Below are 72089 nucleotides of genomic sequence, written 5' to 3'. Positions count from 1 at the left end.
GCTGGCGTGCCGTGCGCACACACGTCATCAGCGTGGCGAGGAGGACCCGCAGGAGAGGAGCGCGGGAAACAGTGCGCGCCTCTCTCCAGTCAGGCCGGCACAGAGAGTCTACTCCTGGGACTGTCGGTTACGACCGCACCACACTTATCTCAGTTCACGGCAGGGCTGTGGAGTCTGCTGCTTCCAGCTCCACGTCCTCATCAACATGCTGCTCCGGCCCGCCCCCGCTATGAATATCATATCTTCGCCCTCGCGTCACTAGGAATATTCATAGCAGGGGCGGGCTGGAGCGGCTGTTGATGAGGACGTGGAGCTGGAAGCAGCCGACTCCACAGCCCTGGTTCCACGGCACCCCAAACAAGTTCAATACATATCAAGGGCAACATACGAATCGACTGATGAACAAAGAAGTACTAAGCAGGTATGTTAAATAATTTGTTTTTGGTTTATTAATACAATTATATATTGCAATTAGACATTTTTGTAGTTAAACTATAAATTGCGCAAAATTATGTTTTGTGTCGAAGTGACACACCAACGCGAGTTATGCTCAATTTTTTGCCGATTTTTGACACACCACGCCAAAAAGGTTGCCCCTCACTGACCTAGATGTAGCACTCTTAAAGAGGATAACATACCAGATTAAAATGACAAATAGCAATTGACTTGGAGAAATGGAAAATTGCATTATCAATGATGGGAAAGAATCTCTACAATTAAAATGAACATTCTACCTAGAATTCTATATCTGTTTCAGGACAATCCCAATCAGATTGGGGAAGGATTTTTTTTCAAGATTTAAATAAAATAGTTTTGAAATTTATTTGGCAAGGGAAAAAAGCTAGAATAAAACTTAAATTACTTACAAGATGTTAGATCGAGAGGAGGATTTGGGTTACCTGATTGGGAGCTATACTATCAGGCAACAAACTTTAGTGGATTAAGGAATGGATATTATTAAAAAACTCTAGATTATTGAATGTAGAAGGTCACGACTTGCTGTTGGGATGGCATGCTTTCTTATGGTATAAGGGTACTAAATCACATGGTTACTTTAGAAGACATTATATAAGGGAGGCGTTGCTGTTAAATTGGGAAAAGGTTAAAAGACTAACATTATTTAAAAATTCCAGTCTGGATATCACAATTGAAGCATTTTCATATCCGATAATATATAAAAAGGAACAAACAGTTAGATATACAGAATTATTGATACAGAGGGTGAGCTCAACTCTAGTCAAGAGTTGAAACAAGAAGGGATGGAAATGAACTGGTATTCATATGTACAGATACAATCTAGATATAATGAAGATAGAAAACTAAGGTCTTTATAATAAAATGACTGAGTTAGACAAAATTCTAACAGGTACTGATGAAAAAGTAATTTAAAAACTATATGGATATTTATTGGAGTTTAAATTGCATGAAGAACAAGTTAAAGAACTATGATTGCTTGGGGAAAAAACTTTAGGTATGGGATTGATTTAGAGAATTGGCAGAATTGTGGTCTCAAATTACAAAATGACAATGTCTACTGCATATAGAGAAAACTTGTATAAGATGTTTTACAGGTGGCACCTACCCCCGACCGAATCGCAAGAATGTTCAAGAATAAATCAGAAAAAATGTTGAAATGTCACCAGATACCTGGCTCATACTACCACATGTGGTGGACTTGTACTGAAGCTAAAAGATACTGGACTAAAATCCACATGTGGTTGGAGAAAATGACACACAAACAAATAGACTTTAAACCAGAGGTCTTTTTATTGGGGATCATACCAGAAACCTACAACAAAGACTTAAAATATCTGATTGTAAATGTGCTAACAGCAGCCAGAATGTTTTTGCAAAAAACTGGAAAAACGAAACAATACCAAAACAGGAAGAAGTTATCCGAAAATATGGACTGTCTGAAATGAGTAATTGACATTTGAAATTAGAGAGCAAGAGGATGAACAATTTTATAAGATATGGGATTTGTGTCTATCGGTGGCTAGGGTAAAAAAAACTTTGGAAGTGAAAAATGATATACTTATGCCTTATTGAAAAAAGTAAATGATGATATAATTATGCTGTTGAAATAATCTAATAATGACAACAATGAAGTATTAATATAAGGTCTGGGGATATAGTATAAGGTTAAGAACTTATTATAATGATATGTCGCTGCTGATAAAGCAATTCTAATAGGGGAACAAATGAAAACTGGTATATATAGGCAGTGATGCTTTGTTGAACAATGAAGGAATAAGATCTCTGTTTGAAGGTATGAAATGCAAGGTTAACAATAAATAGAAGTATACTCTCTGGGGGAAAATAATGCTAATGTTAACTAAAATATATTGTAAACTGAAAATAAGGCCTTTAGTTATATTAGATGAAATATTTGAGACGGTAAATATTATTTGAAGATGCAGAGGTTAAAACAACTGTAACCAAACGACATGCTGCATGTGAACTCAGCCTCCCTTCTGGGCATTACTGGGAAAGACAGCCGGTTAAGTAAGGAGGGAAAATGCAATCTTGACTTTCGTGAGTCACGGTGAGGGCTTTGTCTATCATCAGAATGAGGAACTTGTAATAGCTACAGTAGAGGGGATTTTGTGATTTAGTTAAGTGCTGATATTTGCCAGTTTAACTATGGAAAAAGGTACTTTCTCACTTTTAGCCTAGGTGTTAAAAGGCTTAGTGGCCTTTTCTTTTACTTTCGGGGGTTTATTAGCAGGCCAGGTAAGCAGAAGGAGCAAAGATGACACTGGAGGAGGTCCTCCGACCCTTCTTGTCCATCTCCCTACTTAAAATTTTGTATTTTAACTTTCTATCTTTGAAATTAGATAGCAGTCTTCCAGTATTTGAGGGGCTGCCACAAAGAAGAGGGGGTCAAATTATTTTCCAAAGCACCAGAAGGCAAGATAAGAAGCAATGGGTGGAAACTAATGAAGGAGAGAAGCAACCTGGAACTAAGGAGAAACTTCCTAACAGTAAGGAAGTTAATGGTGGAGCATCTTGCCTTCAGAAATTGTGGGCGCTCCATCACTGGATGTTTTTAGAAGAGACTTATCTGAAATAGTATATGTTCTCCTGCTTGAGCAGGGGGCTGGACTAGAAGACCTCCAAGGTCCCTCCCAGCTTCTATTCTATCTATCCTATTCTATTCTCAAGATACAGAAGGATCTTGACAGAGTTGCACATTGGGCACTATCTAACAAAATGAAATTCAATGGTGAAAAAAGTAAGGTTCTACATTTAGGCAAGAAAAGCAAAATAAACAGGTACAGTATAGGTGGTACCTTGCTCAATAGTAGTAACCTTGAGAGGGATCTTGGAGTCCTAGTGGACAACCATTTAGATATGAGTCAGCCGTGTGCAGCATCTGCCAAAAAAGCCAACACAGTTCTAGGCTGCATCAACAGAGGGACAGAATCAAGATCACGTGAAGTGTTAAGACCACTCTATAAGGCCTTGGTAAGCCCACACTTGGAATCCTGCTTCCAGTTTGGTTGCCACAATTTTAAAAAGATGTAGAGACTCTAGAAAGAGTGCAGAGAAGGACAACAAAGAGGATTAGGGAACTTGAGCTAAAACATGTGAAGAACGGTTGCAGGAACTGGATACATCTAGTTTAATGAAAAGAAGGAGTAAGGGAGACATGATAGCAGTGTTCTCAGGGGCTGCCACAAAGAAGAAGGAGTCAAGCTATTCTCCAAAGCACCTGAGGGTATAACAAGAAGCAATGGATGGAAACTAATCCAGGAGGGAAGCAAATTAGAACTAAGGAGAAATTTCCTGACAGTTGGAACAATTAACCAGTGAACAGCTTGCCTCCAAAAGTTGTGAATGCCCCAACACTGGAAGTCTTTAAGATATGTTGGATAGTCATTTGTCTGAAGTGGTGTAGGATTTCCTGCCTAAGCAGGGGTTTGATTAGAAGACCTCCAAGGTACCTTCCAACTCTATTATTCTATTCTATTCTATTCTAATCCTGATCTAATCTCATCTTAATAACATTCGTAAGAAGGCCAACAAGTAAAGGATTCTAGTATTAAGGAGAATTAAACCTTCAGGAAAACAGGTTCTGGCATTCCATAAGGGTTTCTCACCTGGACAAACAAGACTCCCATACTGGACAAATCCTTAGGTGGACAAGTGAAGGCCTTTGTGTAAGAGAGCTGTCCAGCAGCAGAAATGTGGCAATTCCCAAAGGTGCTTTTTTCAAGAGGCAGCTGGACTTTCTGGGTGTTCTTTGAAGATGATTGGCTTCTCATCCAAGAAATTTCTTCAGCTCTGATGGGATGGAGGGGAATGGAAGGATTTATATTCCTTGCAGACAGCTGGTTATTCGCATCATTTAGAGGGTCATTGAGGTCACCTGGAAGTTTATCTGTGTTGTCAGGGTCACCTGAATGGTGTAAATAAATGGGTGTGATTTTTGTGGAAATCCATTCATACTCCTGCACCATTTGAAGGGTGTTTGTCCCAAAGTGCATAGCTAAATGTCACCATGACCTGGATGACTGAGAATCTCCATAGACAAATGTGGCAATTCTTGGCTCCTGCAGTAAGGGGAAGGGAGGGAGGGGAGGGCTGGACTTGCCTTAACTTTCCAGATGAGGGGAGCAGGAAAGACCAGAGGGAAAGGGTGGGGAGAGTTTCCAATGGGAGAGGCAAAGGGGAGGGGGCATAAAGAAAGGCAGGGGAAGTGTGTGCAGCCTTAGTTCATTATCTATCCATTACAGAGAAATATAAAACACATTAAAAGAAAAGAAAACAGTAGTGTTCAACATGAGTTATAAACCTGTATACCAAAAGAAACAAAATTAAAAATTGAACAGAAAAACAGACTGGCTAAATTAATATAAATTGCCTATATAGATCATCAATCCAGTCAATCATGTAATAACAATATATCAAACTGCTCATACAAATTTTCTGTCCTTGCAAAATATTGTGCAATTTATGCCAAAGGGAAATGTATTGTTTTATTCTTTGTGTAGTGGGGAAAATACCCTTTTGACAAATGTGTAAATTACTTATTTGAATTCAGTCTTATAGCCATGGAAATTGCACTTTTCCAATCTTAAATCTTTCTCACTTACTCCACGCACCCAATACAATTAATGGCCCTCAACAATTGTCAGATTTCACAATTTGGGATAATTCAAAATAATATTGATATTTTTAGCTTGAAAATAATTACCCCGATATCTACTCATATATACTGTAATATTCTTCCAGAAAGAGACCAAAACCAGGCATCATCAAACCACAGGAGTTAATATATCCTTACTTGCTAGCAGAGAAAAATCTACAATCCCTCCTTTCTGACAAATCCTTTGATGCGTCTGACAGACTTGGAATAAAATCTTTCATGGATTAATTTCAACTTCAGGTCCAAAGAAGCAGATTTAATATTTGTAAAATTTGGTGTCAATGCTGACTCACACTTTCATCTACATTCTTCTTCACTCGCAGGTTGGCAATGAAAGGGAGGTGGTGGAATGGAATGCAAGGGTGGGGTGGGGGGAATGATCTCCAAGCATCCTTCGGTTCTCATGAGACATGGCTCCCATCTCAAGGACACCCCGAGCAGATGTCACAGGATGGCAGGTTCCCATAACAAAATGAGCAGAAGTGATTGGTGGATGTAATGGACTGTGAGGAGCCCGTAGGGAAAGGGGGAATTAATTATGCTTGCTTTTGCACAGGAAACCAGAGCTGGTTTTGCTTCTTCTGTGCCAATATATTCACAGTGGTGGGATTCAGCCGGTTCGGGCTAGTTTAGGAAAACCAGTTGTTAAACTGCCCCACCCATGCCTGCCCCACCCTTTCCAGGAGTCCACACACACACCATTTTTGCTCCCAGGAGGCTGGGGTGAGGCCTAATAGGCCCAAATGGGGCGCGGAGGTACGACATGGAGCCCCTGCGGCCTGATTTTGCTCCAGGGGGGGGTGCAGGAGGCTGAGTGTTGCCTATCATACACCCCTGGCCACACCCACCCAGCTCTTCTTTAGGGCAGAGAACTGATTGTTGAATTATTTGAATCCCATCACTGTTTATTCAGAAAAGTTTACATTCTTAGTAAAATAATGTCCCAGGAGTTTTCTTTTTTGGATTTGCCAAATAGATGGTTAACATTTAGTTCCATTGATCTTCCAATATCAAGTATTGTCAGTGCCTGGAGACCAGACTAGGACACCAAAATCATTAAGGAGAATACTACTTTTATTATAAAGTAATAGTAACCATGTCTGGCAAAGCTGAATGTGTTTCTCCCTATCTTACCTTTGTGTTTGCAGAATTTAAAAGAATTCTGGAGACGAGGTTCGGAGTAGAGTAATAAAATTCTCTTTATTATCAAAAATCAAAGCTAATTTGAAAACGGTTTGCAAAGCGTTGGTGGGTCTCACCCTGACTTCACCTGAGTCACAAAGGAGAGCCACACCCACAATGAAGTGAGACAGCAGTTATACCCTCCCTAACTCCTCCTACTCCCATATCAGCTAGCTGATCGGGGCGGTCACAAACCAGTCAGCAATAGTAACGCCCTAACTATTACCTTATATAGAATTATGACATTTAACCAATCAACTTCTACATTGTTTTTCTTTAACCAATTAAATGATTACAAAGTTCTCTTCTAAAACTCTCTCTTGGCTCCCCTCTAGTGTTCATACAAATATTAACTCTTTTTCAATTTATTCCATCAATTCCCCCATCTCTTATATGGCAATTTTCTTAATATTTCCCTTATTCTTTCAACCTTTCTCTTTCTATTATTGCACTTTCCATAGGGAATGTATTCATGCTTTCCAATAATTGGATCTGATCCCCAATTTCTTTAATACCATCATTGACTTTTCATGTTGCTGAGCTGGTATTATGCTTCCCACCGTGGAGGTGACAACATTTCTTATTATGGGAATTAAACATGGTAGCATCATTAATCCAATAAAACTTATACCAACCATGAACAATGCTTGTTTCCAATTTCTAAAAATGCCCCCCTAAAAAGCCCCCACCATCCAAATTGAATCCCCGCCATATCTGGTCAGGATTATAAGTAATTGCCGCATCTCTGCAGTTAACTGCTTCACAACGGCCCCAGTTTCATCAATTTGTAAACAACAGTTAGATAGATTAAATTTTCCACATACGCCCCCTTCCTTGTGGATTCTTTCTAAAACCTGTCTTAGGCAAGCCTGCCCATAAAGTAACGTTAAGGCGAACTGGAGTGTTGGGATTATAACATACAGTTTTTCCCTTTAGAGTACACAAACTGTACATCGTTTTGTTGTGAAGGCAATCCATTTTAGTAGGTTTACATCCCTGGGGTGGATGCGTATGATATATTAAGGTGTTGATAGTACGTTCACCCACCTTAGCCTTGGTAATGCAGGGTGAACAGTTCTCTGACTCAACCTTAGTTGCAGCAGTTGGAACCCTTTTAGTTCGAGAAGGGCTTTTATTGTACCAACTGGGTTCCCATAATACTTTACACATCCCACTCCATCCTAATTGAATGTTTTGACTCTTATTATTATTATTACAGAGAAATTGTATATCTCCAGGGCTTTCTTCTGAAATTTTGCAGCTACTAGACCATAAAATTTATCAATCAATAACACCTTGGGTCTCCATTATCTAAATCTTTCTTAGTTGCATTTTTACATATTTCGAAAAGTCCCTTTCTCCACCCGTCATTTTGATTCTCACATGACCAGGCCAATCCTCTCTTAGTTTGTTTTGCCATTACTTCTAATGTTAGATTGCATCCCTCATGTGTCATTTTCGAATATTGGAATTCTCCTTTCTGTAGTCCTCCTCCTTTTATACAAATGGTGTTTACAGGTGAGTTTATGAATTTCTTCGCATGATGGTGAAACTTATCTCTCTTTTTGAGCAATTCTGTTTAGAGGGAGGTCCATAGAAATCCTCTACTATTCCCTCCTTATTTTGATATTCACATGCTCCCCACACCACCAAAGTAACATACCCATCATTATTGTCATGCCTAGAAAATGCAACAGGAAATACTTGCAAGATGGTCGAGGAGCCCAATAGTCCCAAAATCCCGTTTCCTGCCCAGGTAACAGTCCTCTGATGGAAGGGCATCATGGTTTCATCTTCTTTAGGGCCCGGCGGCGTGATAATTGTCAGAAAAGGGATTATCAAGCGCTCTCTGTACTGTTGGGGTAATACGGAGGTCTGTGGTGAGAGCAGTTGAAGATAGACTCGGATAATAAAAATATGCCGCCAGGTATTGTTCAATCAATATAATGTCACAGGGGATCCGGCAGTGGATACAAAGTACACAGTCAATACAATGGGAATAGCAGCAAGCTTCACACGGACAAGAACAGAACCAGCACATTGGTCACAAGCCAAGAACTCACGGGCCTTTTCCTTTAGAAGAATTACTGCCTTTTCAACACCAACTTCAATGGCTCCTTCTGAAAGGCCTTCCAAGTTTCCGACTCCTCCAAGTTGGCTCTCTTCGCTCTGGTGTAGTGGGTCCAGCCTTTTTCTTCCGTCCGGATGGCAGTGTCTGTGGTCAGCAACACCAGGAATGGTCCATCCCACTTCGGCTTTAGGGAATCGTCCTTCCAAGTTTTTATCCACACCTGGTCTCCCACTTCAATGGAATGTACTTTGAAGCTCATGGAGGAGTCTGTAATTAAATAGCCCGCTTTCCTGAAAGAGTCAAAAGTCTGGGACAGTATTGCAAGTATTGTATCAATCCTTTGTCTTTACTAGGTAAATTCCCCATTCGTATCCCAGCATTCCTTAGTGCATTCCAAATAACATTTCATAAGGTGAGACTCCCACATCCCTCCTGGTTGTGTTCTTATTCTAAATAAGGCTATCGGCAACGCTTTTATCCAATTCACTCCTGTTTCCAAATACAATTTTGTCAACATTGTTTTAATCTTTCCATTCATATTTTCCACCTTCCTTTAACAAAACTTCTAAAGATTCTGTAGCCCAATTCTCTCTCTTTTGTAATTTCCTTGCAATGTCTGGCCATGCTTTAGTTACAAATTGAATTTTAACTATCTGTACATTTAGGGCATCGTCAGGATCCGCCCCCGCATACTTTCGCATTCCGTCCTTGAGACGTTGCAAAAATGTAGCTGGTGCTTCTTCCTTTCCCTGCTCTATATCCATGGCTTTAGCCATGTTCTGAGTTCTTGGTATTGCTTCCCTCATCCCCTTTATAATTATTGATCTTAAATCTTGCATGTTTCTTCTCCCCTCTGCTTCATTATTATTCCAATTTGGCTTTACCAGGGGATATTTAGTATCTCCTCTATCTTGATTCCCTCCCGCCACCACAGGGTTTTCTCTTTCCCACACTGCCATGGCGGCTACTCTGATTAAATTTCTCTCTTCGGGGCTAAACAAAATACCCATTATATTTTGTATTTCTTCCCAAGTATATATGTTAGGTCCTAATAGGGAATCCAATTGATCGCTAGCTGTTAATGGATCCTCAATGAAGTTTTTCATTTCCTTTTTAAATGCCCGAACCTCCGTTGCCCTTAGCGGTTCGTGTACATATGTTATAATTGGGGCCCCTTGGGCATTTACTCCATTCGGGGTCTCTCTTAGAGGAAATTGCTTAACCTGTTCCTCTTCACCCAATTGGTTTATTAAATTCTTCCTTGCACTATCCAATTTGTCCTTTGAACATCCTGTTTTCTCATCAACCCCCGGAGAGTATGGCATTAAGGACGGGATGGGGGGTGTGTTGCAATTAGGAGTCCAAACTGGGTTCTCCCCTCCCTGTGGACTTAATACGGGCATCGGAGAACCAGGCCACTGCCCTGGGGTAAATTGGCTTATCCCTCCCTGCATTCCAGGATATAATGGGGAGTTACTGCATTAGCCGGGTGTGGGGGATTTTGGATATGAACTGGATTATACGGAGGAGGAATATTTTTCAACAATCCCTTTTTGGGGTTTCTTCCTCTTCTTCCTGCTCTCCGGGCTTCACCATCAGAATACGTTCTGATGGCCAAAGGTCCGGGTTCCAGAGCAGAGCATAATCTAACTCATTGTCCAAATGTTTACACTTTTCTGTTTCACATAATCATATAGATCACGGCATTTAAAGAAATTCATAGAGCCGTCCCGCGGCCACTCAACATTATCATCTTGCCACCAAATAAAACAGCATAAATTTACCATATTTTCTTAGTCAATCCTAATCTCAAAATTTCCCGATTATAAGGTGGGGACCCCCATCCAGCCAGCATTTGGCCCAATGGGCCATTCGGGTCAATTTTAAGCTTAGGATTCTTTCTAATTTTCTTTACCACTGTGTTCCTTTCTCAGCTGAACTTGTATTTCCCCCCATCTCTCATATGGGTAGGTAGCCCTCCCTTAAGTGTGTGCTTCTGTGTCCCTCCCAGCAGCTCTTTTCAATTCCACATGTCACCGTCTCCGGATATTTACAATATCCCCATCACTCACTCCGTCCTCAAAAGGACTTATGCCCAGCCCCACTGCCAGTTCTCACATTCACACACTCCCTGACCGCCCTGGGTCTTGTCTGGTGTTTTCAAAACCAGTACTCACCAGGGTCCGCGCGCAGGAGTTATCCGGTCTGTCTTCAGGCTTTTTCTTATTTTATTCACTCCCCTCCTACTGTTCGTCTATGACACAATTTTTACGGGCTTCCAAAAGCTACGTAGTCCTCTGGGTGGCTCCCCTCCTCTCAAAAAAGGAAAGGGGTGCACCTGAGGGGGACCCCTCAGAGCCCCAACGCAGATTGGATCCCGGACACGAGCCCCCAATTTGTTTGCAGAATTTAAAAGAATTCTGGAGACGAGGTTCGGAGTAGAGTAATAAAATTCTCTTTATTATCAAAAATCAAAGCTAATTTGAAAACGGTTTGCAAAGCGTTGGTGGGTCTCACCCTGACTTCACCTGAGTCACAAAGGAGAGCCACACCCACAATGAAAGTGAGACAGCAGTTATACCCTCCCTAACTCCTCCTACTCCCATATCAGCTAGCCTGATCGGGGCGGTCACAAACCAGTCAGCAATAGTAACGCCCTAACTATTACCTTATATAGAATTATGACATTTAACCAATCAACTTCTAACATTGTTTTTCTTTAACCAATTAAATGATTACAAAGTTCTCTTCTAAAACTCTCTCTTGGCTCCCTCTAGTGTTCATACAAAATATTAACTCTTTTTCAATTTTATTCCATCATTTGCAAGAACAAAGGAGGGTCTTACCTGAGACATAACTCAAGCTTCTTCTGCCTCAGAAACAGGTTTCTTATATCTGACAACAATCTTGGCGTCTCTCCTGTTGCTCAAAGTCATTCCTTCTATCTATTACAACAAAGGTGTCCAAACCTGGGAACTTTAAGAATTGTGGACTTCAACTCCCAGAATTCCCCAGCCAGGCTGTATTGGACGCCCCTCTATTACAGGTATTCCAATTCTACTCCATAAGTCATAAATATTTGCAATGTTGATTTGAAAAGCATGTTTACATTTCTGATACAATTCGGTAGTTGGTTGAATTTCAAAAACTGAGGCTGAATGAAAAATGAGAGTATCTCAGGCTTCACTGAAATAGTTCAAGTCCGTCAAGTCCATGCTGAGAAATAAAATCTTGGGTAAGATGATTGTTTTCATGTCTATTATTAGGTAAACAAAATTTCAATAGCAAAATAAGAATGGAAAATCCTTAAAATCGACACTACATGTCTATTCAGTGCTACTATTCTAAAGTCTGCCCATTTTTTTTCCAAAACAGACATTTGCCAGGTTTTGATAACGCATGCCAGATCAACTTTTCAAATTGTGAATGTGGGTGACCTTAATGCAGACCAATCTACCAGTTTGTTCAACAACAGCGGCCGACAATCTAGGGCCTTGAAGGGACCCAGGAATGAGCTCAAAAACTGGACAATGCATAAGTAGCCCATCCTTATCTCCCAACATATCTCCCCCATCTGTCACTACTGTCACTATGCAGGTGTTACAATCAGCTCCTAGACCCCCAGAGCTTTCCCCAACCCCTTGTCCATAAAGGTCCATACCCAGGCCCAAACACCTTACTCACACAAGCACCAGCCAACAGGCCATAATAATACCAGAAGCACTTCTGTTGAACATTGTCAAATATAATGAAATACGAGAGTCATTTATACAAAACATAGTGGGTTAAAAACATGATAGTTGCAGCATATAAATATATTAGAAATATATACGTACTTGAATTGCCTTAGATAAGCATATACTGTATAGTATTATAATCATTTGTTGTTAAATGATATATGTTTTTGTATAATTTGTTGTATTTGTTCACTTTTTTATTTATTATTCTACTTTAAAAAACAGAAAGAAAAATACAACAACATAAGAAAGACAAATCATACATAACCAATATAAAGTAAATATACAGCCTTTTGTATCGGCATTCATTAGTATACATTTTTTTAAGCGTAAAACATACAGATACAAATACAGTTTTAAACATACAACCCCCCTCCCCCCCCCCCCGCGGTGACAGTCATTCACAGCCCAACTTTTTCTTTCCTTCCTCATTGTTAGGTCTCTAAGCCACATCTTTTCATTGCAGAGTTCAGGATCTATTACAATACCCATGTTAACTTTCCCCATTTTAAGTCCCTGCTGTTCTCCTTGTCGCCCACATATACCATAGGTTCCAGCTAAGATAATGTTCCGTTTCTCCTTTGTCCCTCAGCCAACCCGTCATTCTGTCCATTTCTGCACATTCATAGATCTTTTTAATTATAGCATCTTCCGACGGTATGGTAGTGGATTTCCAAAATTGTGCATAAGTTATTCTTGCGGCCACAATTATATGTAGGCTCAAATGCCATATTGAACTGCTTATGTTTCTGGTTTAATGCTTAGTAGAAGGTTCTCGGGTCTCCATTCCATGTTTGCCCCGGGTAACCTCTTTAACCATTTTTTAACCCTTTTCCAATATTTCGTGGCCTCAGTACAGGACCACCAAATATGGTAGAATGTGCCATCCTTTCTTCCACATTTCCAACACAAAGGAGATAACCCAGGGAACATCTTGGCTAACCTCGTTGGGGGGAAGTGCCACCTATAAACCATCTTGTATATGTTTTCTTTGAATGCTGTAGATGTTGTAAGTTTAATGGTCTTACTCCATAGATCCCACCATTTGCCCATTTCAATTTCATAGCCAAGGTTTCTCTCCCATGCTATTAGAAGGCTTTTGTGCATCTCTTCATTAGCATCTTGGCAGGTCAAAAATTGGTAAATCTTCGATAACATTTTCTTGTCTCCACCAAACAAGATCTTATCTAGCCCCTGAGGGTTTGGGTAGATCCCAAAACATGCCTTATCACTTTTAAACCTGTTTCTAACCTGTAAATATTCCACCATTCCAAATTCCTGCCCTGCTGCTCTAATTCCATCTTTGTTTTCATGTGCCATCTTCTGTCATGATGTCTTTATATGTTATGTTTCTTGTCCAATTAAATACACTGGGATGCGTTAAGGCCTCTAATGGTGCCAACCAGCACGGAACCCTAAGATAGTATTTTTCCTCATCTTTTCCCAGACCCCCCATCAAAATCTTCTGAATATAATGTCCCATGAAGTACCTATGGGGGGTGTCTCTTTCTTGCAGAGGGAGGCATGCCATCCCTGGGGGAGGTCATGTCCCTCTATAGCCAATAGGCGCCTTCTACTCCAACATCACCCAATCTTTCACCCATGTCATGATTGCTGCGTTATAGTAGCTTCCCAGTTGGGTACTCCAAAGCCTCCCAGTTCTCTACGTTTTTGCAATGTTGGGCTTTGATTCGTGCTTTCTTGCCTTGCCATATAAACTGAGTCACTATTGTCTCCAAAGATTTTAAAAAATTTTTGTCCAATTTAGTTGGTGCCGTTTGAAACAGAAACAAAAATTTTGGTAATACATATGTCTTGACTGTCGCAATCCTGTCCATCAGAGACAGTTGTTTGCCACTCCAATTAGTCATATCTTTAGATACCTGTTGTAGCAATTTCATATAGTTATCTACCTTGATAGAGGAACATCTCTCCATGAGCCAAATTTCCAAATATTGTACTTTGTGGGCCATGTTGATCCCTAACAGGCTTTGTACTTCCCTTTTCTGGTTCAGAGTCATATTCTTAATTAACAGTTTTTTCTTCTCTTTGTTTATACGTAGCCCCGCTATCCTACCGTACTCCTCTATTTTACGTAAAAGTTGTATCCCAGAAGCCATAGGATCATCCAGGATAAAAACAAGGTCATCGGAAAAAGCCTGGACCTTAAATTCCTGAGCTTTAGCTCATAACCCTTTAATTTGTGTGTCACTTCTCACTATTCTAAGAAGGGGTTCTAATGTGAGGATGAACAGTAGGGGGGATAGCGGCATCCTTGTCTTGTGCCTTTACCAATCTCAATATCACCCGCCTCTTCTCCGTTTACCAATATTGTCGCGGTTTGTCGTACATAAATTGCCCGAATTGCATTTAAGAAGCTTTCTCCAAACTTCATATTTTCTAATTGTGACAACATAAAGTTCCAATTTACCCGATCAAAAGCCTTTTGTGCGTCAAGAAACATAAAGGCCACTTGTTTATCCGGCCGAGCTTCATAATATTCTAAGGCATCCAAAATAATTCTAACATTATCTTTCAAATGCCTTGACGGCAGGAAGCCGTTCTGATCAGGGTGTATAAATTTGTTAAGGAAGAATTTAAGTCTATCTGCCAATATAGCTGCAAAGATTTTATAATCCACATTCAAAAGTGAAATGGGCCTATAGTTTTTAATTTGGGTGCGGTCAGCTCCAGCTTTAGGCAAAAGGGTTATATAAGCCTCGGCCCATGATTTCGGTGTGATAGAATCCGTCAAGACAGCATTAAATATTACTATCATCTCTTGTCCTAAAATTTCCAAAAAAGATTTATAGATTTCAACTGGCAAACCATCCATGCCAGGAGTTTTGTTGTTTTCCATTTTTTTGACTGCCTTTTCTAATTCATCTATTGTTATCTTTTGGTTCAGTACCCCTTTTGCTTCATTTGAGATCTTGGGTAGATTTGCATTGTCTAAAAATTCCTTAATTTGGTCCTCAGAAACTTCTTCCCTACTATATAGTTGCTGAAAAAAACCTTGGATAATTTCCTGTTTCTCTCCCTTGGTTTCTACTAATTCCCCTTTACTATTCTGCAGTTGAGCTATACGTCTGCTCTCTCTTTCTTTTCGAAGTCTATAAGAGAGCCAACGACCCGGTTTGTTAGCATGCTCAAAAAAGTTTTGCTTAATCCCCCTAAGTTTTCGAGCGACATCCTCCTGGTCTAAAAGAGAGATCCCGTGCTTAATTCTAGCCATTTCTTCTTTTTTCTTATCATCTAGTGGGTTGATGATAATATAAGCCTTGGCCGTATCCCAAAGTATTTGTGGGGTTACTCCTTTCCTATTTTCTTCAAATTTAGCAAATACTTTTCCTGGGCCAAGGGAATGAAGTAAATGCTGGACAATGGGCACTGGATAAGTGGTCTGCTGTAGGGCCCTATTTATGGTGTATTTATAGTCTGCACAGATGCGGATAGACCTGTTAGGCTTGACCAGGGTCACTATAGGAGTTTCTCAGCATGCGTGATCAACCAGCTCCAGAATCCCCTGGTCAATTAGTTTGTCCAATTCAAGGTCAATTTTTGGACGGAGGGCAAAATGGACCCTCCAAGATTTTAATCTAATGGGGGCAATGTTGGGATCCAAATTAAATGAAATTGGGGTCCTCACGTAGTTACCTGGACCGGTGCCAAAGACATCCTTGAACTCTTGCATTAGCTCTTCAGTGTTGTCGTCTTTAACAGCTTTGATGCCGGTCCCCCCCAAGCCCAGGTATTCGAACCAGTCTAAGCCTAGAAGGCTCTGCAGGGCTCCACTGACCACAGTAACAGGAAGCAAGCCGTCACATTTTAAAAATAGCACCCGGGAGAAAGGGGCTGACGTTGCAACAGCACGATGTGCAATCTTGGTGCTCCGAGATCGCAGTCAATATTTCTGCCGCTGGACGGTCCATTCAGATCTAAACCATCCTGCAGAGACAGTTATTGAGAAGGACACCTCCTGCTGATCTCAGGGACACCGCAAAGACCCTGAAAGATCCAGGAATAGCCTTTTTTTCCAGCGACAGAAACGCAGCTAATGAAGCAGCTGAAGTTGGGACAGCTCCGGAACGGGAAGAAAGCGAAAAGAGAAAGTGTGTCGAATTGGTGAGGAAATCTTATTATTAGAAAAAGAGACTACCCCCCCCCGCAAAAAAATTAAGTTAAATTAAAATTGAAGATAAAAGACTGTAAGCAGAAAAATTAATCTACATTAAACTTAGTGTTGACTAATAAAGAGCTGTTGTTACTGTTAGCCTGAATCTGCCTCATCCATTCACCCGATCTAACACATAACAAAAGCAAATAGCCAATATTGATTCATATTGATTCATATACTCCTTCACATCCTTGGCAACTTTAAGACTTGTGGACTTCAACTCCCAGAGTTCCTCAGCCAACACAGCTTAAAGTTGCCACGGTTGGAGATCCCTGGACTGGATGGCCTACAAGGTCATTTGCCCCAATCCAAGCCAATCCATCTTTTATAGTGCATTCATCTATGTGTTGCTGGAACCAGTCATCCTCTGTAAGGGCCTTTTTTAGGTCAGAGATAAAGTCTTTTGTGACCTCTAATGTAGAAGTTGTTTGACTTCTGGTGAAAACAGGAGCAGCCAGGCTTTTTGTGGGAATGACAGGTTGGACAACACTGAGCTTTGAACAGTTGTACTGTGGGAGTCTGGACAAAGCATCAGCCATAAAATTTCTCCCTCCCGGAATGTATTTCAAAGTAAAATTGAATCTATTGAAATGCTGAGCCCAGTGCATTTGTTTGGGAGAAAGTTTTCTGGGGGTTCTCAACGCCTCCAAATTTTTATGTTCAGTCCACACCTCAAAAGGGTGCTTGGCGCCCTCTAGAAAATGGCGCCAGGTTGTTAAAGCCCAACGAACAGCAAAAGCCTCCTTCTCCCAAATAGCCCAATGTCTCTCCGTGTCGGTCAGTTTGCGAGAGGTGTAAGCGCAGGGTTGTAATTTACCCTGGCTATTTGCTTGAAGCAGTACCGCCCACACTGTCACATCACTGGCAGCCTGGACCACAAAAGGCTCGTCCATGTCTGGGTGCTTCAGGACTGGCTCCTCCGCAAAGAGACATTTCAGCTTCTCGAAAGCAGCTTGACACTCCATAGTCCAGTCCAATGGTTTGCTAGGTTTGGGCTTAGCTCCTCCTTTTGATTTAAGGAGGTTAGTAATAGGGAGAGCTATCTTAGCGAACAAGGGAATAAACTGACAATAGAAGTTATGGGCGCATGTGCAAGATTAGAGATGGCTGCTAGGCGTTTTCGCTCTGAACTAATCAGGCGAAAAACGCTGAAAAGCTTTTAAAAACAACCTTGCACCTCTCGGAAAAGGGTCCCTGGGGATGTCCGAAATTCAGGGGACCCGAGGAGTCCAGACCTTTGGGGGGGTCGCCACTTCTGCGAGAAGTTTCTTCTCCACCCAAAGCGATTTCTTTTTTCTTGCCGGGAGCTTTCTCAGGTTTCCTCTCCCTCCGGGGGGGCGGAGTGGAGTGGGTCAGATTGACTCGGCAATTCACAGCATGGTGCCCCTCCTTCCCACAGCGGAAACAAGCGGAGGGCTTGGGCTTGCCTGTGAAATCTCCCCTACCCCCTTTTTCACCCTTTGGGAGGGGAGTTTTAGGGGGGGAGAGGAGTCCTCAACTTCTCCCTCTTCCTTGCAATGAAGTCTGGTTAAATCAAGCTCAATATCTGCAGCGTTCTCATACCAAGGCTCCAAGTGGCGGGGAATGTGTCTGTTTATGCATTGCTGGTAAACATCTCTATTCAGGCCATCTGCAAATCGATCCAGCAAGGCTTCTTCAGACCATCCCCTCATATAAGCCGACAACTCTTGGAATTCCTGCAAATATTCAGGCACAGTCTTTTTCCCCTGTCTGAGAGTTGTAAATTTTAACCTAGCTCGATGCTCGGTGAGGGGGTCGTTAAACTATCTCCTCATTGCTGCCATAAAGTCATCAAAATTCCTCAGGAGCCGGGAGTTACTATTATGTAATCCGACCATCCAGTCGGCTGCTTTCTTCTCTAGGGCCATTAACACTATTCTTACTTTAGATTCATCAGAGTCCAAATCAGGCCCATATATTTGCATATAATTCCAGACCTGAATAATAAACAGCCCCAGGTCGCTAGGCTCTCCATCATACTTTACGCTTAAGGGTGGGACCTTAGCCATCCGGCGTCACCTGCCCCCCCTGCTCTCGGAATTTCTCTAGCCGCAGGGGGAGAGGTCGGTGCTGGGTTTTCTTGCGCACAACCCCCTTCGACCCCTCCAGTCTCCCTTAAGCTAAGCAATGGGTACCTTTTCTCTAGTTCCTCTGCTGGGTCCCATTCCACAGCACTCTCTCGAGCCCGGCGTTCGCTCCATGCCTCTTCAAGGAGCCTCATGGCTTGGGACATTTTGTAGTTTTCCTTAGAGCCACGCCAGTCAGCAGCTGGTTTTTTGGGTCTCCTCATGACTCCAGTTAGCAATTCCTCAGGTTCCTCTTTCTGTCCCATACCGCAAGTCCACCTGGGTCGAACAGCAGGTTCCTTCACTTCTTCTTCCTGGTCGCTTTCATGTAAAGACAATTTTCTTTTCCTTCCGTGAGGGCACCCCCCTCGGAAGGTGTTCGCTCCGGGTTGGGTGCGAGATGAGACTCATCTTATTGTCAGGTGCTGCCCCATTTAATTATCAGGAAAGAAACCACTCAACTCCATTTGTTTGAAATTAAGTGTACTTTTACTAATTACAAACGAATAGTAGCAAAGAAAAGCTGAGTCTGGTTAATTGGGCGCGAAAGCAATGAATATCATGTATAGGTCAATCCCCTCCCCTTGGCACCCCAGTCCATAGTCCAATTATAATTCATCCAACTGTCAGGTGGGAGATATCTTCAAAAACACATCACAATAGTCAGGCAGGGACAACGCACTGTGATTGGAGAAGAGAGGCTGTTATCATTTCCTTTGGGTTTCTCAGGGGTGAACAGCCATGGCTCCTTTATGATCTGTGGACTGCGATTCCCAGAATTCTTGAGCCAATAAAGGGGCCACAGTTACCCATCCCTGCCCATGCTTAGGGACCTAGATGTTGTCAAGCAGAAGAATCAGAGGAGCAGCAGGCAAGTGCCAGCCACCCAGAGAGCTTCTGCCTGCTTCTAGTCCAGTGGCCCTGATCCCAGCTCTGGATCCCACCCTGAACACTGGATCCAAGGTCCATGGTATCAGCAGTATAGTCTTTCAGGTTTTGGGATCTATAATCTCCCAGGACTTAAAATGGGCCCAACATTAGAACCATCATTAAAAAGGCACAACAAAGAAAGGTTTTCCCCCCCCACGTGAACTCAGAAGCTTCAGGAGTTGCCGATGCACTTTTGCAAAGGAATTACTGAGTCTGTTATTTGTACTTCTATAACTGGTTTGGTACAGCAATCAAATAGGAAAGGTACAGACTACAACTGAACAGTCAAGATTGCAGAAAGAATAATTGCAAGCAGTCTGCCTTCCATAGAAGAGCTATATATTTCATGGTCAAAAGGAAGGCTGAGAAGATATCTGCAGACCCCTCACATCCTGAACATAAATTGTTTCAACATCTCCCCTCCAGATGGCACTATAGGGCATTGCGCGCAAAGACAAGTAGACACAGGGATAGTTTTCCCTTTTATGCCATCACTGCTGAACACCTAATTCTTACAGTTCTGTCTAAAGTGTGTGAATATTAACCAATAGTGTGTGTCTGTAATATTATTAGGTATTGTTCAGTCAGTACTGATTCGCTGTGCGCGCGCCAGCCATGTGTTGCTTGCACATGCGCAATTGACTAAAAATTGCTCTGACCATGCGCAGAACCAACGGCAGAGGACACTGGAGAACTGATGGGGGGTGCGTGTCAGGCCTGGGTCGCTGCCAGTTCTGCGACCCAGGCCTGAATTCTACTACCGGTTCGGCCTGAACTGGCAGCAATCCATATCTGGTATTGTTATCTTTAATTCCCCATTTTATTGGTATTTTTATTTTTATTATATACTTAATTCATTAAACATAAAACTCAGTCAACTGAACATTCAAAAATGCATCACAAATACCATTGACTGGTGCTAATGGTTGATATGGGTTGCTACCAGTTTCCTAGGTATCAACCAAGTTCCTTCTTAAAATGTACAATGTTCTGAGTAGCGGTCTTTTGCGATTCTGCTGGTGTTTTGGGGGGAAGCTGCAATTTCTTGATGTATTTTGTAAAATTCTTGGACATGGTACCCGATGACAATGGGTACCACTGTTACATGTTTCATCCATAACATAGTTTTGATGGCCAGGTCGCGATATTTCATGATTTTTCCCAGTTCTTTTTCTTTGACTCTGGCATCTCCTGGTACTGCAATATCAATAAATTGTACATTTCGGTTTTCGACAACTGTGATATCTGATGTGCTGTGTTCCAAATGATGATCTGTCTGTATTCAAAAGTCCCACAAAATCTTCACCTTCTCATTTTCAATAACTTTTTCCACTTTATGTTCCCATGACTTTTTGGATACAGGTAAGTCATATTTTTTACATAATGACCAGTAAATTAATTTAGCAACTTGGTTGTGTCCTCCTCCTCATTATTATATACTTTATTCATTAAACATGAAACTCAGCCAACTGTACATTCAAAAATGCATTACAAATACCAGTGACTGGTGCTAATGGTTGATACAGTTTGCTGCCAGCGTCCTAGGTATCAGCCAAGTACCTTCTTAAAATATAAGATGTTCCGAGTAGCGCAGTTTTTTGCAGTTCCGCTGTTGTTATTGCAGGAAGCTGCATTTTGTTGATGTATCTTGTAAAATTCTTGGACATGGTGCCAAGTGCCCCGATGACAATGGGTATCACTGTTACATGCTTCATCCATAGCCGTGTAGTTTCGATGGCCCGGTCGCGATATTTCATTATTTTTTCTAGTTCTTTTTCTTTGACTCTGGCATCTCCAAGAACGACGATATCAATAAACTGTACACTTAATAAACTGCCCTCTAGCGAGTGTTGTGCTCCAAATGACTATCCGTTTGTATTCAAAAGTCCCACAAGATCTTCACCTTCTCATTTTCAATAACTTTTTCCACTTTATGTTCCCATGACTTTCTGGATACAGGTAAATCATATTTTTTAAATAATGACCAGTGGATTAATTTAGCAACTCGGTCGTATCTAACTTTGTAATCAGTTTGCGCGATTTTGATGCATTCACATATTAAATGTGAAAGAGTTTCAACTTTGATATTGTAAAGTTGGCAGTTTGGGTTGTCAGTGGATTTTTGTATCTTCACTTTCATGGCATTAGTTTGTAGTGCTTGCTCTTGAGCAGCCAGTATTAAACCTTCCGTTTCTTTCTTGATAGTTCCCATCTTAAGTCATGTCCATTTAAAGTTGTCATCACATTTTCTTTCAATGTTTTTCAAGTGCTGTCCATGCAAAGCTTTGGTTTTCCATCTATTTAATCTGTCATCCAGCTGTTTCTCCTTATATTCTGCCTTTGTTTCTGTTGTTTTTATGCTGTTCTCTGTTTCCACAGCCTGCAGCAATTTTTCTGTACTTTGGTTCACATAATCATTCAAACTTCGTTTTTCTTCTTCTACAGTTGTATGGATTTACAATATATTGAAAAAAAAAGAAATAGAAAAAAAGAGGTTAATAACATCTCTACATTGATCTTAGCTTCAAGATCAATGTAGTTTGATGGATTTACAATAGCCCCCTGCTCCCTATTTTTCTTGGCAGGTACAACCTGTTGATGTCACTTCATGAAAGATGATATTATTATTGTTGTTGTTGTTGTTGTTGTTATGTTAATCTTTGGTGAGATTCACAGCCTTTGGGGCTGGTTGGTAGCTCAACAGCTCAAGTCCTAACCAAGGACCTAGGAACTGTTAAGGTAATGTCGGAGGATATAAGCTGTTCCAAGAAGGGCGGTTTTTTGTAGAATCAGAATGTTCAAGTCTGATACATTTAAAATTTCCAAATAGCGAGTTAGCCCTTTGGGTATTGCTCCAAGGGCTCCAATTACAATCGGGACAACACACGATTTCTTTTTCCACAGTCGCTCAACTTCAATTTCCTGGTACTTTGTGATTTTTTCTTGCTGTTTATCTTCAATTTGTGCATCTCCAGGTATTGCAATGTCAATGAACCATACTTTTTTCTTTTCAACTATTGTTATATCAGGTGTGTTGTGGGCCAAGTGCCTGTCAGTCTGAATTCTAAAGTCCCACAAGATCTTGACTCTCTCATTCTTTAAAACCTTCTGAACCTGACATTCCCAGTAGTTTTTGCCGTATTCAAATCCAAACTTTTGGCACAATTTCCAGTGAATGATCTTAGCAACGCAGTCATGGCGTTGTAGGTAGTCAGTTTGTGAAATTTTGCTGCACCCGCTGATCAAGTGGTCGACTGTCTCGTCTTTCTCATTACAGAGGCGACATTTGCTGTTGGTAGTAACATATTGAATTTTTGCCTTCATGCAGTTTGTGGCTAAAGCTTGTTCTTGAGCTGCCAAAATAAAGCCTTCTGTTTCTTTTTTCAGTGCTCCTGATCTTAACCAGTTCCAAGTTAGCTTTTGGTCAGCTTTGCCTTCAATACTTTTTTTTTGAGAAATTTTTTTATTGCTTTAGTTAAACAAAAACACACAAAAAAGGAATCATCTTTCGTTACATCTTGTAGAAAGCATATATTCCATGTCTTTCTTCCACAATCCTTACATATACTTCATTCAAATTGAGTTGTACATTTTAAGTCAATAAAGAAAAATTAGGTATTTTACTAGCCCTATACCACAATTCTCATTTAATTACCATTATTTAAACATGTTTTTATCTAGAATCATTTATATTTAAAGACACAACCACCTACTGGCATTCATTTGCAGTTCCGATAGATCTCCAATAACATTACACCTTTATGACATATTCTAAAACAAATTCAGTTAAGTAAGATATCTAAGCATCCCCCCCCTCCATAACACATCTGTATGTATCATTAAATATTATCCATTAATATTTCTTTGTTATTATTGTAGTTGACTAAAAATTACTGTTTATCTCACTTCTCCTCTCCACAGGCCCACACAATATTATACCTTTATAGCCATCCTTAAAGAATGATTTATTAATAAGATTTATAGGTCTTTTCCTTCAATCCCAAATTAGTTAATTACGTGCTAAGAAAATAAACATTAAATATCTAAGACAATCTAAGAGATGTTAACATTTCTACTTAACAATCACCAAAAGTATACATAAGCATTTCTATGGCCTGGTTATTTATCCTAACTAAGGTTATCATTTCACTATTGGTATCATAGTAAATTATATGTTAATGAATCAACATTCAATGGTAATCTAGAACAGTCTATAAAGTACTAAAGTCTCTACTTATTAATCATCAATAATTAACTAGCTTTTTTTTTTCATCAACTAGCATTATTAACCAGTGTCTTTCCAGTAACAAAATGGTTTTTTCTCTCTCGCCAGCTGTTATGTCGATTCTCTTTCCAGGACCTTTCCAGGGTTTAAGACTTCTCTCCGCACTTTGTAGCTTAAAAGATCTCTCATGTAGTTTTGTTGTCCTTGAGTTGTTATTAATGTAAGCTTAACTTTGGTTGTCAGGTTTATTTCTGGATAGATTTGTCTTATTAACTCCATCTTTTTCACTCTTTCTTTTTCTCCTGCATCTTGGAGTTTGGGGTGAAGCACCAAATTATCAAAGTCACTTTTCCAGCTTCCCTTCTTTCCACCTTCACTCACGTTTACTTCATTAATAAGTTCATCTAACTTCTTATCTTTGTTTTCTATATTTTCATTCGCTTCTTTAATTTCTGGGGCTGCAACCCCATCATCTTTTTTGTGATATCCCATAGTCTGTCCCATTTCTTGTCAAATCTCTCAAGTCCTTCTGAGATGTTTTGAAGTCCAGCCAAGATGTTTTGAATTATCAAGTTTTCTTCATCTGAGTATTGATCCATTTTTTAGAGTAAAAAGAAATATAAAGAAAAACCAAAGAAAGGAATTTGGTACTTTCTGCCACTCTAGCCTGTCAGAAATTTTTGAAAAATATATCTATTTTTCATACACAATATATCATACACTACGATGTGCTGAGGTGGCTTCTACCTAAGGTGACCAGACGTCCCGCTTTTGGCGGGACACCCCCGCTTTTTAATGCATTTTCCCGCGTCCCGCACGCTTTTTAAAAAAGCACGCTTTTTTTGGCGCTCGCAGCTCCCACCCATCAGCTGCTAGCTTGCTGGGCTGGCTCATCGTTCTGTTCTATCTGCTACCTACAAATTTAAGCCAGCCCAGCCTGCCGCTCACTGATTTAATTGGCCAGGACTCCAGCCAATCAGTGAGCTGGCTGGGATGGAAAATTTTCCATCCCAACCAGCTCACTGATTGGCTGGACTCCTTAGCCTGAGGACGCCTGCGCGAGTCTCCATTTTCCTTTCGTCTTTTGGGGTTGCAGCTGCGCTTGTTGGTGAGTAATCTAATCTAATTCTAATCAGAGAATTTTCCGCTCGCTGCGGCAGGAGGAGAGGGTGGGGGCAGCGGCAGCCGCCCGCAGAGAACTTCCTCTCGCTTCCGGGGCTCCCGCCGCCCGGCAGAAGCCCCTGAAGCGCGTGGAAGTTCTGTGCGGGCAGCTGCCGCTGGCCCCACCTCTCTTCCTGCCTCTTCGTGAATGGGATCGCCGCCTCCGAGAGCGTGGGGGCAGCGGCAGCCGCCCGCAGAGAACTTCCTCTCGCTTCCGGGGCTCCCGCTGCCCGGCAGAAGCCCCTGAAGCGCGTGGAAGTTCTGTGCGGGCGGCTGCCGCTGCCCCCATGCTCTCGTTCGTGCAGAGAATTAGCCTCGGCTGCTGAAGGGATCGGGCTGCCACTTTAACTTTCTCCTCCTCCTCCTCCCGCCCTCAGCAAGAGAAACGGCAGCCCGCCCGGGAAACGGACACTTTGGCAGGGCTTGCACAGCGCTGTGGAAGCCCTGTCAAAACGCACGTTTCCCGCTTCGGCTGCTGAAGGGATCGGGCCGCCACTTTAACTTTCTCCTCCTCCTCCTCCCGCCCTCAGCAAGAGAAACGGCAGCCCGCCCGGGAAACGGACACTTTGGCAGGGCTTGCACAGCGCTGTGGAAGCCCTGTCAAAACGCACGTTTCCCACCTCGGCTGCTGAAGGGATCGGGTCGCCACTTTAACTTTCTCCTCCTCCTCTTCCCGCCCTCAGCAAGAGAAACGGCAGCCTGCCTGGGAAACAGACACTTTGGCAGGGCTTGCACAGCGCTGTGGAAGCCCTGTCAAAACGCACGTTTCCCGCCTCGGCTGCTGAAGGGATCGGGCCGCCACTTTAACTTTCTCCTCCTCCTCCTCCCGCCCTCAGCAAGAGAAACGGCAGCCCGCCCGGGAAACGGACACTTTGGCAGGGCTTGCACAGCGCTGTGGAAGCCCTGTCAAAACGCATGTTTCCCGCCTCGGCTGCTGAAGGGATCGGGTCGCCACTTTAACTTTCTCCTCCTCCTCCTCCCGCCCTCAGCAAGAGAAACGGCAGCCGGGCTTCCGCCACGCCCCCGCGCCGCCGCTTTTTCTTCTTCCCCGGCCTTCCCAGTTAGCTTGCTTGAAGCTCCGAGGAGGCGGGAGGAGGGTCGCAGGAGTGGAAGTGGGGGGGAGGTCTCCCCGGCCGGGAACAGCTGAGAGGCTGCCGGCCCCTTTCACAGGAAAGTTAACTTTTCTTGGCGAAATCCTGCCCCCCCCCCCCCGCGTGGTTGAGTGGTCGGCTGTCCTCTTCCCGTAAGCCGCCCGGAGTTACCTGTGTGTGAGGTGGGCTGCCCTATGCATTTGCGTGTGTGCGCTGGAGAGAGAGTGAAAAAGAGAGGGAGAAATAATTATATTAATTAGATAGATCAGTCTTTCTCCACCTTGGAGACTTGAAAGTGTGTGGACTTCAACTCCCAGAAAGGGAGTTGGGAGAAAGGGAGAAAGGAGGAGAGAATGAAAGGAAGATGGAAAGAAGAAAGAGGTAAGGAGAGGAGGATGGAAAGGAGAGAAAGAGGGGGAGAGAGGGTAGAAAGGGGAAGAAGAAGAGCAGGAGTAGGAGAAAGGTAAGGGAAGAAGGAAGGGAAAGGAGAGCAGGAAGGAAGAAAGTAGAGAAGGGAGGAAGGGAGAAAAGAAAGGGAAATAAGGTGGTGTTATAACAGGAGGAAGGGATGGTAAACAAAGCAACCCAAACTGTATATTATAACCTATTAAATGAAATAATAAATGTATAAGAATGATAAATGTTAAAACACTTGTAACCAAATGACATGCTATATGTGATGATGGGTTTTTTTTCTTTTTGTTTTGTTTTGTTTTATTGTTGTGGGTATGTGTCGTCTATGTAACAAAAAAAAATAAAAAAAGTTGATAGGCAAGAGGAAGGAGGAAGGAAGGAAAAAAGAAAAAGAGGGAGAGAGGAAAGAAGAAAAGATGGAACTAGAAAGGAAAGAAGGGAGGGAGGGAGGAAAGGGGAAGACAGGGAAAGAGCAGAAAGACAGAGAAGGTGAAGGTAGATAGGCAGAAGGAAGGAAGAAGGAAGAAATAGGAAAGGAGGGAAGGAGGAAGGAACAGAAGCGAAGAAATGGAAAGAGCAGAAAGACAGAGAAGGTAGATAGGCAAAAGAAATGAAGCTGAAAGAATGGAAGGAGGAAGGAAGAGAAAAAAGGAGGAAGGGAGTGAGTGAGGAAAGAAGAGAGGATGGAAGGAGAAAGGAAGAGAGGGAAAGAGCAGAAGACAGATAAGGTGAAGGTAGATAAGCAAGAGGAATGAAGGAAGAAGTGAGGAGTCTCGAGGAGGGGGAAAACATTTAGTGACCAAAGTTACAATGGCATTGAAAAAAGTGACTGATGACCATTTTTCACACTTAGCGACCGTTGCAACATCCTCATGGTCACGTGATCAAAATTTTGTTTGGCAACAGATTCGTATTTATGCTGGTTTCAGTGTCCTGGGGTGACCTTTTGACAAAAAAAAATTTTTTAATCAAGCCCCCCCTCCCCCCCCCCTCAAGGGCGTCCCTCTTTTCCAATCTGAAAATCTGGTCACCTTACTTCTACCCCCTTCCCTCTTTAATTTGTAAATGATTTCTTTGGGCGACTTGCCCGTCTTAAGGTCTATGGAGTTTCTCATCCAGGTTATGATTGTCCCAAAGGTGCTTTTTCAACAGGCAACTGGACTTACTGGTTTTTCTTTGAAAATATTTCACGTTATCATCAGAATTGAAGAAGCTTATTGGATGAGAAGTGAAATGCCTTCAAGGGGGAAAAAAAGAAAGTGCAGTTGCCTCTTGAAAAAGCATCTTTGGGACATGACTCCAGATGACTGAGAATCTCCATAGACTAATCGTGGCTTGTTCAATACAACAAACCATAGCTTAGTTTTTCAGTTCTGGTGAAATTATCCACCATTCATTCAGAACTGAAGAAGCTTCTTGGATGAGAAGGAAACACCAAGAAAATCCAGTTGAAAAAGCACCTTTGGGACACCGGTCTTAACCAACAGCAGGAATGCGAGGGGGGGGGGGGGTTCCGGCTGCTTTCCAAGGAAGCAAAGGGCTCCCCTTCCCCCTCTGTAGGACTGCTCCCCGCGTGAAGAGCCCACCTCCACGGCTTATTTGACAGAGGCCAAAGCCGGCAGATTCGTTCAGCCTCTCCTTCTGCACCCCACCCGCCCCCGGCAATGGAGACTCAGGTTCCCAACAGGCAGCGCAGCCGGACGGGGCAAGGATGCGCTCGGAAGGAGGTTTGGGGCGCGGCTTTTCGGTTGCCAGCTGGGCTGGCACCGCCGTCCGAGGGGAAGCGAAGGTATCGAAGGGGCTCTTGAAGGCGGGAGGCAGAGTCCTGGTGGGCGGGCACGGAGACCCCCCACCAGAGCATCGCGTCCCTCGAGGGCTCCGCCTAAGACCCGCGGGGCTGCGTTGGGGAGAAGGGGGTAGCAGGGGTTGCCTGCTCCGCCGGCTGAAGCGCTTCCTCCAAAGCCGGCGGAACAGGAACCCGCCCGAAACCTCGGAGGGGTCTGAACGGCGGCTCTGCGGACCTTCCCCGCACAGGGATGGTCTAGATGGCCTCCCGGGTCCCTCTGGCCCGCAGGGAGAGCCCCTCGCCCGCGCGCAGCAGAGCAAAAGCCCCTCGCCTGCGAGACCGGCAACCCAGAACGCGGCAGCCGCCCCGATAACCGCCTCCGAGACGCTGCCTCGAGCGTCGCGCGACCCGAACCGCGGCCCCTTTAAATGAGCGGGGGCCGTCGGCCGGTCACGTGCCTGCCTGGCCGGGGAGGGGGGCGGGAGAGTAGGCAAGAAAGCGGAAGAGCGGCTTTTCTTCCTTTGTCATAATGCGCTGGGTCACGTGGGACCGCAGGAGCGCGCTGTGACGCCTGCGCACTCCGGCGCCTTGGCTCGCCCTTTACAAGCGCGTGTTGTGCAGCCGGGGAGGCGGCGGCTGTTCCTCGCGCGCCCTGCTCTTCTCTCTCTCCCCCCCGCCCCCTCCGCAGCCCTGCGGCGACCAGCTGGGAGACCCCGGAGCGAAGGCGGAGCGTTAGCGAAGCCTCACAGCCGTTGCCGCCGCCGCCGTTGCCGTTGCGAGGAGGCCGTTGAGGCCGCGATCCGCCGAGGAGGAGTACGAGTACGGAGGACGCCGACGGAAGAGGAGGAGGAAGCGGGACGAGTCGTCGCTACCGTCGAGAAGAGAGCGAGGCCGAGAGCTGAGGAAGAGGAGGAGGAAGGAGCCGCCGCTTCCGCGGCCATGTTGGAGGCCTAACCGGCCCAGCGCCGCGCCTAACAGGAGCCGCGGCGGGCGAGGCGGCCTCTGAGGGAGCCCAGGAGGGGAGGCCCGCCCGCCCGCCCGCCCGCCCGCCAGCCATGTCCTGCGTGCACTACAAGTTCTCCTCGAAGCTCAACTATGACACGGTCACCTTCGACGGGCTCCACATCTCGCTCTGCGACCTCAAGCGCCAGATTATGGGCCGCGAGAAGCTCAAGGCGGCCGACTGCGACCTGCAGATCACCAACGCCCAGACCAAAGAAGGTAGGCGGGCGGGCGGGCACGTGGCGGGCGCCTCCGACCAGGCGCTAACGGAGCCTTTGTCCGCGACCGTTGAGCCGACGGCGGTTCGACCCAGGAGGCCCCGGCGGGGACGGGACGGGAGGAGGCACCGCGCCGGACTCGGGGCGCCCTTCGAGCCACAGCCGCGCTTGCCTAGGCAGGGCTTCGGCTCAGCAGGATGGTAATTGAGCGATTGAGCGGCCTGCCTGGACGGTCAACCTTTACTTCCATGGCCGCCCGTCTCGAACCCGGGACGTGGTTGAGCAGCCGACATTATCGGGAAATTTGGTTCCCCCTCCTTAAAGAAACTTGAAATCTGTAGGAAAAAGAGCGATAAAAAGTCAGGAATCCCCACTTGAGGCCCTGAATAGCTCAGCTCAGTTAACTTTTTTGAGTGTTTTAAATGTATAAAGGATTCCGGATGATGTCATGAATAGGCTGAAGACCGACCCAAAGTGCCATTATCGGGTTTATATTATATCCTCTATAGATTCTTATCAGATATTTTTACAAATATTGTCGAGATGCGTTTTGGTGACACGAAGAGTAACAGTCCTTTACAGGGAGTTAATTTCAATGAATAACTTTTTATTTTTTTCTGTCTTGAAACGTAAACGGGTTAATATTAAATCTGAATGTAAATAGGTGAGTTAGACAAACTGTCAGTTTGAAAGCTAAAGTAAAGCTGCCGAAAATGTGAATTGACGGAGACTTTGGGGTAGGACCAATGAAATCATTTCTTAGATTTCACTATTTATGCTGTACCAAATTCAATGTATGCTTTTCAGTTCCCATTATCTATGCAAACCATTTAGTTCATACAGAAAAAGTAGGAATAAACATTTAAAAGGGAACAAAAAGAAAACTGTCCAGTAAACCGTTTCTGTTATTCTTATACTGTATCTTTAATTCTTACTTCTGATTCTAAGGCTAGAATTCTAAAAAAGGAATTTTCTGTATTGGTATTTTTTTAAAAGACTAAAGATATGCAGATATTGCCACAGATGTAAATGTAAAGCAGGTGTGATTGCAAGAAGAGATTCTCTTAAGCTGTAATCATTAAGTGTAAATTAATGGATTTATGGTCAGACCTAAATCATTGTTACGGAATATAATTTCCTTTTTTGATTTCCTCTTTTAAAGTGCCTTAATTTAAATAAATCAGACTGATGGTGCCAGGTCTTGTCTTCAAGTAAAAAGACATTAATATTAAGTACCTATTCTGAACATATCATTGATGATAAAGATTAATTTGAATAACTTCTGAACAATTATTTAAATCATTTAAGATTTTTAAAAGTTGTTTTCTAATAAAAGAATTCAAAATAATTATAATGTATATAATCAGAATCTGGAAATCGATTTAAGTTTTAAAGCTCGGTACAGGCTATATATTATCTCACTTATTCTGTTTCTCAAAATCATTAAATTTCTGTTCATAGATCATAAATACTAAAGGTGTGTTAGTATGAGGACTGCCATACTATGATTCTCCAAATCATTAGGAGACCCAATTAGAACCATAAGTTCATGGGGGAATGCAGAAACATTCTGCTTACATTTGTTTCTTTTGTTATCAGTTCTGCTTTTAAATCCAGACTCTTCCTCTTTGCCCAGATCCATTCCAGCCCCAAAATACTGTTAAATTATCTTTGCCCCTTTCAAGAGAGTTAAGCTTTGACTACATGATGCGTTTTGCGAGGCTAATCTGCTCAGCAAATATGAAATACAGTTAAAACATGAGGAAATCTTTGACTTCTGTTATAATTTGTTTTTCCAGATTTCTGTAAGGAGTTTAAACATCCAGCTTAATTTTAAATTTTGCTTTTAATTCATCTTATGTTGTAATTAGGTTTCAATCATTCTACCTCATTAGTTTGGCTGAAGTAGATCATAGCAAAAATACAATTTGTGTATATGTAATTATACATTAAAAGATGGAATACTTAAATGTGGAAGATTGATAAAGTTATTTTAATTCTAGTATGAGCAGCCATTTGGTGATTAGAAATACTGTACATCCCCCCCCCTCACATTGAGGGCTGTGATAGATGAAGTCTTTGTTTGGGGTAGGTGTATCTGCAGGACTGGTGCTAATGCTTCCATATTCAAATAATTCTTACATTTCTCTATTTTATTTCTTGGCATTCTGTGATTTGGGAGCTGTCTGCCTCTTGCTTGCATCACTCCCTAGAAATTACTGCAATGAACTATCACTTTCCTGGGGACAAAATTACCAAACATCTACATAAACTTTTAGGTTAAAGCCACTTAACTGTGCATTATGAAAGCAATACAACTTTTTAATTCAGTTATTTTTCATAATAAAGGGTGTTAATTACCCTGCCTGATTATGTCAAGAATTCCTGTGATTTGATGCCTTACTAGAAGAAATTCTGCATTTCAAATAGGAACTCCTGCCAAGTGTGTTTGTGTTTTCTTCCTAGAATATACTGATGATAATGCCCTGATTCCCAAGAACTCATCCGTTATTGTCAGAAGAATTCCTATTGGAGGAGTAAAATGTACAAGCAAAACATATGTCATGTAAGTGTTAAAAAGATTTCTAAGAAATAAACTTACATTCTTATTTGATACTTCTTATACAAGTTATCTTCATAATTAGAAAACATGTATACTTTCTCTAATGGGTATGTCTGTCTCAAAATGCTTTTTAAAATCATGAATAGTTTTGTGGAATTCCATTTTCAAAATTTTTGAAATAACACATTTTGCTTAGCACTGCCTGGTGCATATCATTAAAATAAAACTTAGGATTTGAACTATTATTGAAACTTGGTGACTGCCAGAAAACATGCTGATTTCTATTGTCTTAATCTATAATCACTATATCTTATCATGAATGTCCTCTAGATAAAATTGCTTTATATTTTGACTGTCTCAGTGAACATAGTTCAAACTAAAAAAGAATTTTGTCTAATATTTAACATATTTGATAATTGAGAATTGTTGCTTGTTTCAGACTCTGGAATTAGTGACTGCAGACACATTCACTATGAGCAAATATTGCTATATTTAAATATAAGAAGGTGGACTATAGGAAAATTCCTTGGGACTGATTACCTAGAATAGAAGCGCAGGACATTTGGGGACTTAAATTTCTTTGAGTTGAACTTTTGAAATGAAGTTGTACTGGCAAGGGTGGTACTCAGCAGACAGGTGAATTTTGCCTGGGAGGATTATTCTTTGTGCCCTACCTGTATTTTAAAAGAATCCTACTCTGGGATCATACATATATAGTATAGTAGTAAGTTGCTCATAATAACAACCAGTGGTATAATATGTGAATAGTACATCTAAGTAAAGAGTGGTGCACATTTTGGTAATTCAGTATCTACTTTGATGTAGCGATATCACAGTATTTGAGAAATAATTCCTTTAAGAAAGAATACAAAGGATTCATATTTGTGCTGTCATTAGCTTTGAAGGTATGCTTGTGGGCTGGGGCTTTAAATACATCCTAGAATATTGTTACATATGACCTTTTGCTTCCAAAGTAAAACCAGACTTGTGTTCGAAAACTTATATGCTTTTCTTTGTACTGTTAGAGTGAAGCTTCTAGTTCTAAAAATATTTGAATTTGGTAGGCTGCAAGTTCTATAATATACCTTGAACATCAAGCACTAAAATAAAATTTAAAATAAAAACGAAGAATCGGAAATTTGGGTGAAGGTTAAGTTTTTTAAAAGTTACTTTATCTTGCTGTTATTACAGTAATTAGAAAAAGTATCAGCTCAAACACTTTGAATCCTGGAGACCTAGAGATAGTCCTTGATTTACAACTGGAATTATGTAAGTCATGGCAGTGGCTAAACCGGTCACCAAGTGACCATGCCTAATTTTACTACCTTTTTTTTCTAGAAGTCCTTAAACAAATCAGTTTTCTTCAATGGGCATTTTTGTTGGAAAAATGGTGGAATCAGCCCCTCCAAAAAAAATGCAACAAAAATGATGGTTGCATGACCATGGACCCTTATAAATGCGAGTTGGGTAATCATTGGAACTCTGAAACAGGGTTATAAGTAACTGTGTTGTAACAGGAGGTCTATTGTAACTTCAAACAGTGGCTAAGCAAGGACTATCTGTATGTATTTCACCTAGTTCAGAACATAAGGGGAAATACTAGTTTCTGCTTACATCATTGGAACTAACCCTAACCCTTACTTCACCTTATCTTGTAGGGCAACAGGGACAAAGTAGCTTTCGCTTCCGGTTTTAAATTCATTCATCATTTTAGCCATCCAGATTTAAAATAGAATTTAAATCAGACCATCATTTTTAATATTCACTTGTTCTCATTTATTTAGAATTAAAATACAGCTTTCTGAATTTAGATGTCATGAGGAGCTAAGCTTCATATAAAACTAGGAAGAAGGTCTAAACTCTTCATGACAATGAAAAAAAAGCCCATACAAATCATTGAAATGGCGAGCAACAGTGATTTCCCAGTATATTTGAACTAGAGTACTATGTTGTCTAAGACAATTTTCACAGTACATCTTTAAGACATCTAAGATACATTCTTAAAGAGACAAGTCATAGGTGCAACAAAATCTTCCATGTGAGTGAGGCAGTTATATTTATAAACTTTTTATTTTGATATAAAAATCATCAAGGTAATTAGGTGAAAAATATTGTATATATATAAAGTTTATATGGAAATGCATGCTGATGGCATTGAAAGTGCATCCTGAACATCTGGACCACAAGGAGTAGTTATTTACTTTTAAAACTCATTATCTAATTATCCTTCCAGTTGAGTTTGTTTTATTTGAAAATATCACACAGTACTTTATTGTCATTGTATGTATATACACAGTTTACACATACAATGAAATTCACATAATACCCAGAGACCAGGCCCCAACACACAACAATCCCCAAACACACCCCTACCCACCAAAAATGTCCCAATTAGATTATAGGATTGAGTAATGCATCAGTATTGTAAAGAATATAACTTCCTAAATGTAAAATATTCAGGGGACCTATTTAAAGCCTTTTTTAAAATCAGACCTTTTTTCTTTATCGCAGAATGCATAAGTTTCACAGAAGCATAGACACTTCTCTCAGGTGATGTTTTTTGAGTCCACACATCCTATCGCTTTTCGGTCTGTCTAGTCAAATTGAGTGCCTTGCTCTTGGTGTATGGGATTTGGCCTTTTCCATAAACTTTGCATGCCAGTCTTAGAAAACAGGTATTTCTAGAAGCCTAATGCTAATGTTCCTTTAGGATCAGAAACTTTGTCAAGTAGGTTTTTGAGGAATGTTTCTTTATGTACAGTTTAATATGCACTTTTGGTTTCTGGTGGTGAATTTCTCTTTGATGACAGTAAGTTGTGTTGTTTCTGACAGTATGTTTTCCCTTTTTTAGAAGTCGAACTGATCCAGTGAGTGGACCTTCAAAAGCAGTATGTAAAAACACAATCTCACACTTTTTTCTTCTACACAATCTGCTTAATTTACAATATTGTAGCAATAAAGTATTTTTACAAATATTTATTTCCCACAGAGAACCATTGATACTGTAACTTACATTGTAATTTGATTCAGTATAGTAAACTGGGCAATGCAGATCATTTTAATGTGATCATAAACATTGGTGCAAAGTGACACTCTGAATTGCATATTGAAATGCTAGATTATTTCCTGTATGACTTTGTGTTGTACAGATAATGTCTGATCACTTATGGATCATGTAAGTTAAGATTTGCACTGCTGAACATAATTATTTTGTTCTACATTTTGTGTGTCTCTAGTTGGTAGCTGTTTGTTTGTATAGGTTGTTGTGTGCTTTTTGTTTCCTCGAAATAAAAATATTTGGAGTGTCTTTTTTTGCCACTATCACATTGTATCAACTTTTGTTCTTAATATTTCCATTAATGGTTTTTGAAGATATTTTCAAAAACTGCAATATATTAAACTTATCTTTTTCTTCTTCAGATTCAATCATTTATTGAAAGGTCTGTTTGTGCAATTAGATGTATACTGAGAAACACACTGTTCACATGTGTTGTTCCAACAGACAACCTAGAATGTGAACTGCTATCCTAAGATCTGTATTTCTTACTAATTATCCCTGAGCAAGACATAATTAAAGTTAATCTTAGTAGTCCTCACACAAGAGGTATTTTAGCACAGTGACAACGCCCATCAGACCTGTCCAAAGGCCTAAGAAAAGATGCCCTTATTTGCTCCTTGGGTCACCACAAGTCCTTAATTTTTTTTTTTTTCATATAATAGCCTATTCAGTTGCTTCCTTTGGTAAGCTCTTGTTTAGTTGCCATTATTGATCAGTGGGATTTTTTTTCCTATTTCAATTCATTAAACACACATGTGATCTCTCTTCCATTTTTAAATTTGCTTAACATACTATAAAGTTGTTTTACTTAAGGTTTATTAATGATGCAGTTTGGCATTGTTAGATAGTTTTTTAATGTTAGAAAAGAGCAGTCTTGCTGATCAGTTAGAATATTTATGAAATGCTTATTTAGAAACATTTAGCATTCTTGTGGTATATAAAAACATAGTTCTCATTTGATTATTAATTATATATTGCATGTTTAAAAATCATTTTTGTTTACAACTAGCCCAAAACTAAATAATATAGCAGATTTTTGTGTAAAACTACTTTTATTATTTTATAACCAGTCCTTTCTGCTAGCTTGTATAAAAAGTTATGTTCACAAATAAAGTTCAATTTTCATTTAGAATTGTGTGTACCCTGGCATGTCTATTGTACATCTTAATAGCTCTGTTTAAAAGTATATGGTTTTAAGGAAGCTTGCAAACAGCCCTATAAAATCCACCAATTCAGAGAGTGGTTGCCTACAAATGTTTCTGTTATCCGCACTAAAGGAAGGATCAAAGTTAGAGACTGTCAGGCTTTGTAGTACAGCTGTTTCAGGCCTACGGTACTTTGAAGCTAGGGTGCACCAAAAGAATGTTCATCCAATCAAGTAAAAACCTTCCCAGCTCACACGCCAAAATGCTATAGTTTTCTTGAAATCTGGAAAAGGAGACGTTAGGGCTGGGGATACATCTTGTTAGGTCTGTGTGAAGTTGTTTGTCACTTAATGGGCTTTGAAAAAGGAGGGTGTAGATAGGAGACTTCAGTCCCTACATGCAATCAGCCATTCTATAGTCAGAGTTTAGAAATAGGTTGATTCAGAGTGGGTGTGCTGGTGTTAGGTTTTGAGTTGTTATGATATAAATGGAGAATTAGACTCTTTTCATTGAACTTCAAATCCTGGCCACTACATACAAAAAGGTCCCGCGTAGTTCTTGGGAACATTAGACAGGTTTTGCTTTCTTTCAAACTTCTTTGCTGTAACCTACTATACTAGAATTCACCATTCAAGTACTAATAACTGAAAAATCTTTTATCTTTTTAATTAGCTAGGTGCTCCCATCTATTGTGGTGTTATGTATACAACTCATGTCTTTGTCAGGACCCCCCAGATCCTTTTGCAATGAGTGCATTTCCCTCATTTCCTAGACAGATAGAATATCTGGCATATGCATGTCTTTCTCTGCTCTCCACAAATGTTGACTAAGTGTCTCTCATGCCTCATGGCCTGCCTCTGCAGGGGAGTGAAAGAGTATCTGCTCATCTAGGAATTCCTTTCATATCATTTTAAATTTCAAAACCTTCCGTGCCACATGTGATATTGAACCTATCTTAATAACTAAAATCTTAGCAATTTTGAAGAAACATTTTGACTCATTTAGTTGTGTGTGGCGTTGACCAGTGTTTGATTGCTAGTGTGCTTTGATTTTTTTCTTGTTTTCCCCCCCAATCTATTCTTTTTATTTAACCATTTCCACAATGGTCACTGAACCTTGAGAGGTTTTTAGATCTCATAGATAGGACATACATACAACTTTTTTCAGATACTACTACATGCATACCTGGATGGTTTTACTAAAATTTGTGACATTCACATAGTTGAACTAATGCTGAGAAAAATTAAAATACATGGTCATCAGACAGCTAGAAATATGGTGATTGTATCTAGGAATTTCTCATAGTATAGTTGATCAGACAGCAGATACTTTCTCTGATTTTAGTGTTTGCAGTATGCTCTGACATTAGGTGGAAAATTTGAATCACTAATTTGTGAGTGCAGTGACAGATTCTCACATCTGTAACGAAACTCAGGCTCTAATTTGGATGAAATGACATCTCAATTGAAACTAAAATCTTGAAAGGGTAAGAGCATGAAAGAAGGTACTTAGTACTAGCAGACACAGATTCACATATTTCTGTTATTCTAATGGCCAAAATGTAATATTGATTTATTTCATAAGAGACAATTTTGTCTGTATTCTGTTTCAAAGAGGACTAGAAAATAGTATTTGTTGCTGTGTTCAGTCATTTGTTTCTTGTGGCCCAACCATTTGTTTGTGTCCAGTTTATCTATTTCATATTTCTTCCCTTATAAAAAGTGTTTTAGCACCTCACATGTTATTACAAACTCCATTTTAAAAAAGATTTTAAGTGCTATTTAAAAAATCAATACTTCTGATCAGCCTCTGTGGCTATTTGTATAGCCCAGGAAAATGCTTCAGAATGAATAGGAAACATACATTTATTACATTACAATCTGCAGTTGGGGCTTACCTAACACTGAACATGTAATCCACACTCACATTATTTCTTCCTGAACCATGCAGTCACCTCCTGGACCTCTTCCATATGATGAAAGAATGAGGAAGAATGTATGTTCAATGTTGACTAAATGAGGCCATAATTTTAATAGACAACCAAATGGGATTGATGAGGTATGTCTGAAGGAATGGTTTGCAGCACCCTCAGATATACCTGGGTGGTTCTCAAGAGATTCCTATGAGCAGGTGTAGCTGCTGGTGCTGCTACTACCTTGTAGTGGTTCCACCTTTAGGATTCGCTTTTTGTGCTGGATCTGAATGGCAGCTGTTAATTTACATACATAAAATTATTGTACTGTCCCCAGTGTAGCTTTTTGTAAGATGGGCAGCTACAGTATACAAGTTTAATTAGAAAATAAAAGCAAAGGTTTGGTTATTTTTGGCAGACATTAAAGTGTGTGTGTGTGTGTGTGTGTGTGTGTGTGTGTGTGTAATAGGTCTTCCAAACTGTGGCTTTATTGTCATGATTCTTAAAGCCCAGCCTTGGTATACTTAACTCAGAGTAGTGATCTATGTTTTTTTCTAACTGAGGAGCTAGAATCTCATAATTATGCCCTGTCTATACACGTGAGAGGTGCTTTTCCATCAGTGGTAGTTGGCATTCAATCATGCATGCCTGTTTGTGGGTCATAACATGGTAGTCATCATCATGGACATTTTTTTTAACAGTGGCATAATTTCATGATTAGAATTGTGAAATGTATCACATAATTGCAGGTTGTCTGATTTAGTTCTATTATTGACTCTGTATGATAATTAGAGTTTGCATTAGGCTTAAGTTAGGCCTGGAAAAAATCTCTTTTCCTGGTTTTTTTTAGAACTGAAAGAAGCCCCTGTAACTCCCTTTCTTACATAATACTAAGTTTAGGAATGAGGTGATAAAAAGAACATGGAATATATGTATTTTTAAAGTGTTCATTTAAATGCATATATATTTATTTTGCACATTAATTTCAGCATCTTCTATTCAGTACTTCTTCTCACAAACATCTAAGGGATCTGTCATTGCTATCAGCATCCTGATGGTTTTTCTTTTAAGTACAACATCTATCATCTTCTAAAGCTTTGAATCACTCAAGATTTTTAAACACATCTAAATGAAAATGTCTATAAATATGCTCTTTCCCACAACATGTTTGAACATTTTTACATTCACTTCTCCCACAGCATACATTTACATAAAAATTGAAGGTTTTTAACCTTAACTTATTTTAATATTTATTGCAGCATGTTTTTACTTTGAAAAATGTACACTTGTTTATATTAGTTATAAAACAAAGCCAATGATGAAGTTCCATCTTATTTTTTACAGAACTGAATATTATATATTTGACTGCCCAGGCCATAGAAACAAATGATACATTTCGACTAAACATTTTTTTCAAAACTTCTCTCTGTAAAATGTAGTTTCAGGCTAAATCTTAATACCACGGCTGAGGCTAAATATGTTGGCTACATTTTGACTGTGGAACTTGAATGTGTGTTTAATTTTTTATGAACAGATTGATGACTCTTCTGCATCTATTTCTCTGGCCCAGCTTACAAAGGTATATACACATATATTTGTCAAATATAACAGAATATATTGTTGCTTGCTTGGTATTTTGAATGTTTTCTGCTGTGATATTTATACCTTTAATTTCTGTTATAGATGCAAAAACTATTAAGTTTAAACATTGGAAATGTGTGTATTTATTAATTACTATCCTGTAAAGAGTAGTTCCCAGTATGGGAAGATAGAAGGGGAGTACCTTATCAGCCTCAACATAATGTTGCAGTTTTATTCATCTTCAAGACACAAAGAAGAAGCACTTCTGAAGCTGTTTTATCATTTCTTTGATATGTTACATTAATTTTGCATTGGAAAAATAGCACAATTTTAAAGAAGAATTTTAATACTATTTATGGACTCCTAGGATTTCTCTGTGCAGCAGTCAGCAGAGAAGTATTTCCCTATCACATGGACACTTTATATGATTATTTGGGGAACCTGCACTCAAAGCCAGAGATAGAGCAATAATTTGCATCAAATAATTTCATCAGTTGTACCCTTGTAGTATATACAGTGGGCAATAGCTATGCAACTAATTTGTTTGAACACAGACTGTGTAAATGTATCTATAGGAATATACCAATGTGTATGTGTGGCATACGGGCAAATGTGACCTTAAACTGTTGTATCAACTTTGTTTGCAATGAAACTGCTTGCCTTTCTGCTCAGTAATGTGTAATTTTGTCTGGGAAAGCACTAGTGATAACATACCCAAATAAATGGCTGCTCTTTAAAATTTTGAGTTAGAAGCAGTATTGCCTTATATTTCATATGTCTTCTTGTGAACAAAGGCTGGAGTTGTATTTTTTCAAAAATAAACTACGTTTTCTAGTTTGGAAATTTTGACATGCGTTTGTGAATATTTAATTTATATCAAGCAAGTCTGGTTTCCATTAGTGCTGTCCTTAGATTTGTCCTTGGTTTTGTAACCTTATGTCAAGTTTATTTTTCTGAGATGTGAAAAAAATGTCCAAGAGCTGTACAATTTTAAGTTTCAGGTAGAACTTCAGAGAGAGTATTTCTGTCAAATGCAGAATATTTTATATAATATAAAGCAGTTCAAAACTGTTACTTACTTTAACCTCTTTGGTGCTGATAGTTCTTACATAGAGGGAATTGCATTTAACAGTTTTGTTTTATTCCTACTGTGTATTAAATGCCATATTTGAATTTTGGTCTATTCCTACTAATGTTCTGTGCTAATGGATATGTTCTGTAAACCTGTTTGGGTTCAAACAAATTAGCTAAGTATTTGTAAAATAGTTTTCTGTAAATGTGAACAATTTCATAGTTGTTAATTTGCATTGTTAAGAAACGTTATGTATTTTAATCAACTGTTTAATAAAACGTTGAAACTAGCTGTTTGCTTTTGTGGATGAATGTATTAAAAAGTGTGTATGGAGGATCTGAATGTTAGGTGATTGGATATCTGAGCAATTAATAACAAATCCCTTCAACCTTGCTTATATCAATATTTAGCGTGAAATGACCCATTTTAACAAGTTTATTAGCTGTACATCACAACTATGGCTTGTACCCTGAAAGGGCTATCATCCTGAAAGTTGTGTGCCCAAAGCATATTGTGTGGCATTAGATCCTACTTGGCAGAAAGTTACTTGTTCAATCTTGTTTACATATTTCTGGATACATTAGCAGTATTCCTTCATTTTTACTTTTATAGATACCAGAAGGGGTTTTACAAGTAATTTCCCAATGTTTAAAAATAGTCTTAGGTATGAAATGTCAGTTTTCAGGATGATAATTGCTGTTTTAATATTTCTAAGTGTAAAGTAATAATTCTAACCTGCAAATGGAGACCATGAATTCCATCTTATCATTCCAAGGTAAACCTCTTAAAATTCATGGTTTTTTAATCCATAAATATTGCAGGAGGCAGTTTTCAAAAGACTTAGTTTCAGGCCACTTAAATGTATCCGAAGAAACAGGTACACTTTCACAAGCGTTTGTGTAAAGTACAAATAGCCTGATGCACAAAATATCCCAGCAAAGAAAATAGTAGGTTTTGTTTTGATTAAATTAGATTAACGCAACAGGCACACAAACATCATGTAAATGGCATAAGGACTCCCTGGAACATCTTCAGGATAATCTGAGCTGTTTTTGAGACAACTTTAGCTAGCATTGTGCTGCTCTTTACAGGATTGGATGAGTGGTGTTGTCTTTGACTGGATGGCTTTAAATGTGTTTTCTAATGTGTGTTGTCAAATGATTACCTATTGAACAGACCGCCAATCTGGCTGAAGCCAATGCTTCTGAAGAAGATAAAATTAAAGCAATGATGTCACAGTCTGGCCACGAATATGATCCGATCAAGTAAGTCTTCACCATGTCACCCACCAAACCGAAGCAAAAAAGCTAATTTTGGAACAATTTACATAATTACATTGAAAAAAAAAAATCTGCAAAGTTGCACACTTTTTTTCTTACACCTTTTTAGTTACATGAAGAAACCCCTGGGACCACCGCCACCATCATACACTTGCTTTCGTTGTGGAAAACCTGGTCATTACATAAAGATCTGCCCAACTAATGGGGTAAGATTGGCCTTGTCTCGATTGTTGAAGTAGCTTGCCTTTTGTTTCCTGATGGCAGCCTAGTCTATTTTTAAATTCATTGGGGAGAGAGATTCCCTCATGCTAAGCTAACTAGGGAGTCTTTGGGGGATACGTAGTTTAGAGGTATTGTGGCTGGCAGGATGGGCAAGCAAAGGCAACTCATTCAGCAGCATCTATCTTTGTATTTCAGTCTTGGGAGCAAAAGCGGGGAGGTAAAGAACTATAAATTGGAGTATTAGCAGAAGGTGTTGCTGGTTGTGTTAAACCACCTTGTCAATCTCTGGATCTGCCCTCCAAAGGGGAGCAGAGTTGTTGTCTTCTAATGAGAACTGACTTTATTTATATACAATTTTATGTAAAGCTACAAAATCTGTCCAGTGATCAAAACAATTATGTGCACATAAAGTTGGCAGGAGTTGCAGGAAGTAGATTTTAAACAATGTTTCTGTTGTTTTTTTCTTAACAGGACAAGAACTTTGAGTCTGTTCCTAGGATTAAGAAGAGCACCGGAATTCCACGAAGCTTCATGATGGAAGTGCAGGATCCTAATACTAAGGGTGCCATGCTTACCAATACAGGGAAATATGCTATTCCTACTATTGATGCGTAAGTAATAGAGATCTTTGCAGAAGATCCTCATTTAAATTTGCCTGAAAATTGCCTAAAAAACTGAAATTAGCAATCCAGATTGGTTAGATGGTTAACAATAAATTGACTGGCTATGGAACTCTTATGCTATCTTTCTAATGTTCTGTTTTTGTTTATTGATTAATAATACTTGGGAACAGCACATCTGTGATTATAGGTTCTAGAATCATATCAATTCACTTTATCTTTTCTTTCACCTTAGCTGAACTTTTTTGAGGAACCATCCTGGCTCTGCCAAGTTCACTAATATAAAATTATTGTTCATCCAATTAAAATGCAGCTTTAGAATTCATGCTTCTGTTAATTTGTCCAAACTGTACAGGAGTAATGGAAGAAAAACGTTAGGATACATCCTCAACTTTATAACATGCTTCATACTACTTTTACTCCCAACAAAGGAGACAAAAGATTTCACGGAAGGATTTTTTCCCCCCTTTCCAGCGAGGCTTATGCCATTGGGAAGAAGGAAAAGCCCCCTTTCTTGCCAGAGGAACCATCCTCTTCCTCGGAGGAAGATGATCCTATTCCAGATGAATTGTTATGTCTGATCTGCAAGGATATAATGACTGATGCTGTGGTGATTCCCTGTTGTGGAAACAGCTACTGTGATGAATGTGAGTTTGTAAGCTGCTCATTCTCAGATTCTCAGTGTATCATATGGATATTGCTGAATATTCCATTCTATTTATTTTGTATTAACAAAATACAAAAACCAACAATAATATGTTCCATTCTAAGCCCACTCCCATCTGGGGCTTCCTTGTGCACATTCATACATAATACAAGGAGGTGCAACACATGGGGAGGGCAATTTCTTGCCAGTATCATACTGGTAATTGGTATGAATCTTGAAAATTTATTCTAATTGGGCTGCCTGGAAGTCTGTTCAGAAGCTTCCGTTGGAACCGAATACAGCATCCCATGTGCTGGCATGTAAAATCTGATTATTCAGAGTTATTCTTCAGCCTCCCCACTGGCTTCCTATTGGTTTCCAGGAACAATTCAAAATGTGGTTTACAAACCTTTTGACTCCATATGGAAGTGGCGTCCTAAGTTGTGATGGCATGCTGTATATGTGCAACCTCCCTGCTCAGTGGAGGTATCTGCCAAGCCATCCCCAGTCGTTGCCCATCACCTAAGGAATTCCCCTCCTTTAGTCATCCTGAATCTCTTAACTTGAACTCCTTGATCTGAATGAAAAAGAGATTTGCCCTCTTTTACAAGACAACCTTTTACATGTCACTGTCAAATCCCCCCTCTGTTTTCTCTTGCTCAGCTCCTTCAGCCTGAGACGTTGGTTCCAGATTCCTTATTATCCTGGCAGATTTTTCCCAAATCTGTTCTAAATTCTCCATAGCTCTTTTAAACTGTGATGCCCAGAACATATAACTTAAGTTTTCCAAGTTCTCACTGTGATGCCACACTTTAAATTTAGCACCCTTTAGACATTGGTGACTGTTAAAAGTTCTGTATAACTGTGCGACCCTTATCCATCTATGCATAAAATGCTCTGGTTGTAATATTCTTGCATTTAAAATGGAATTTTCAAATCATTTACAGGTATCCGAACATCCTTGCTAGAATCAGAGGAACATACCTGTCCAACTTGTCATCAAACAGATGTGTCTCCTGATAATTTAATTGCCAACAAATTTTTACGCCAGGTAAACTACCTATATTAACCTCTCTGAGGGCACCTCCCCTGCTGTTGCTTTACGCTATTCTGAGTGAGATTTTCTGTTGAGCATTTGGAAGGAAATGATCATTAATCTGGTTGGTTAGTCTGTAATTTGACTTAATTATCCAGGTGTTTCTCTTCCTCCTGTAACAAAACCAAATGAATGTTAATCTTCTATACAAAGGTGGGAAACCTATTTTGCTGGTTACTCTGTTTACATCACACTAGGGTAGATGGGTAAATTGTAGTCTATTTGGATCATACATTACTCCTGATTAATGTTAATCTTGGTGGGCAGCCTTTTGCTTAGCCTGTTGTGCAAATTCAGTCTGGACAGTTTAATGTATCGTGTGAACCCAGAAGACTTATTTAATAAGTAATCAAGTGACATAGGCAAGCCAGGTGATACCCAGCAAAATAACCCTTCTGAAAGATAAACCGTGATTTTATTTCAGACAGTTTTGATTACTCATTTGTTTCTCTCTTTAGGCTGTAAATAACTTCAAAAATGAAACAGGCTACACTAAAAGGCTCCGCAAGCAAGCCCCCCCACCAAGACCAGCGGTTCAGCGGAATGTGCCTTCTGTGCCGAGGCCAACAGGCTCCAGGCAACAGGATCCCCTTATCCTCCCAATCACTTCTGCTTCGGTTCATGCCACTGCATCTCCCCCCTTATCTTTGACTCCTGGCCAAGCCCCCCTTGCAACAAGCACATTAGCCATGAACCAGTCTGCCTCCACCTCAGTCAGTGATGTGCCTACAGCAATGTCTCTGGCAATTCACATTGATAAGCCTGAAGGACCTTTCCGGTAAGTCAACTAGAGTGGGGAGGTGGCATTCCTTCCTGTGTTTATCTCCGACATGTCTAATACCATATGTCCTCCTGCGTCCTTCAAGGCCTTTCATCCAGTACGAGAATCTTCATTGGTCTCATGATCCCCACAGAGCACACAAACTATTTTAACATTTCTGCCACTGGAAATGAGATTTCAAATTGGTAGGATTGTTAAACCCTTCATCAAGAAAGTAGCCTGTTTTCAACTTTTAACCTGTTTCCATCCACTCTTCTTAGAATAATATTGCACAAATGCTTCCATGAATGATTGTGTTTTTGAATTTCAAAGAATGTTGGAGGAAACTAAACTATGCAACCTCCTGGAATTGATTCGGTTCCTATATTTGTATCCTGCTCTACTTTTCAAAGACTTAGTGTGAATTTAAGCTGTACTTAAATCTTGAATCAGTGTTGTGTGTAAGTAAAATACTTTTATCAGATTTTGGCTACATTTAGAAGACCCTTAAAATCTAGGGTAAACTAGTTACCATTAAATTGATGGTCATTGAAACTGGTTTGATCCATGATCAAAGTCCTCTATATACTTTTCTCAGTTGCATAGAATAAACCATATTTATAAACTTTGTACATTATTTCAGAACAATTAAGACAGGAAATTAAAATTAGGAAGGACATGTTGGAGATGGAAAAAATTACAGTTGACGTTGGGGAGAATTTCTCTAACAAAAATGAATGTGTTTCTATAATTATGTTTTTGTTTCAAACAATATCTATTTTGATAACTAATGCACCATTTAAGTAATGGCAGAAAGCTCCCTCTAGATTTTTATCGTGTGGCAAATCCAAGGATTAAATATAAAATCCTCTAAGATAGAAAGGAATGAGGATGCTTGGGACAGCCTGATTGGAAACTGTATTTTGCAACCTGTTGCTTGGTTTGGATGAAAGAATGGATGCCCTGAGAAATAAGAGCATTTTAGAATTAGAAGAGCCAGACCTGAGGTTGGTTTTGGTTTTCTACGGCATGATAAAAGTTAAGGATAATGTAGATTTTAAAAATCATTATATTAGAAGTGTCATGTTGAGAATTTGAAATAGATATAAACCCAAATTGTGCCTGAAAATGCCTTTACAGGTCTCATCACGAAGCAGTTTATAGAAAAAAAATTCAGGCAAAGAAGGTGGTTAATATAATTTTAGAAACTTACAAATGGACTAAGGGTCCTGATAAAGTCTAAATAACATTTGGGAATTGATTATAAAGAATCCTTCTTGTAGGAAAAATCTTTTGTTTTGAATTCTGTAAAAAATTAGAAGACTTTAAAATATTGGATACTAGAGGGATTATAATTAAAGGAAAGTACACTCAAAACTCAAGTTACAGTTACAGAACAAAGTAAAATATTTTAACATTGAACACATTGAAATATGTTTTTGAACAATGAACTCAGAACTTAATTTTAAGAGTGTCTGCCTCTATAGGTAGACTTTGTTTAAAGATGTTATAGAAGAGGAACAAGGTTTATATTACTAGATCAAGATTGGTTTAAAAGTGGCTTTAAAAATGACCAAGAATGACATGGAAAAAGATGTTATAAACTGACTTGATCAGTTGCTAGGTTTTTCAAGTTATACTAGCCAACCACATTTTGATCATTATGTTGTGTTAGGCAGCTCTTGTGCTTATTTATTGATTCATGTATCTAGAAAATTGGACAGTAAATGATAGCTGAGTTTATCTTGTGATGTCTAGTATAACTGCTTTCTGCTCTTCCTAATGAGTGGAAAGTAACTCACTATTTCAAGACAGGAAGAAATTTGGTGCTCTGTGATATAAGATCTGTCCGTGACTTACTAAATTAAAAGTTACTAGAAAATGACAAGTTAATGATAGTAAAGAGCACCTCCAGTAGAACTTTCCTATGTGTTTATCTGCAAACCTTTTCCTTGGTATAGAAAACATTTCAATCTCTTAATGATGATACTTACTTTATCTGTCACTTTTCCAGGTCTTTGTAACTTTGATGCATAGACCATAGAAATGTATAATTATATAGTTACTATAGCTTTACCTCTGTTGTCAGATGCCTTCCTAGTAATTAAATACATTTCCCATTTTTCCTCTGTGTGCTTGTAATAATGAAGATAATGTTCCTACTTCCCAATTCTATCACCAAATACCTTGCAGTTTCTAACCTGGAAATTGTTTGTTTCTCTCCAGGGAGGGTGATGGTCTCGGACCAGCTGCTGCTGTTATGTTGGCCTCCGACCACACAAAGCCACCTTCCTCTTTATCAATTAACACTGTGCTGGAAGAGAAGGTAAGCTTTGTTTCCGAATGGAACCGGCTGGTGTATTTTACAACAGCAGCAGCAATTAATCCCCTTCCGTTTCCTTCCCAAAGGGGTATCAGGTTCCTGTGCTTGGACAGCCAGCCTTGACTGGGCAGTTGAGTTCTCATGGGCATTCAATACCCACCATGGGTAAGTTTGCACAGCTTGGATCATTCTCGTCATATGCAAGTGGAGTATCTGCCATCCATATTGAAAGCAACTTCTTCTCCACACAGGTCAGCCAATGAGAACAAATCCTGTCCGCTCTGCAGCCAGTAGGTCAGGCTGGGAGCCGTAAGTATCCTTTCAGAATATATGTGTGTGTGTGTATGTGTGTGCGCGCGGGGGTGCATTTGTCTGTGTGTGCAGGGGTGTGTGTGTGTGTGGTGTGTGTTATTCTTAGGCAGCAAGTGTAGAATATAATCATACTAAATAGCTGTTTGTATATACATAGGTGCTACCAAAAGGGCTCCAATCCTACAGTAATGAGCAACACTTTAAATCTGTCTCTGGACTAAAATGAGCAAGGAAATGTAACAGATTTGTTCATAGTATAAGATTAGAAAGGTATCTCAATCATATCAATATTAGAATTTAGCATTTTTGGAGGCAAAATACTATATTATCAAACATAGCCAAAGCTAGAAAACTCAACCCTCTAACTCAGTGGTTCCCAAACTTGGCAACTTTAAGACTTGTGGACTCAAGCAGAGCTGGCTGGAGAATTCTGGGAGTTGAAGTCCACAAGTCTTAAAGTTGCCAAGTTTGGGAACTACTGCTCTAACTGTTAATTCTAGTTTAGTTAGCCTTGAAAAACTCAAAGGTGGTTCTGGGAAGGGAGTTGAGGTGCAGAGTGCAGCAACTGCATAACCACGGCTGTGGGAAATGGGTCAGAAGCAGAACTTAGCCAATGTGCCAGTGTCTATGGGGACCGTGTTGTGGGGAGGGCTTTTTGTCTAGGTCTAGAGAGCTACAGAGGGAGGACGGCAGAACAGCTTAGTCTGTGGTTGAGCTGTAAGACAGCATAGGCCGTGACTGCAGAAGAATGCTCTCTCCGTTTCACGTTCCTCCTCTCTTGCGAACAAAAGACAAGTGTGACACTCAGTGACAACATGTTTTTGGGTTTCTTTAGAAGTTCAAACCGAGGACGCCCGCATAGTGATCGTACACAAAGGACTCAGGCCCCAACACTGCCAGCCTCAACACCAGTCTTTGTGCCCGTGCCTCCACCTCCCCTGTATCCTCCTCCTCCCCACGCACTTCCTCTTCCACCGGGGGTACCTCCACCACAGTTTCCTCCTCAATTTCCACCTGGTCAGCCTCCACCAGCTGGGTACACTGTCCCCCCTCCGGGATACCCCCCAGCTCCAGCAAACATATCAACACCATGGGTACCAACACCAGTACCAACGGCTCACTCAAATACCATCCCAACGACCCAAGCACCTCCTTTATCTAGGGAGGAGTTTTACAGAGAGCAACGGAGACTTAAAGAGGAGTAAGTATTTGGCTCTGGATGAAGTTCCGTTATATTTCATTCTTCTGTTTCAGTAGACGGTTTGGCTGCAGCTGTGCTCAAAATGCGTGTGCTGTGAGCAAACATGACATATAACGTGAGATTTCAGGTGTTGGTTTTTCACCACCAGCCTTCAGATCTAAAACCCAGAAACTTGTAATTCTAATAAAATACTATGAAACGTCTTTCAAAAAAACCAATGATTCGCATTTTAGTAATATGTGGCATGCAGTCCTTGTTTGAGTTAGTACTCTTAGTGCCTGCTTTATCAGTACAGAATTGCATTGCAGCACAATGTTTTTCTTATTTTAACAGGGAAAAGAAAAAGTCAAAGCTTGATGAGTTTACAAATGATTTTGCTAAAGAACTGATGGAATATAAAAAAATTCAGAAGGAACGCAGGCGTTCTTATTCCCGGTAATTTTTTAAACGTGTCTATCAAAATCTGTTTATTTAGTGCAGCTGCTTTTATGCCACTTAACTTAAATATAAAACAACACCTAAGGAAATAATTTATAATAAACCATATAATATGTATAATATTAATCAGCATCCTGATTTTTAAAAAATCACAATTATATACTCCTTATCCCATCTCAATGCCCGAATGTTACATTTTCTTGTACAACGGTCACACGGGGGGCAGAAGTTATTATTGGCAAGAGCCGATTCCAGGCAATCTGTCTGCTGCTTCCAGATGCCCTTCCCTCACCTGCCATGGGAGGAGCACCTGCTCTGCATCCAGAAGAAGGGTGGGCAGTCTTTTCAGCTGGTCTCCTGACTGGGAGCTGTGCAGGGCTAGCTTCTGGTGGAGCAGACTTTTTTTTATTTTGGTGGGCAGGGTCAGAAGTAACTGAATGAAGGGAGCGCCGACACCTGTAGAGGCGTAAGGCAGCCGTTTTGGATCTTGGCGCCCCATTCCCTAGTGCACATAGAAGTGTAATGGATGCTTTCAGTCTTTGCAGGACTTGAGGCATCCATGGAGGTGCCTCAAATGTCCTACTGAAAGGAAAAAGCCAAAACGGTCTGAGCATTTCTGTCCTGCCCAGTCTGAGGTGCTCAGGAGGCCACACTGCCCATCCTTGAGCCTGGGCATCTCTAGCTCTTCCTTTTCCAGGGTCACATGTAGACCAGGCACTTGGGGTACCCTTTATATCATTTTTACCACCCATCTCACCAGTGCAACACAATATTAACAGCTTTCTGGCCCAGGTTGAGGAAGCGGAACTCCACGCCCCACTGGACAGACCAAAGAGTGGCTGTGCTTCTATTCCTGCATTGAGCAGGGTGCTTAGGCCAGTCATTTCTGCTGGTAATGAGAAGTGGTTGGTGATAGTGGTGAGAACAGGAAATCTCCATTTACCTGCCACCCCATCATCCTTGCCCTTCCAGCTGACAGCTGGGCAGGCAAGGCCAGGCCAGGTCAGACCAGTACCACTCTGGCCTCTGCGTGCTCCGCAGTCATTTCTCAGGGAACAGTTGCCTTGGAAAAGGAGGTTGCATGCCCATCCTGTCCCAAGAACTTCTGGTAGGCCTCTGCTTGCTGCTACCTGTGGCCAGGGCTAAATCATGGCTGCTGCTGCATTCTCTGCCAGCATCCTAGACTCTCCTCACCGCCACCCAGGAGTTTCATCTAGCCCAGCCCCGCTTGTCCCCTTCATAGACACAGGCTGCCTCGCCTGATAGGAATCCCCAAAAGCTGCTCCTGCACTCTCCCCCAAGCAGGTCTCTTTCCAATACAACCCTTGGAGGCATAACCTCCCAATCCCCTGGCTTCCGTATTCATAGTAGCAGGAAAGCACCAATTGGTGATGGCTTGTTTTCTGAGGGACAGAAAGTCTTATTTACAATCAAATTCTACCCTGTTTTCTATTAAACGTCATCTGAGAAGGTATGCCAAATTTGAAACAATGTGTTGTTTTAAAGCAAATTAACAGTGTCATTTCTTGAGAAGTCCAACTCAATTGAGTGGCATTCACCCAAATTTCCCTGGAGCCTCTCAGACATTGGCCATTTCTCTGGCCTGGTCCTGAGGAACCGAAGCAGCGGTTGTCCATCCTCCAGGTGTGCAGCGAGGCAGCTTGAGGGCCCAGCGTTGCAGGCAACACAGCTCTAGAAGGTTCATAGTGGTTCTGTGCAGAGATTGGGAATCCAGTTGTATACCCGCACAGGTGTCCTCTCACTTTTGGACCCTTTGCAAGATTGCCAGACAAAACATTCGTTAATTATCTAGCTGATATCCAGCCACAGTCTAGGGAACTGCCGGAGTAGACATTTGGTGAACTCTTTCTGAAAATTTCAGAATTCTTTTCTAAAAACTGGAAAAGTCCTACGGGTCAGCTCAAAGTATTATTAACCTGTTTTTGAATTGTATATAGCGAACATCAGTATTTTAAAAAAATACTTCAGAATTCTCTTGTCTCTGCGATGTAAGATAATTTTTACAGAGATTCAGAAGCTACAATTAAACATTTCTTTTCATTGTGTTCCAGGTCTAAATCACCATATAGTGCATCTTCCTACTCAAGAAGTTCCTACACCTACTCCAAGTCACGATCTGGCTCGTCCCGCTCTCGCTCGTACTCTCGATCCTTCAGCCGCTCCCATTCTCGCTCCTACTCGAGGTCGCCCCCCTATGGCAGGAGGGGCAGGGGCAAGAGCCGTAATTACCGCTCCAGGTCAAGATCACACGGATATCATCGCTCAAGGTCTAGATCACCCCCCTACAGAAGGTATCATTCTCGGTCAAGATCTCCAGCATACAGAGGTCAGTCCCCGAATAAGAGGCCCGTTCCTCAGGGAGAAGGGGAACGGGAGTATTTTGGCCGCTACCGAGAAGTCCCAGTTTATGACATGAAAGCATATTATGGGCGATCTGTGGATATGAGGGACCCCTTTGAGAAGGAGAGATACCGCGATTGGGGGGAGACCTACAGAGAATGGTATGAAAAATACTTTAAGGGCTTCCCAGCTGGAGCTCAACCCAGACCTTTGCTTAACAGGGAGAACTTCTCCCCAGAGCGATTTGGCCCTCCTGGACCAAGGAGAGAGAATTCCCCTTACATTCGAGGTCGCAGAGATGATTATCCTGGAGGGCTTGGGCATCGGAACCGAAATCTAGGCGGCGGCTACTCTGAGAAGCTGCCCGGAAGAGAGGGCCACAATATGAAAGACATGACCAAACTGAAGGACAAAGAAATGGACAACCCTTCAGGCGATGCAAAAGGGAATAGACACAAGAAACACCGGAAAAGACGGAGGGGAGAAGAAGGTGACGGCTTTTCTAGCACTGACTTGTTGGAGGGCTCACGGAAGCTTGCTTCTGGTGAAGAAGGCAGATCTGACTCCCTTTTTGTGCTCCCGAGCAGGGACGATGCAACTCCTGTCCGGGACGAGCCGATGGAAGCGGATTCAGTTGCCTTTAAGCCCATCTCTGACAAGGAGAGGAAAGAGAAGCCGAAGGGAAGGGTGGAAAAGACGAAGCAGAAAACCTCCGAAGGGGCTACCTCTACCAAGAAGGAGGTGCAAGGCAAACCGGCTAAAGCAGCCCCTCAGGAGAAGGCGGAGGCTGACCGTGAAAGATCCCCACGGGCTGAACCTCCTGCCAAAAAGGTGAAGGAAGAATTGCCAAAGGCTGATGGCCCCAAACCTTCTTCCCAGAAGGACGAGAAGCCACCAAGCACCCCCCGTAAAGCCCACCCCCGGGGCACAAAAGAGCACCCAGAGTCCAAGTCCACCAAGGATGAGAAGGCCAAGAAGGAGCATCCCAAGGAAACCAAGCAAGAGAAGCCATCCAGCAAGGAGGAAAAATCCAAGAAACCTGTCGACAAAACCAAACCAGTAGATGCCAAACCTGAAAAGAAGAAGAGGAAAATGGAGGACAAAGTTGAGAAGGAGCCTGAAACCCCAGGGCTAAAAGCTTCCAAGCCAGAAGTTGCGGAATCGAAGCCATTGCCAAAGGGGAAGAGTGACCCAGAAGCAGAGAAAGCCGAGAGGACCCCTGAGAAGGACAAAGCTGTTTTACCAGTCGTTCCTGCAAAGAAGATTAAGCTGAACCGAGAAACGGGCAAAAAGATTGCCAGTGCTGACAATGTTCCTCCGGTGAAAGAAGCCTCAGCCGAGAAACCTGAGCCGATGGTGGTGAGCAAAGCAAAGCAAGAGAAGACCAAGGGGAAACTGAGGAGAAAAGTGGTGGCAGCCGATGGATCGGGTTCCACACTGGTCGATTACACCAGGTACTGTGATTACCAGGAAGGCAATGGTGGCTCCTTCCCATGACCTGTTAAACCCGTCCCCAGCCCTTCCCTTTAGCCCCTTCAAATCATTTTGTTAATAGTTCTGAATTCTTCTGATGGGGCTTCCCTGGTATAAACCCTCTTAATTCTGATACCAGTTAGTTGTCCTTTCCTCCCAACCCTTGTAGTCAAGAGATGTCCAGTACAATCTGGGTCTTCCTTTCTTTCTCTTCCCCCACCCTCTCTTTCATTCTTTCTTTCTTTTGTATTCTTGACCCAACAACAACAATAATAATGTGAATTGTATTGGATGACTGGACTTGCCCTTGAGGCAAGGAATGATTGCCTGGAATTTTAACAGGTTTTTCTTGAGAACCGTAAGATGCAGATTTTAAAGATTAGTTTTAACAAATCACATTCTCCTTCTCTATATTTAGAACAGTTGAAGATGAAATCAGGCCATTTTATAGAATAAGCTTATTCTATTTAAAAAGTTAAAGCATCTGTGTAGTTACCAGGACATTTTCTTATGTTAGGCCATTTGACAAATGTCTTTTTGGTGAGACAGGGAAACTCATATTGCCACTGAAAAATTAGGAATTGAAATTATACCCTTTGATATCCCCAATAATAAATCTTTCTTCATTCTTGCCTCCTCAGTACAAGCTCTGCTGGAGGCAGTCCAGTAAAAAAGCTGGAAGATAAAGTGGACACCAAGCGTACTGTCATCAAGACTATGGAAGAATACAACAATGACATCACTGCCCCTGCTGAAGATGTCATCATCATGATCCAGGTTCCTCAGTCCAAGTGGGATAAGGATGATTTCGACTCTGAGGAGGAGGAAGAGAATGTTAAGTCTGCCCAAGTCCCTTCTGCCATTGGGAAGCCGGCCAGTGTCATCAAGACCGTCAACACGAAGCCGCCCAATCCTGTCAAACAGAACGAGAAGGATCCTGAACTCGTGGAGAAAAACCCAAGAGCCACAAAAGAACCTGGCCGTGAAACTTCACAGCCTGACCCCAAAACCTCCAAAGCGGCGACATCAAATGAGAAGGGGAAGGCCAAAGACAGGGACCATGCTGCCTCTGACCGAGACCCTTCTGAGAAAAGAAAGAGTGGATCTCAGTTAGAGAAGGACCGTTCTGAACGCGGGACAGAGCAAGGGAATGCCAAGAGTGGGTCTTCTCACTCCTCCAGGGACAGCAGATCTTCAGACAAACATGACTCTGCCTATGGATCCAGCACAAAGGACTTCACTCCTAGCCGAGAGAAGAAGTCAGACGGGGACAGCAGCAGAGACCACTCCAGCTCCAAGCGAAGAGAAGAACGGAGTGGGCCCACGCGAAAGAAAGTGTCGCCTTCGCGGACTCGGGAATCAGCCCCCTCCGCATCCAAGAGCAAGACCAGGGAGGAGCGAGCAGAGCAACCGAAGAAGGAAAGCTGGGACTCCAAGCGGGGCAGTTACAGCCCATCCAGGGACCGCAGGCAGAATGACCCCAAGAACGCCTATGACTCCCGGCGTCCAGCAGAGCAGCCCAAGGCCCAAGAGAAGGGCTCAGGCAAGGAGAGAGAGAAGCAGCGGCCATCTTCGGAGGCCTGGAGCAATAAAGAGAGGGGGGCATCTGGAAGCAAGTCTGCATTAAGACGGAGCTCTCCAGAAGCCAAGGAACAAGGGGCTCCCCAAAACGACAAGAATGCTGCCAAGCCAAAGCCTCAGCCGAGCCACACGTCCCGGCTCTCTTCGGACCCGACACGGGAAACGGACGAGGCAGCTTTTGTCCCAGACTACAACGAAAGCGACAGTGACAGCAACGGTTCGACAAAACAGGATAGCTCCCCAGGGAAAAAAACCAGAGAGGGGAAGGAGAAGCCGAAAGAGGCTGCAGTCCCCACTGCCCTGGCCCCCCAGCTCAGCCGGAGCCAGAGCCCCAGCAGCCCCAGTGCCAGCCCCTCAGGGAGCCAAGACCGGAGCCGCAGCAGCAGCGCCAGCTCCGCAGACAGTCAGGACAGCAAAAAAAAGAGGAAGAAGAAGGACAAGAAGAAGCACAAGAAACACAAGAAGCACAAGAAACACAAGAAACACCCTGGCACCGAGTCAGAAGCCGAGAAGAGCCAAAAACATAAACACAAGAAGAAGAAGTCGAAGAAGAGCAAGGAGAAGGAGAAGGAGAACCCCAAAGCAAAACCTGTCCCAGTCTAGGGGGCCAGGATGGACTCAGCCACCATGATGGCATTTTGTCCTCATGTAAAGTTACCAGAGCCTTGTAAATAGAGCTACAACAGGCCCCGTGCTGCACTTACCGAATTGCTGCTTGATTTGATTTTTACATCAGAGCTTTATAAAGTGAACATTTTGTACAGATTTGTGAGTTGTGACAATGTAATATGGGAGGAGGAGGGTGGGTGTTTTCTTTTAATTTGGGGGGCATTTTATTTTTATCCACCGTTACCTTAGTTTGGGTGGAGTTGACTGTACTGTGAAAAAATTCACACTTTTTTTAATTGCCTGTCAAGATAAGTAAAAGGGCTGATATCTGTTTAAAATATCAGCTGGAGGGATTGATAAAAAGCCCTGTTCTGTTACTTTTGGATGATAAATAAAAAAAGTTCATTGAATCTTAATATGGTAGTTTTATAGCTCCAGCGTTAATAAAGAAGCGGATAAAAATGTGACATAAACTCTACACAATGAGAGAGGAACAAGACTTTATCATAGTGGCCTTCAGTAGCTCCACTCCTCAATACAGGGAAGCGAGAAGGAAAGCAGCTGCAATGGGCATCCTTGTCACCATCCATCTGGGGTTTGGAGTCTTTTCCATGATACGAGAGGGTGGTTTTCTCCCGGAATCTCATGAAGCATTCTTGGTGCTCTTATGTGCAGAAGGGGCTGATCAAAGATTTGGTGGCTTTCAAAGTATCGGTGAGGTGAACGTTACCTGTCCAGGTACACTTGATGGGCTGAAACTATTGCCTCAGCACCATAGAGAACCAGCAGTCCATCTCAACATTAATTGAACTGCAGATGGGTCTCTGTGAGGACAAACATCTGGGCGGATATTGTTTAGAGTGGCCCACGGTGGGATTGGAGCAACAGCTACATCTTTTCTGACCCCTCCTCTTCCCCCCCCCCCCGCCGCCCCAAGTGGTGTTGAAGCCCAGAAACTGAGTTTTTGTCCTGTATTTTTCTGTATGTGGTTTTAGGAGTGGCTCAAATGCTTTGGGGTAGTAGATCCATTCTGTCTATGTCAGAACAAAGCTCCATTCCTGTTCACGTATTCTTGCTAACAGGCCATAAGGAGAGAGGAGTGGACATGTTCTTGGGCTGCAGGACGTAAAATCCCCGGATTGCAACAATTGAGTGTACAAAGTCATAGATTCTTCCCTGCTGAAGATAACCTTAGAGGAACGTAAACTATTGCAGTAGGTTTTGCACTCTTACCATCCCTCCTAGATCTAGCAAGAGACTGTTTTCACTTTGAAGAGCCTACTGGACAAATAGTACAGAAGTCCCCAAACTTGGCAATTTAAGACTTGTGGATTTCAGCTCCCAGAATTCTCCAGCCAGCTATGCTTGCAAGCCAGAAACTGCAGAATCGAAGCCATTGCCAAAGGGGAAGAATGATCCAGAAGCAGAAAATACAGAGAGGACCCCTGAGAAGCTATGCTGGCTGGAGAATTCTGGGAGTTAAAATCCACAAGTCTTAAAAGTTGCCAAGTTTGTGGACCTCTATACCAGAGGTTAACATTGACATGACATTGCTTCACCCCATTCCTGTGCAGGGACAAACTGCAGAGTAAGACACACCTACCAAATACACTAAATCATATGCTAAAATAATTTTCCTGAAGTATTGGGTTGTTCCACCACTCATTGCTCATTACAATTTCCGTGGGTTTTCCTACATCCTGGCATGTCATGTACACATGAAACAGCCACATCAGAATGAACACATGAGATTGGCCCCTAATGGTCTGGCTGCTGTGCTTGAGGCTGATTCTGGAGAGATGTGGAGCAGCAGCCTTCCAGCCTCAGTAGCTTTCCAGGTAATGTAAAGGGCCGAGCACTTTTTAGCCAGCACAAACGGGTATCTTGTAGAGACTTTGTTGACCAAATTTATTTGAAAGACTTGCAGAAATCTCAGCAACTGCATTTTCACTTTCAGAAGCCGTTGTATTTTCCAAACAGTTAGTGGTGCATTCTCAGCCTGCTAACCCAGCTTTTGTGTGAGTTGGCAAAGAGGCTTAAGTGAATGTCCAGGTGTCCAGAGTTGGCTTGTTGGGTGTGATCCCATGAAATATCTGCAGTGGGCATCTCTGGCTAAAGATTCCAGAATTAGGCACTAAGGACACTAGAGCAGGAACAGGTTCTTGGAAAAGGGAAGGGAACACTCGTTTATTACACTCTGACTCCTAGGACAGGGGTGTTAAATTTAAAGCCCGGGGGGGGCATATATGGCCCCCTGGGGTGCTTAGATCTGGCCCGCGGGGCTGCCCTGGAAACAGTGAAGGATTGGCCTGCAGTGCCTCTGCCAGCGAAAATGGAGAGAGCCATGCACAGTTCTCACAAGCACCATTTTTGCTGGCAGAAGTTTGCAAAGAAACTGTTGCAGCCAAAAACGGAGCTCGGGACCCTGTTTTCGCTTGGGCCAGCACAGGTGCCCCTGACACGAGTGATGTCCAGCTGGCTATGCACCCTCCGCAGCCCTCCAAGGTCAAACCCAATCCTGATGCGGCCCTCAATGAAATTGAGTTAGAGACCCCTGTTCTATGAGGATCAGATTTCCATTGTTTTATGTAAGCAAGCCAAGGTGGCTGGTCTCCTTGGTGCAAAGGCTAAATGACCTTTCATGGGAAGCTGCTCTGAAATGGGCCTAAAGAAACATCACCAAGAAGAGGTCCAAATGCCACCAGCTGCCCAAATGATTGTGCCTCATTGGCCGATTGCTCAAGTGTTCTTCCGTCTCCCCTTGGAAAGCAGGGCCACCTTTCGATGTTTTGTAGGATGTCTTCATTTTTTTAAATGAAAGGACCTCTTAGAACTAACCAGCTTTGCAGTCAAGTGCTGTAGCTGAACTTCAGCTATTTCAGCGAAATAGAAAGCCCTGAAGCTTTGACGCACTTTGAGGCAGCCAAGGAGGACAATGGAAACCAAGAAAGATGCTGAGCAGTGGCTCTGCTCCTCTTGGTTTCATCTTGACCAGACCCCCTCCTGAGTGAAGTCCTTTCCATGACGGAAGCAAAAGTGCTAGGAGGGCCACTTTCTTTGGTGACCAAGAGCCTAGCAATTGCAGGTTGTTGCTGCCATGGGGGTTGGTTTCTGTCTGCAAAAAACAGACAGGGTCCAATTGTCAGTCCTTCCCTCCTACATACGGTATTTGATAGAAGTCCTTGGTGCTCTCTGAGCCTTAGTTGTTTTCTGGAAGACGTTTCATAACCCAGCTAGGTAACATCTTCAGTGCTACCGTAGGAGGGAATGGGGGTTTTGGGGAGTGGAGGAGAAGGATGAAGAGGGGGAATGGAGGACTTGGGGGTCCTTGGTGCTCTTTGAGCTTGGGGAGCTTGGGGCAGACGTTTCATTACCCAAACTAGGTAACATCATCAGTACTCAATATCAGTGCTCCGTAGATCAGTATTTGAGGTAGATGTGACATTTCTGGTGTAAGGATGTCCTCCAGCTCTCCCCAGCCCCCTGGGCGCTTTGCCCCTCAGATCTACAAAGAAAAGAGAATCTGGCTGCATTTTCCACTTAGAGACCTCGGGGAAACGGGCGTTTTCAAGCAGCTGAAAATAACTGTATTCCAAAGGGCTTGGAGATCCTTCCACATCTGAGAGCCACAGATGACCTGTCCAAAATGACCAGGAAAGGACATAGGGAACAGAACATCTGGAGGACAGAATGGCATATTTGCGGAGTGCAGTTTGTGTGAGGCAGCCAGCATCCAATGTCTTTGCACAGCTACCTAGATCAATTGGCTCAACAGCAATAAAGCCCAGCAGATAAAATCACCAGATGTTTATGGGAAGCCATAAATTCTCCTTGTAAAAACAGTGGCAGAGTAGGAAAGAGAATCCTATCAGTGCTCGCTGACTCATAAAAGGACCATAGAGGTCATCTAGTCCAGTGGTCACCAACCAGTGGTCCATGGAGCACTGGTGGTCCACGAGAAAATTTTGGTGGTCAGCAGAAAAAGTATTTGCATTTTTTATATTGCATTAAATACTATTTTAAAAATCATATTAGAGGTCCACGGGACTTAAAATTATGAATTTAGTGGTCCCTGAAATCCCACAGTCACCGGATCATGATTGGGGCACTTGGCAACTGGCACAGTTACAATGGTTACAGCTTTCACATCATCACAACTTGTGATCTTCACTGCCAGCTTCCAATAAGTCAAGTCAATGAGGAAACCAACCACCACCTGATGATGTGCTTAATGGACTGCACATGATTCCTTCACAACCACAACCTGAACTGTCATTGTAAACTGAAGATCGCATTTAATTTCGTTGTACAAGGTGCAGTGACACTAAACTAAACTAAAGAAAGGTTGGTGACCACTGTCCTAGTCCAATGCCTGCTCAGTGTAGGAGCTGATAAAGCCTTCCTGACAGAGGCTCTTCCCTTCAATGCATCAATGCACCCCAAGGTCATCTTTCGCCTTTGGGGTAGTAGTGCACCATCCTGTAGCTTGTGCGTTCAGGGGGGCTCTGACCCCTTTCAGCTGGGCTCTGCAAAACTGGTCCTCTCACATCTACATATGTCCTAACTTTCTCCCTGTGCAAACATGAAGTTTTATTTCCTCCCTGTTCAATTCCATTCTATTCATTCATCACTCTAGATATTTTTCTACCCATGCTTCACCTAAACAAAGAGCTATTCCTTGCACTTCTGCATTATCTGCAAACTTGACAAGTGCCTCCTCAATTCCCTCTTCCAAATCAAAGGACAGAAGAGCATCAAAGTCTTCCAGGGCCACCTGTGGTTTTGTGCTTCTCCTCTCTTATCTGACTGCCTCTCTCGTACTCTCATTCCTGCCTCTTTCACTCTCCCTTCCCATCTCCCTATTCTGTGCATCCATGTGGAAACATGAGGTTTGAGGGGCACCCTCTATTACTGGCATGTTCATGGTAGTGCAACATGAACCGCTGAGTTTCCATCGTGGCCACTTGCTTCTTCCTTTGGACTCTGCTTTCTTGAGAGTCCTTGGCTCCCATATTTGGTTCTCGGCTTCTACCCTCCTTCCTCTTTTGTCCTACGTTAATGTCCATCTGAGGAGCCTAGGGATGGGATGCTGCCAAAGTTGCATCCCATCTCTTCCCAGGAATCTGTCAGGAAGCAATGTTCCCTCTAATTTTTTTTCAGTGTGAGCAGAAAAGTATAGTGTTTGAGCGGCACATTTTCATGCCTGAGCACCTGAATTTTTTTCACAGATGTCACCTAAGATAACAACGAAATCAGTATTATTTGAAACTCAAAGTTATGTTTATTCAAGGTACCTGCTTAATTAAAAGTGTTATATAATATCAGTATCACTTAACAATGCTCCTGCTTAGCAACCAAAATGTTGGCTCAGAAAGTCTGGCATTTGAAGCACGCAAGTCTTAAAGCTGTTGTTACAAGATCCTTGCACCCCTAACCCTTTTAGAAAAAAAACCCCAGGGGTCTTCAAACCTGACAGCTTTAAGACTTGTGGACTTCAACTCCCAGAATTCCTCCTCCAGTCATGTTGGCTCAGACACTCTGGCATTGAAGCATGCAAGTGTTAAAGCTGTCAAGTTACAAGATCCTTGCACCCATAACCCTTTAGGAAAAAAAAAAACCAGGGGTCTTCAAATCATCAGTTACTAAACAGATAAACTGGTAACATTATGGGGATATCACAGATGAGAAATGGGGTCTGGATTCACATGCTTCAGGAAGGAAATAAACAGGTAAAATCATTTAAACACACAAATGCAAGGATTAAATTTTCCTGTAAATGAACTTAAAACATTTCCTGGGTTGTTACTTTAAGGTATAGGGAAGGAAGGAAGGAAAAAAACTTCTCTGTACTCTGGGTTTTTTTGTGTGTGGGGGAGGGGGAGAACAAACTGAGCGGAGGCAATGTCTGCCAGTTTACTCTTTTCTTTCTTTGAACACTTTAAAATCCTTGTCTTTTGGATTGGAGACATCTTAGTTACAATTACCTTGAGGGTGCACAAAGACTTAGGCACACATTTACACAAGGACAAGGAGAAAATAAGAGGGGGGGGGGGAAGAACTCTCAGGTTTTCACATCCTACATTCCCAGCACAAATCTGTTAAATTAGGGAAGGCACAAATCTTAACAAACAAACTACGTGGTTACATAGAAGACAAAGAGACAAACAGACAAGAGAAAAAAGAAGCCCCAACATTTTTCCCTTTTCTTTTAAGTACCTTTATGTAGCCAAATTACAATTACAAATTAGTTTTCCTGTATTATCTTTCAGCAAAGCCCATTTTCCACATAGATTCCTTGCCTTCTTTCCCAGGCTTCAAGGAAATCTCTGAGGGCATTTTTTTGTGGCACTCGCGAACTAACGCTTCCCATGTCCCATTACATGCAGGGCTCACTTTGGCTTAGCCAGGTTTGAATGTTTGAATGTTTGAATGTTTATTATAATTTATAGGCCGCCCTTTTCCCTGAGGGGACTCAGGGCGGCTTACAAAACACGGGAAAGGGGGTACAAAGACAAAGGACATAAGACAATACATAATATTAAAAATAGAGCACAACATTCATTCATCATTCGGGAGGGGACAAACTAAGATTTTTCATCCCCAGGCCTGACGGGCTAGCCAGTTCTTGAGGGCTGTGCGGAAGGCCTGGGCGGTGGTGAGGGTGCGAATCTCCACGGGGAGATTGTTCCATAGCGTCAGAGCTGCAACTGAGAAGGCTCTCCTCCGAGTAGTCGCCAGTCAGCACTGACTGGCGGATGGGATTCGGAGGAGGCCTACCCTGTGCGATCTGATGGGACGCAGGGAGGTAATTGGCAGAAGGCGGTCTCTCAAATAGTCAGATCCACTACCATGGAGCGCTTTGTGAGTGGTAAGTAGGACCTTGAAGTGCACCCGGAGATCAACAGGTAGCCAGCGCAGCTCACGGAGGATCGGTGTTATGTGGGCGAACCGTGGTGCGCCCACAATCACTCGCGCGGCCGCATTCTGGACTAGCTGAAGTCTCCGGGTGCTCTTCAAGGGCAGCCCCATGTAGAACACGTTGCAGTATTCCAGCCTAGAGGTCACAAGGGCTCAAGTGACTGTTGTGAGAGCCTCCCGGTTCAGGTAGGGCCGCAACTGGCGCATCAGGCGAACCTGAGCAAATGCCCCCCTGGTCACAGCTGACAAATGATGGTCGAAACTCAGCTGTGGGTCCAGGAGGACTCCCAAGTTGCGGACCCTGTCTGAGGGGTATAAATTTTGTCCCCCCAGCCTGATTGATGGAACATTAACCAAATTTTTGGGAGGAAAACACAACAGCCACTCGGTCTTTTCCGGGTTGAGCACCAGTTTGTTAGCTCTCATCCAGTCTTTAACAGCCTCAAGGCCCCGGTTCATCACTTCCACCGCTTCATTGAGTTGGCACGGGGCGGACAGATACAACTGTGTATCGTCCGCATATTGGTGGTATTTTATCCCGTGCCTCCGAATGATCTCGCCCAGCGGTTTCATGTATATGTTAAATAGTAGGGGGGATAAGACCGAACCCTGCGGCACCCCACAAGTAAGGGGCCTCGGGGACGATCTCTGCCCCCCCACCAACACCGACTGCGACCTGTCCGAGAGGTAGGAGGAGAACCACTGCAGAACAGTGCCTCCCACTCCCACCTCCCGCAGTCGTCGCAGAAGGATACCATGGTCGATGGTATCGAAAGCCGCTGAGAGGTCAAGGAGAACCAGGATGGACGCATGGCCTCCATCTCTGGCTCTCCAGAGATCATCGGTCAATGCGACCAAAGCGGTTTCTGTGCTGTAACCGGGCCTGAAGCCAGACTGGAAGGGGTCAAGATAGTTAGCTTCCTCCAAGGTACGCTGAAGCTGGAAGGCCACCACCTTCTCAACAACCTTCCCCACAAAGGGGAGGTTGGAGACTGGACGGTAGTTGTTAAGAATTGCTGGATCCAAGGACGGTTTCTTCAGGAGGGGTCTCACCACCGCCGCCTTCAGCGCGGTGGGGAGGTGTCCCTCCCGAAGAGAGGTGGTAACAACCGCCTGGATCCAGCCTCGTGTCACCTCACTGCTGTTGGCAACCAGCCAGGAGGGACACGGGTCCAGTATACAGGTGGAGGCGCTCACAGCTCGCATAGCCTTGTCCACATCCCCGGAGGCAACATCCTGAAACTCAACCCAGAGATGGTCTGCCAGATCATTCCCTTGTGTCTCGGCTGGATCTGCAAGAGTGGAGTCCAGGTCCGATCAAAACCGAGCAACTTTGTCCGCCAAGAACTGTACATATTCCTCAGCCTTACCCTGTAAAGGGTTCTCCGTCTCCCTCCTATTTAGGAGGGAGCGGGTTATCCTAAACAGGGCGGCTGGGCGGGACTCGGCGGACGCTACCAAGGAGGCAATGTGTGATCTTTTGGCTGTTCTTAGAGCCCGAATATACTCCTTGGTGCAAGCTGTCAACAGTGCCCAGCTCGACTCGGACCTATCAGACCTCCACAGGTGCTCTAGGCGTCTCCTCCGGCGCTTTGTCTCACGGAGCTCCTCGGTGAACCAAGGAGGCCTCCGTGGGCCGCTGACCCGGAGGGGCCGTAGTGGCGCAATCCGGTTAAGAGACTCTGATGCTGCCGAGTGCCAGGCAGCAGCAAGAGTCTCCGCCGAACTGTGGGCGAGAGCATCTGGAATAACCCCAAGCTCCGTCTGGAACCTTACTGGGTCCATAAGTCGCCTGGGGCAGAACCACCTGGTCGGTTCCTCCTCCCTACGGTGGGGGTTTGGCCTCCGGAAGTCTAGCCTCAGTAGGCAGTGGTCTGACCACGACAGGGGAATGGTCTCATTTCCCCTCAGACCAAGATCATAACTCCACTGCTCCGAGAGGAATACGAGGTCGAGCGTGTGACCCGCTGAGTGGGTTGGGCCTCGAATTACTTGGGTCAAGCCCATGGCTGTCATGGAAGCCATGAACTCCTGCGCTCCATCAGAGTGTTCACCGAGCGAAGGCAAATTGAAGTCCCCCAGAACCATAAGCCTAGGGAACTCAACTGCCAGCTCGGCTACTGACTCGAGGAGCGAGGGGAGGGCTGCTGCAACGCAGTTGGGAGGCAGGTACGTGAGCAGCAAACCCACTTGACCCTTGAGGTCCAGCGTCACCAGTAGGGACTCACACCCGACAAGCTCCGGAGCAGGGATCCTACGAGGTACTAAAGACTCCCGGATTACAATAGCCACACCGCCACCCCTTCCCTGGGCTCTCGGCTGATGAAGCACCTGAAATCCGTCTGGGCACATCTCTACGAGGGGGACTCCTCCTTCTGTGCCCAGCCAGGTCTCAGTAATACATGCCAGGTCTGCGCCCTCGTCTGTTATCAAGTCCCGGACGAGGGGAGCCTTGTGAACAACAGACCTGGCATTTAGCGACAGCAGCCTGAGACCAGGGTCCTGACTGCTCGCGCCATCTGACCTTGGAGTGGGACTCATAGGGCCGGAAGGAGGGATCTCTGTGATATAGCGAACCCTCCTTCCCCGGTAATGGCCAGCCCTAAAGTCCCCGCCGTATCTGCCCCTCCCTGTTATGACCGCAATGCTCCGACCCTCTCCCGTGGATGTAGTTCCCCCAACCACCCCGGTGGCCCCCGCAAATCCCACCAGGTCCTCCGAATCATACATACTCATTCACTCACTCAAACAGTCCCCACATAGTAATTAAAACACAAAAAATACAACAGTAATAATGATAAAAGTGGGATCATTCATTCAATCTCATACATACTCCTAACATATCCCAAACACAGTAAGAAAAAAAAGAAAAGATAGAAAGATAGAAAAAGGGAGAAAAAAAAATAGAATTGCGCACTTATTACGTTGTTAAAAAGCGAGTCCAGATAGAGCCAAATGGCTCTCCATAATTAAAGTAAGTAAAATAGGTGGTGTGATTAGCGTCCAGTTATAGTCCGAAGAAGGTATACGGTGGGGTAGATCGTATTCCCCTCTTCTATTGGTCTGGATAAGTCCAAAGAGTCCGGAATAAATAAAGGGGATAGGAGGTAGTCTTCCACCAGTGCTGCTCCAAATAGAGTTCCCAGGATAATAGTGGTGAGTGATGTTACTGATGGTACTCAAAGTCCGATAAAGCTGAGCTAGCAGGTCTGGAGCCAGATGAAACTGAGATAGCAGGACCAAAGGCAGATGGAACTTAGCTAGCAAGTCTGGGTAACCAAACACCACAATCAGATGTGGCTGGAGGTTAGTAACCCACCATAAGGGGGCGACAGATGGTACGTGGAAGACACAAGGCAGAGCCTCACCGAAGCAAAGGGAGGCAGGAAATAAAATACGTCCAGGGAGCCACCTGACTGGGCAGGGATAAAGAAGGGAGGAGGCAATGCTGGGAGGGAAGTAAGGCTGGATGGAGAAAGGGGCCATCCGGAGGGGCTGGTGCAGCATCGGGGGAAACCACCCATCCACTCTGCTCAGTCCCCCCACTGCTCCGATACGTTCTCTCTCCCTCCAAGATGATGATGGTCTCACACAGCCCCAATGAGGCAGTTCAATAAGCCTGGTAGAAAAAGTTCGATAAGCCAGGCAGAGAAGCCAGGTAGAAAGGCGAAAAGCCACCACCGTTGCAGCCGGCGTGATGTTACCCCTCCCACCGCCAAGTAATGCAAACAACTCGCGGAGCCCAAAACCCCAAAGTTGTAAAGCCCGGGGGCGTCTAGAAACGGCGACCCCTGCAAGGGACTGGGCTGGTCCTATCAATTTTCTCTCCTTCCAAGGCGGCAATAGTCCCATAGAACCCCAGTGCTGTGGCTCAATAGTCCAAAGGAAATCGCCTGGATCGAAAAACGCTGACACGACGCCGCCCCCCCCACTGTCGGATAACGCGGGCGGCTCGCCGTTCACAGACCTTCGAGATCGCACTGTCCGGGGTCGCTCAGAAATGGCGACCCCCACAAAGGTTTGGGCTCCTCGGGTCCCCTGGATTCCGGACATCCCCGGGACCTTCTTCGGGCGCATAAATTTCAAAGTTTTCAGATGTTTTTCCGGCGTTTGCTCTCCTTATCGTCTGGAGCAAAACGCCTGGGCGCCATCTTCCCAACAATACCGAACAGGTGACCACCCACCCTGTAAGTTTCAGGAAAAAAAAGATTCTGGGAAGGACTTCAATTCCCCCATGAAGTATTCGATCCCTTCCTCTTGGAATTGGAATTGGAATTTATTCAATTTGTAGGCCGCCCTATTCCCCGAAGGGACTAAGGGCGGCTGAACAAAAGCCAAGGGAAGGGGAACAATTACAAAAAAGTAAGACAAAACAATCAGACAATACAGATGGTTTAAAAAACACAGCAGACACAGCAAATTCGAGTAGGGGGGGGAACTCAACCCCAGGCTTGCTGGGACAGCCAGGTCTTCACGGCCGTCCGGAAGGCCCGAAGGGTGGCGAGGGTCCGAATCTCCACAGGGAGCTTGTTCCAAAGGGCCGGAGCAGCCATAGAGAAGGCCCTCCTCCGAGTGGTCGCCAGCCGACGTTGGCCGGCAGATGGAATACGGAGGAGGCCTAATCTGTGGGATCTAATGGGTCTATGAGAGGTAATCGGCAGAAGGCGGTCTCTCAGGTACCCAGGTCCAATACCATGTAGGGCTTTATAAGTGACGACTAGCACCTTGAAGCCTATCCGGAGACCAATAGGTAGCCAGTGCAGCTCGCGGAGGATAGGTGTAACGTGGGTGTACCGAGGTGTACCCACGATCGCTCGCGCGGCTGCATTCTGGACAAGCTGAAGTCTCCAAACACTCTTCAAGGGCTGCCCCATGTAGAGCACATTGCAGTAGTCAAGTCTTGAGGTCACAAGGGCATGAGTGACTGTTGTAAGATTCTCCCGGTTCAGGTAGGGATGCAATTGGTGCACCAGGCGAACCTGGGCAAATGCCCCCCTGGTCACAGCCGACAAATGGTGATCTAAAGTCAGCTGTGGGTCCAGGAGGACTCCCAAATTGCGAACCCTATCTGAGGGGCATATAATTTCACCCCCCAGCCTGAGAGATGGAATACTTAGCCAATTTGTGGGAGGAAAAAACACAAGCCACTCGGTCTTGTCAGGATTGAGAGCCAGCCTGTTCACCCCCATCCAGACCCTCACATCCTCCAGGCACTGGCACATCACGTCAACTGCTTCACTGAGCTGGCACGGGGCGGACAGATACAATTGAGTATCGTCCGCATATTGGTGGTATCTTATCCCGTTCCGTCGGATGATCTCTCCCAGCAGCTTCATGTAAATGTTGAACAGGAGGGGGGACAGGACCGACCCCTGCGGCACCCCATAAGTAAGGGACCTAGGGGTCGACCTCTGTCCTCCAACCAACACCGACAGCGACCTGCCCGAGAGGTAGGAGGAGAACCACCGAAGGACAGTGCCTCCCACCCCCACCTCTCGCAACCGTCGCAGCAGGATACCATGGTCGATGGTATCAAAGGCCGCTGAGAGGTCCAGGAGAACCAGAACGGAGGCACGGCCCCCATCTCTGGCTCTCCAGAGATCATCGGTCAGTGCGACCAAAGCAGTTTCCGTGCTGTAGCCAGGCCTGAAACCAGATTGGAAGGAGTCTAGATAATCGGTTTCCTCCAAGGACCAACGGAGCTGAGAGGCCACCACTTTCTCAACAACCTTCCCAACAAAGGGGAGGTTGGAGACTGGACGATAGTTATTTAAAATGGCTGAATCCAAGGACGGTCTCTTCAGTAGGGGTCTCGCCACCGCCTCCTTTAAAGGGGGGAAAGGACCCTTCCCGGAGAGACGCGGTCACTATCACCTGGATCCAGCCCCGTGTCACCTCCCTGCTGTTCGTGACCAGCCAGGAGGGACATGGGTCCAGTACACAAGTGGAGGCACTCACTGCTCCGATGGCCTTGTCCACTTCCTCAGGGGTAACAGACTGAAAATCAATCCAACGATGTCGCTCAAGACCCTCCCCCGGTACCTCGTCTGGCTCTGCGCAATTGGAGTCCTGGTTTGCCCAAAGCCGAGCCACTTTATCCGCGAGAAATTGGCCGAACTCCTCAGCCTTACCTTGTAAGGGAGTGCCTGTATCCCTCCCTTTAAGGAGGGAACGGGCTATCCCAAACAAGGCAGCTGGGCGTGACTCAGCGGAAGCTATCAGAGCGGCAATATGAGTTCTTTTTGATGTCCAGATTGCCCGGAGGTAGGCTCTGATGCAGGATTTTAATAAGGCTCAGTCTGACACGGACTTACTGGATCTCCAGCGGCGCTCTAGGCGTCTCTTTTGGTGCTTCATCTCCCGGAGTTCCTCAGTGAACCAAGGAGCCCTCCTGGATCCACTGCCGCGGATCGGCTGTAAAAGCGCAATCCGGTTAAGGGCCCCTGCCGCCGCCGAGTTCCAAGCAGCGACCAGAGTCCCGACCGAATCGCGGGCGAGAGTATCAGGTATAACACCAAGCACCGTCTGAAAGCCCATAGGGTCCATAAGGCGCCTGGGGTGGAACCACCTAGTCGGTTCCTCCTCCCTACAGTGGGGGATTGGCCTCCGAAAGTCGAGCCTCAGTAGGCAGTGGTCTGACCACGACAGGGGCAAGATCTCAATGCCCCTGAGACCAAGATCACAACTCCACTGCTCCGAGAGAAATACGAGGTCAAGTGTGTGACCCGCCGAGTGAGTCAGATCCCGAATTACTTGGGTCAAGCCCATGGCTGTCATGGAAGCCATGAACTCCTGTGCCCCATCAGAGTGCTCGCCGAGCGAAGGCAAGTTGAAATCCCCCAGCACCATAAGCCTGGGGAACTCAACTGCCAGCTCAGCTACTGACTCGAGGAGCGAGGGGAGGGCTGCTGCAACGCTGTTGGGAGGCAGGTACATTAGCAGCATGCCCACTTGACCCCCAGGGTCCAACCTCACCAGCAAGGACTCGACAAGCTCCAGAGCAGGGGTCCTGAGGAACTAAAGAATCTCGGATAACAACGGCCATTCCCCCACCCCTTTCCTGGGGTCGCGGCTGGTGAAGCACCTGAAAACCTTCTGGGCACATCTCGGTGACGGGAACTCCTCCCTCCGGGCCCAGCCAGGTTTCAGTAATACATGCCAGGTCTGCCCCCTCATTTAAAATTAAGTCCCGGACGAGGGGAGCCTTGTGAACCACAGAACTGGCATTTAGCAACAGCAGCCTGAGACCAGGGCCCTGACTACTCATGCCATCTGGCCTTGGAGTGGGACTGATAGGGCCGGAAGGAAGGATCTCTGTAACATAGCGAACCCTCCTTCCCCGGTAATGGCTCGCCCTAAAGTCCCCACCATATCTGCCCCTCCCAGTTAGGACCGTAATGCTCCGGCCCACTCCCGTGTCCATAGGGCCCCCACCCTCCCCTACAGCGGTTGACATCCCTGGCAAGCCCTTCGAACCATACATTCTAAGGCTAGGGGTTAAACCAGGCCTCCCTAACACTTCTGCAAAGTACTCAGTGTAGGAGGTACCCGGTTATAGTCCCAGCCTTCTCAGACGTACACACTCATACAAACAGACACTCCCCCACAACAATTTAAAAAACACAAATACAACTATAAAATAAAAAGTGGGTACATACATACAACACAGTCACACCCCAAGCACTCACCATACGTTAAAATGTACGGAGCACTGCGATAGTACGCTAGCAAACAATGATATAAAAATGGAGAGAGAACTGCTCCGTTTCTCTTGGGGAATCATCTGGGTTTAGGATCAAAAAAGGTGATCCTTGAGGACCCTAGGACCCTCTTGCACTTAGTACCAGGTACCTCTACTCTTTTCACTCACAATAGGCCTTTGCTTTTTTTTTTTTTTTTGCTTTCACAGGACAACAGCAGCAACAACAAAATTTTCATTCATTTCCATTTTCACACACACTCTCCTTTCCCTAACAGAAGGTCCTGTGCTCTGGCCGGACACTAATACTTTCCAGGCTCTCTTGGTAAAACACACAGAGGAACCAAGATCCAGCTGTGATCAGGAGAAGGATCCCACACATGCACGCATACACAAATTTCCCATGCTTTGCCATACTTTAAATTACATTTTAGAGAATTAAAATTTAGAGGTACTCACCTTCTTTCCAGGCAGCCTTTGAGCTCAAACTCAAAACCCCTTTAAAACCTAGATCCAATGGTTAAGGCCAAGATAAAGTCCACCCACAGACTCAATGTGGTCTGTGCCGGCATGGGAGGCTTACCTGGGCCATATCCATTTGTTAGGCTAGCTTGGAGCCCCATCTGTGGGTCGCCAATTGTTGAAAGAAATGTCCTTCTGCTTTAAGACTTGTGGACTTCTGCTTTAAGACTTGTGGACTTCAACTCCCAGAATTCCTCCTCCAGTCATGTTGCGGCGACGTCATCTGCGTGGATCTGCTCCATCTTCGGTTTTTTTTCACAGGGGGCAGGGCTGCCGCTGAAGATGCCAACGAGCCCCTGCCGCCACTAGAATAACTGCTGCTGCCGCCTCCTCCTCCTCCACCAGCACCACCACATTTGCTGCCCAGCGCTGCAGCTGAGGTGAAGCCGCCAAAGCTCCCGCTGGCGCCCCCGCCCATGGGAGTGGTGGCGGTGCCTCCCCCTCCACTCAGAGCACCTCAGCTGGGCCCCGGGTTACCCCTGCCGCCGCCTCCACCTCTGCTGTGCTTTTGAGAAGCCATGAGGCCTTTTTTTCCTGCTTCTGCCCCCTCTGCCACCTTTCTACTAGCTCCTGTGGCCTCATGGCTCCTCAAAAGCACAGCAGAGGAGGTGTTGAAAGAAATGTCCTTCTGGGTTCAGCTCCAAGTGGGGAAAAAGACACTGGAGACATGGAGACTGCTTGGAAAGATGGGCCACATGGCTTGAGCCCTGAACAGAAAAGGGTGATCACATGCTTCAATGTTGGTGGAGAAGAAGAGAGAAGGGCTGAGGAAGGGGCTTGCTAGGCTTTTTATACCCTGTTTAATCCCACCTCTCTGTTTCCTGTTCCTGTGTAAGAAATGTATTCTGATTGGTTGTCAGATTCCCATGGTGCCATGCAGGGGGCTACTCTCTAGGCTGTTTTGAATCCAGGTATAGATGAGTTTTCAGATGCCATGTGGAGAGTTGAGTAATATCCCTTCCCCCTACAGCTGCAATGGAGAAGTCTTTATAATGTAAAGTGGGCTAGCCTGGCCTTCTCAATGGCCTATTGACAAAGTGTGGATGGGCAGGAAGCTACAGGCAACTATTCTGTCTTTTAAAGCATGTTTCTTTCTTTTCACATCCAGAGAAATATTCTGCCTTTTCAATATTTCCTAGGATATTTCATTTTTCTGGGAGAGGGCTGGATGATAATTTCCCACAGAGGAAGGGGGAGGGATAATGCGTGGGCCAGCTCAGGTGCTCCGCGTGGATGGAGAGGCACCACTGCCATGGGTGGGGGTGCTGACGGACGGGAGCTTTGGCGGCTTCACCTCAACCGCAGCATTGGGCCGCAAATCCAGCAGTGCTGTTGGAGGAGGCGGCAGCAGATATTCTGATGGCAGCAGGGGCTTTGGGGGTTCACCTCAGTCACAGCGCCGGGTGCAAGCAGCTATGATTGGCCGCTCACAAAGGATCTCCCCGGGCTTGCTTTGCTGAACAT

At 43.5% G+C, this 72089-nt stretch overlaps 1 protein-coding gene across 2 annotated transcripts; it reads left to right on the top strand.

Moving 5' to 3' along the window:
* Nucleotides 1-27981: 27981 nt before the first annotated feature.
* On the top strand, nt 27982-55902 carry RBBP6 (RB binding protein 6, ubiquitin ligase). Of its 2 annotated transcripts, XM_032230829.1 has the most exons (17): nt 27982-29234; nt 31700-31799; nt 34648-34684; nt 39446-39490; nt 41741-41829; nt 41954-42050; nt 42538-42677; nt 43161-43333; nt 44280-44383; nt 44887-45206; nt 47415-47514; nt 47598-47676; nt 47763-47820; nt 48659-49024; nt 49358-49459; nt 51535-53277; nt 53938-55902. In XM_032230829.1, exons 1-17 carry the CDS (start codon nt 29069-29071, stop codon nt 55478-55480), a joined length of 5262 nt encoding a protein of 1753 aa, XP_032086720.1. In that variant the 5' UTR covers nt 27982-29068; the 3' UTR covers nt 55481-55902. The 2 variants fall into 2 exon arrangements, with proteins under 2 accessions (XP_032086720.1, XP_032086722.1); XM_032230831.1 differs by lacking the exon at nt 49358-49459.
* The last annotated feature ends 16187 nt before the right edge of the window (nt 55903-72089 follow it).

Source organism: Thamnophis elegans, chromosome 14, assembly GCF_009769535.1.
Source record: "Thamnophis elegans isolate rThaEle1 chromosome 14, rThaEle1.pri, whole genome shotgun sequence".
Taxonomy (NCBI): domain Eukaryota; kingdom Metazoa; phylum Chordata; class Lepidosauria; order Squamata; family Colubridae; genus Thamnophis; species Thamnophis elegans.
The sequence above is the reverse complement of the archived record's forward strand: the minus strand, read 5'-3'. Positions and strand labels throughout refer to the sequence as shown.

Bases quoted from the DNA above. Each gene is read 5' to 3' on its own strand.
- RBBP6 (XM_032230829.1), top strand. From the start codon at position 29,069: ATGTCCTGCGTGCACTACAAGTTCTCCTCGAAGCTCAACTATGACACG. The intron at 42,051-42,537 runs GTAAGATTGGCC...TTTTCTTAACAG, and splicing joins AGATCTGCCCAACTAATGGG to GACAAGAACTTTGAGTCTGT. The intron at 47,677-47,762 runs GTAAGTTTGCAC...TTCTCCACACAG, and splicing joins GCATTCAATACCCACCATGG to GTCAGCCAATGAGAACAAAT.